The 72,089-nt window shown below is 39.9% G+C and overlaps 1 protein-coding gene across 5 annotated transcripts; it reads right to left on the reverse strand.

Annotated features, from left to right (window-relative positions):
• Positions 1 to 276: 276 nt before the first annotated feature.
• Positions 277 to 28,885, reverse strand: RGMB (repulsive guidance molecule BMP co-receptor b). Of its 5 annotated transcripts, XM_037985324.2 has the most exons (6): positions 27,647 to 28,883; positions 26,604 to 26,679; positions 24,267 to 24,340; positions 23,054 to 23,307; positions 16,799 to 17,307; positions 277 to 3,684 (listed from the first exon to the last, which is right to left on the reverse strand). In XM_037985324.2, the coding sequence occupies exons 4-6, from the start codon at positions 23,187 to 23,189 to the stop codon at positions 3,016 to 3,018; spliced, it is 1,314 nt and encodes a 437-aa protein (XP_037841252.2). In that variant the 5' UTR covers positions 23,190 to 23,307; positions 24,267 to 24,340; positions 26,604 to 26,679; positions 27,647 to 28,883; the 3' UTR covers positions 277 to 3,015. The 5 variants fall into 5 exon arrangements, with proteins under 5 accessions (XP_037841252.2, XP_008012231.3, XP_072866895.1 ...); XM_008014040.3 differs by lacking the exon at positions 24,267 to 24,340 and having other exon boundaries at positions 27,647 to 28,885; XM_073010794.1 differs by having other exon boundaries at positions 23,054 to 24,340.
• Positions 28,886 to 72,089: the final 43,204 nt, after the last annotated feature.

Genomic DNA, 72,089 nt, shown 5'->3' on the forward strand with positions numbered 1-72,089 from the left:
AGGCTGCATGTCTTCCAGGGACCAAAACTGTTACTAAAGACAGAACTTTGGGACAATACTAGTGGACAAGTCTTACAGATACTGATTTGTAACTGCTTAAAATTTAAAAAGAAAAAAAATGACAGTAGTGCTATGGTTTTGAAAATCAGTGAATTTGTGGGCAGGTGGTATGACTTATCAGCAACCTTTAGGGATCCGCCCTCCCCCGACTCCCTTTCTTCTGCAGTTCTCAGTTCTTCCAGCAGGTGTCCCTATAATCACAGAACAGACATTCCACAGCATGGTATGTAACTTTATTTTTCTAGCGTAATAATTTAAAAGTATTTACACACTGCACACTCACTGTTTTACACAGATACGTATTCATATATCTATGAACCACATCTAAAGGTTTCTTTGCAAAGACTCGACACACTGTGTGTGTGGGGGGGGGTTCCAAGCATAACAAAGAGGACAAGTTTTGAGTCTTTTAAAGACAGCCATGTGGAGCATCTGTGAAAACCAGTGTTTCCCCCGGTTTAAGCTCCCCTGGGAGACCTCTGAACAGCTACAGCCTATCCACATGTTGGCATGACCTGAAACTCTTCTAGCTAAGGTTTCAAGAACCAACATGTGCAAGCAGCATTTTTTTTCTAGAAATCTCAGGAGAAAATAAACCTGGCCCTTATGTAGAGAAGTACATCTATTTCTGAAAGTAATCTGTGGGGACTGTTTTACAGGGACACCGATTATAAGGGGAGAATAGCAAAATACACTATTACTAGTGATGCAGGGCGCTTTGAAGCGTCACTTCCAGCTACATATGGCAAAATAACCCAATCTTCATTTCCCAACTATCAGTAAGGGTGGTTTTGTAATTTTCCCTGTAAAGAGCAAAGGTATATTTATTAATCATATACACTCTAAACCCAGATCCTATAGAAATTTCTTCTATTGCTTTTACTTCACTTTCGTATTATTTGCACAAAAATAGTGGTTAAAGTATCCTCTGTATTTTTCCTCACTTGTACTACTCAATTATAAAACAAATTATCAACAATAGCTTCTGAATTTGGTACATGGCTCCACAGGTGAATAAAAAAAGCCACAGTTCAGAGCTGATGGTCAGTCAGTCCCTAGTCCAGCTTCTGTAAAAGGAAGGTGGGTTTAGGTTTCAACTCTCTACAGTTGAATCTCTATAAGTAAGAAGCAGATGCCTTCCTTATTTTCCCAAACTGCCCAAGATTATTCCTACAAACACAAGGTAGAGGTTTGCCACCTCTACATGAATTCACAACTCCACTCTGACTGGATGGCACATCAGTTCACTAAGAAATAAAACTTTACAAAATGACATCCTCTTTCTCCTGCCAGTCTGGGCCTCTGGCAGTGTCACTGATCAATAGGACATGGCAAAAGTAACTACCTGGAGACCTAAAACTAAGCATAATCTTGGCATAAACTACTACTGTATTTAAAGTTCGTACCTTTTATTTATGTAAACTTATCAATAAATTATTAAAGCACAAACTGTATCACTTCTTGTTGGAACCAAAGATTTACATCTAGATATAACAATAGAAATCTACCTATCCTGGAGTTAACTTTCTCAGATTACTGTTCCTGCCTTTTGCTGTTCTTTTCCTTTTCCAAGGGGGTGCCAACAATGGAATGGAAAAGGCAAGGAGAGATCATACTTTATAGAAATTTCTCCAAGTTACAGTGAGCAACTGACTAAATCATATTCAATTACAGGTGTGAAGAGGGAGAGTACCTGACTTCAGAGACCACCTGGGAAGCAGCACAATGCTTAGTTAACAAGAATATCTGGATTAAGCAGTGCCGAAGTGGCCACACACTGAGTCAGGCCAAGGAAGCTTTTCTGTCATTGCTGCCCCACTCTGTTCCACTTTGCATGCAGACACATCAAAGACTGTGATGAAGATCATGGTGGACAAGGAAGAATGAAAAACTTTGTGATGGGATCTGGGCCTCTACATTAGAGAAAGAACCCAGTTCTTTGGATTCGTAAGGTGAGGTTGAGGAGGGCTTACTGGAGGTGGAGACAGGGAGAGCTGTTTCTGGGTCTGACAGCCAAGAAAAGGTTAAGATCAGGGGCTTGCACCAGTCATACAGATTAAAAAAAGAGCAAGGCATGATAATTACTAAATGTATAGTTTCATGTTTTAACACAGAAGAGTCAGAGGAAAAACTGACAATTTAAAAAGGGGCATGGGATGAGAAAAAGTCTGGGAGTTTCTGAGGTCTAGCAAGATGCCTCATACTTATCTACGAAAACTGCCATCACTACACCCTTTTGACCTACAAGAACAACAGTTTCTATGGTTCAACCTAATACACTGTATGGGCTCAAATATATAACAATTAGAATTGAGAGTAATCAGAATACCAGTAATACCCTCCCTCCTGAAAAAGTAACAGCTGTTAGAGAGGAAGAGCGCTTCTGAAGATCAGTGTTTAAGAGTCAAAGCACCTGTAAGGAAGAGTTAACGATCCTTTCAAATCAAGTGAGGGCAGAAGGGTGAGGGCATAGTTCAAAGGAACAAGGCAGCTCCACCGGAAGGTGGCGAGTAAAAGCTGCACACCATGGCAAATCAGTAGCAATGGGAAAGGGCAGGAGGGTACAGCCAAGAATAGCTACAAACAACTGGTCACTTCAAAGGAAACGCTGCGTATGGGTGTCTGTGTATATGTACTACACATATTAACCAAGCACACACATAAATATTTAATATATAAAAAATAAAGTGCTTTCTAACAGGTCCCTGGGCAGGGACATTATAAAACATTTCACAAAACTGCAAAACAAAATTGATACAATCAAAGAACACTACATCCAACATATGTGAAAACAGCCAAACACAATATGTACAATCTGGTGGGTGTCCCAGGACAAACGTCCTGTCATATACATGGTATATACATATATACTCTTTTACTCAATATATTATGACAATACATATTTTAAAATTTTGTTATAGACAAAAAATAAAAAACCAAAACAAAAGACAACCCCTACAAAAACACGATAAGGATCAAGCATGTGAGTCCTAGACTGACAGACAATTCACTGCCTCCACGGGGAGTCCCATTGCCACTGCTGGGGAAAATGTGCCAGCGTTCCTTCCTCGGGTGCAGGGCCTCCACGTCCTCCAAGGCACTGTGGGCTGCGGCGGTAAAGTTGGCATCACCAGTGGTGAGCAGGTCGAAGACACAGGACTGGAAATAGATGTCCTTCACTGGCATCTTCTCATGGCATTGAGTGTTGGCAGTCTCCAGTGTGTAGCCAGGCCAGGCCTGCACTAAGGAGGTGCGAGGCAGGCTGTGTCCCAGGATGGCAGACACCTGGCCCTGCCCATCATCGATGCGTTCACTCACGGGGCAGCCATTCATGCACAGCTGCAGGTCCTGGCTCTCCTCGTAAGACATGGCCAGGTCTTCAGGCATACGGATGGCAAGGGTCAGGTAGCGACCCACTTGCCGTACAAACACTGTGGTCCCTATATAGAGGGCATGCATCTCCACATAGTGGCCACTCTCCCTCTCCACGATACGCAGGCTCTTGGCATCGCCGTCCCCACCACTGGTGGTGCCATCCACAAAGGCGGCTGGCAGGTCATCTGTCACAGCTTGGTAGACTTTCTGATCTGTACACTCATGGTGGGCTTTGAAGATAATAGTGATCTGTGGGAAGGAGCATGTACAAGGTTTAACAGAATGGGAGGGAGGCAGAATGGGGTAACTCTCTGTAGCAAGAGCTCCCATCCGTTTTGAAGTTGAATGGCTTAAGGCAGTATCTCCAAAATGGACCCAACTGCTTGTACCTCAAAAATGGGTATCACTTTCAGAAAACATTTTTTAAAGTCCCATATATTTAGAATTAAAATTTAACATAAATCCAGGCAAGGTACATCAAGACAAAACTTTTTTACTTTCCTAAGAGAAAGAGCGTGAGCGAGCAGTGTTGCTATCAGAATATAGGCTTTCTTTCTTTCTTTCTTTTTGTTTTTGTTTTAAGTGATGGGGTCCACTCTCTTGCCCAGGCTACAGTGTGGTGGCATATTCATAGCTCACTGCAACATTCAACTCCTGGGCTCAAAGGGCATTCCCACCTCAGCCTCCTGAGTCCACAGGACTAAGGGCATATGCCACCATGCCTGGCTGATTTAAAAAACTTCGAAGTGATGGGGTTGGTGGGGGGCTGGATGGGAGGGGGAGGTGGCAGAGGTCGGGGGTTCCTCGCTATGTAGCCCAGGTTGGTCTTGAACTCCTGGCCTCAAGCGATCCTCCCACCATCATCTCCCAAAGTGCTGGGATTACAGGCATGAGCCACTGTGCCATAATCTGTGCCAGGCCAGATTATGGGCAATTTTTATTGATAATTTATATCTTGTCTCCTTCCACAGTGGATGAGTCATGGCATAGTTCTGAGAAAAGAACAAGGTTCGTTTCTAAGTTATGATGCAGAAACTTTAAGGGGCTTAATTAACAATATACCTAACAGAAATTTGCTTCCTACAAAGATTCTTCATAGAACTAAAAAACCATATCCCATGACTCACCACTACAAACTTACTCATTAGAAATACAAAGAGAAAGAGTTGAGGAGGGGGCACCCCAGTAACAGCCACTACTCATGTACCCCAGGAAAGATTTCCATTAGTCCCTTCATCAAATGTTTCACATCACAGGCTAATCCCTGTGACAGGGAAATCACCTGGCAAATATAGCTCCTAAGCACTGGCAGAGACTGAATACCCTAAACCTAGTTACAGCAAATGTTTTCCCAAACAGCACCAGAGTCCCTTAACTCCTCAGAAATCTTTTCCCAGCCAACTCTCGATTCTCCAAACTAAGCACATAAATTCATCAAATAAAAAAAATTACTAATAATACAAAAGCCTCTCTTTTGTAAACCCATGTTCTTTCCTGCAGAATCCTTTAATTAGAACAGTTATTTAAAAACCTTGCACACCTTCACCTCCAACATATCCAACATCTCTGGTACAGGTGGTGGAGGGAAGGTAACTATGAAGAGACAGGGGCTGCTGTGTCACACAACAAGGAGAACCTATTTCAAAGAAAAAAGACCACATTTTGAGATTTGTATCATTCCTAGTAACTGAGGCAACAGGGTTCTCTCTTCCTTCTTGAAAAAACAAAAACTATCAGGTGATTTCAGTCAGGAGGAAGGTAGACAGGCCAAACACCCTATGAATTACCCTGGATGGAGGAAACCTACCTCCTGCAAGGAAACTAATCAAAACAATAGACCCTTGTGAAAAAGACCAGAAAATGGCCCCCCTGAAGTCCTCACCACCACCCTCAAGTTTATGTCTGAAGTTTTTCTCTAACTCGGCCAGCATTTGCTCACACTATTTAATTCCACATGTTCCCACTCGTGTTACTTGACTGGAATTTTCCAGCCATTTCATTTTACTTCAGCCAGTTATAAAGCCAGATCTGAACCAGCTGCACTGTAGCAACTGGTTAAATTCATATCCGTTGTTTGCAGCTGCAACTAAAAGCCAGACAATGTACTATGAAAATGCTGGGTTTTCTCCCTTCCTAATTACCCTGAGCCACAACTTGATTTCACTACCAGCCTTCTCACATTTCAACACCTTCTTAACAACCCAAAGGAGGTGCATCAGAGATGATTTCAGGAAATTTGTTGTGCATCCAACCATAGGTCTTTTCAGAGTGAGTGGGGTTTGCAGCTAGATATCTAACGGGGCCATAAAATAGCTTTATTTGGTGGCTCTAAAATCAGTTGGCAAGTGTTTTTTTTTTTTAAGGTATGCTGGGATCCCTTGGAGATGAAAAGATTGATTCAAGAAAATCTTACACCTGAAAAAACTGAACGTTAACAATACAGATGGCTAAAATAAGAGTTAGCAATAGACTTTTTATATAATCACTCTGATCATTTTCACCTGTAACATCCACTCAACGATTACCCTCTTCAACAACGGCTAATTGGTCTCTCTAGTCTAACCTAAAATTTAAACCAACTTGATATTATGTGCAAGAACTACTTTTTTGTTCACCTTAGGAAAAAAACAAAGAGGATTTCCTTGTGTTGGGCCAACAAAGCAAAGGTAACTGATTCCAAACAAGTTTCCAAAAAGCAAGCAAGGGTCCATATTGAGATGAATGGAATGGTTCCATTCGTCTCACCATGACTGTTTTTTTCATTAAGCACAACAATTCCAACTCAGGAACTCAAGATTCATTTCAAACACCTCCCACATTATTGTCCTCTGCTATGCCAGTGACATTAACCATAACTCCTACCTATCTAGCAGCTCAAAACTTGTCTTCTGCTCTAGTATCTACACCTACAAAATATTCTAGTTAACCTAACAGATTTGTCTTTCCAATTTACTAGTAGTGATTTGCTTGGAGACAAGTGGATATTTCTCGTTTCCCTACCGAGCAAGGTAATTTGTACACAGCGCATATGTGTAGAATTATTCCTTGAATCAAAATGCTGAGGGTGATGAATTGATTGTAAAGCATGAGTGGGTTTCCTGAGTAGTCCCTTATAGTTTAAATATGCACTGAACAGGTACCTAGAGATACAATCAATGTAAATTTAGAAAACACTGGGTAATAGTTTCACATGACTTAAGTTTTATAATGCAATTTCATTCCTTATAACAATTACAACATGAGCTTTTAAAAGGCAAGCACTCAGCCAATGAAGGACAAAAAATTCCTTTTCAGACTGTCTTCCTCTTCAGAAAAGCAAAATTTATTCATTCTTAACTCTTACTTTAGAAACATGCACAAAAAATTTAATTGGAATTTTAAAAAACACCAAACTTTTAATATTTCCAGCTAGCAGCCACTAGAAAATAAAAATTGAATATTCAAAATTGTATTTCAAAAGCTCACACAAAGATAATTTAAAAACGCTAGCTATGCTACTTACTTTTCCCCTCTATGAACTAATCTATATGCCGTCATAACTCAATTTGGCACATCTGTTCTATGCCACACCATTTATTATTGATAGATGGCATTTCTGTGCATTTAAAACATCAATGCCTTTTGTTAAACCTCCTCCACCCAGCCCCTCTCAACCCCCACCTTAGACCAACTACTCCAGTTCTCTTCATTCATTTTTAATGTTTCACTCTCCTAGATCTTTACCGCCCACAAGGTTTATTAGGAAGAGAAAGACAGCAGCTACAAATCAACCTTTCTACGTGAAACAGGCAACAAGAACTTACGAAGGTTTGCTGTGAAATAATTCTAAGAGGCACCTGCCTCTCCTTTCCACCAGGAGAAAAAAAAAAAAAAATATATATATATATATATATAAAATGAAAATGAGGTAGCCAACAAGGAGGGAAATACACAGGTACTGCCTCGCCAAAAGATAGATATCTATCTATCCAAGGCACAGCAGCCTTGCAAAATGCCACAAACAGGTTTTAAAATAGCAGACTTCTCAAATGGCTGTGCACCTTGACTATTTGTGCATAACGTATTTTGGAAGAAACATTTATCTGTGTTTAATCAGGCCATTTGGCACTGTGAGTGTAGGACTTTTCTGGAATCCTCAAATATGAGAACCAGACTTTAGGAGCTCTCATCTCTGGGCTCTAGCTTGGTCAATAAACTAAACTGAAGTAGTCACAGAAACTAGCTTGAAACACATGGAAACATAATTTTGATATGCACCTGGTTAAAATTCTGCTGTGTCAAAAAAGTCAATGAATTGTATTTCATATAATTAGCTGATGTGTCTACTTTGCCATATCCTCTGGGTGCAATGATAGGTTGAAAAATAGAAGACTCTAAGGGAGACTAAGAACATGGTGCTCACAGCCCCTTTTACTCTTAACACATGGTAACAGCATGCAGCCTCTACAATCAGTCTTCCCCAGTGAACAAAAAAGAAACCATTCCAACAAGAGCACATACTTCAAAGGAAAAAAAAAATACACATGCTCTCTCTCCATTCCTAAGAAACCCAAATTTTACTTCCAAGGGTCGATTTTTCTAAATGTTAAGAAGTCAGAGACTAGGATGCTCTGAAGCACCTAAAGGAAGTAGAGGCCTTTGAAAGCAACTTCGAATGTCTTCCCTGGTCCCATTCCTCCCTACCCGCCAGGGTAATTTTGAAGTGTGGATCTTGGCCAGAGCAGAGGAACTCTGTCCAGGAAGGGTGGCAATTGTCCCCTGGTTACATAAAAACTGGGGAGAACTCTGTCTCTCCCTCGAGGGAGGAAAAGAGGTGTATTGATTTAGAATAACTCTGAACAATTTCTTGCAAAATTCAGGAGAGTTTTTATATATGCCATGTTTAATTAAAAAATACTGGACTAGAAAATATTTTGTGTCATTGATAATTTCCTTTAAAAATTATGAAAAAAACTGTTAGGAAGCTATGAACTCAATGAACTGGGATGTAATTTTACTATCACCACTCAGCCAATGTATCAAATATCTTATAAAACAAGTATCTACCGGAAGCTGAACTTAAGATCCACAAAAATACATTTTGTTAAACAATTTTATTGGACTAGGACAAGATACTAACAGTAAGACAGTACCTGTGTTTACGAGGTGAGTAGCAGATTAAAACTCATACTGTGGACTCCTTTTAGGGCTTGAATGAGACTAAGAAATGGGCTACTTTCAAAAGAGGTATCAGTTTCTCTATCCTCACGTCTCTTTCCACAGAGCTTGGAGCACTTACAGGATCCAGAGAAATGGAATGGACCAAACTTATTCTTCAGTGTTGCCCTAGGTAATAAATACATGCAGAAACAGGGGCCGCCTTGGCTTCAGAAGGGGGTACTTGGCAGCAGATAGAGAACGAAGAAACCAAACCAGAGGGGAAGGACACCCAGAACTGAAGGCAGCCAGGGTGGTCTAGAGAAGCAGCATCAAGCTCAGTGGCTAAAAAGAGAATGAAAGGGAAGCTGGCCCCGAAAAACACATAAAAGGAACAGGCACAAAAATGCTGGCTTCCCAAGAGTAACTTCGGTACAATTAAGACAATGAAGGCTGGAAGCATAAATAGGTGCAGAGATAGGCAAATTGGCCAACTTCCTTGTAGAGACCTGAGCAATGCTAGGGTGAGCATGAGGGAAAGGCCTTTGTCCTGGAAATCTTGGTCATTCCAAAAACTCCAAATGGAACCTCTCCCTTAGCTTGTCTGTTGTGTTCGGACTGCATGGTGAGGAGGCCAGCAAGTGTAGGAACTCACTATGCACCCAGATATGAAGTCAGGCCTTTGTGGAGAATATTACAGGCCTAGTATGCCACCTTGCTTAAGACTAGAGGCTAAAAATATTTTGAACGGAGAGAGCCAGGGTTGGTGGCAGTAACTCTCAGCCGAATCTGTCCTAGCAGGTCTTGCCTTCAGGCATTCCCCCTCCTGGTGGAGAGAAGCTGCAGAACTACAGACCCGAGGCCCTACTCTGGGCCTAGGTTCAAGCACAGCTGTTCTCCAAACCGATGGGATTAGAAAACCACAGCCTCTTTGATCATTTTTCAGCTTTGGGAGGTGAGCAAAAAAAGCAAAAGGGCTTGAAGGTCTTCACAATACACTCACTTTCTGTCACTCGTAGGTTCAATTTTAAGTCACGAGGGCTTAAAAAAAAAAAAGGCCCATGAGAACTCAAGAATGAGGTGGTTAGAAGTGGTCACCATGCATTTCAAGAAGTCAGTTAACTGAAATCCTACAAAACAATATCTTTATGTCTGCATTTTCCTTGGGTAGGGAGAGTGGAAGACCTCAATACCACGTAAAAGCACATGCACGTACATCTCTGCATGCACACACACGTCTTAAATGGAAACTGACCCTCATTTCAGGAGCACACGCAGAGCAGATGAGAAGTGAGTTTTAGAAGGTGTCATATCATCCTATCCACAGTATACATGCTATGTCCCAAAAGGAAAGAACCCATGTTCTTCTGGCTCCAACTCTTAAAATAACCAGTTAACTGGGACATAAAAAACTCCTCTTTCCATAGAACCAGTTTCACCTAAACTTCTTTCTAGACCCACTAGCACTGTGATTTCACTGCAAGGCTGTCCAGTTCAAGTCTGTAACTTAGATGTATGTTAGCTATTCCTTTAAGTTATCACTTACTGACAAGTTGGCCAGCTTCCTTGTCAGTATGAAAAGTCCTTAAGTTACCCCACCCACAAGAACACAAAATTCAAAACAGTGGAAGAGCAAGTTCTACTGCAGTCAAAACAAAAACAAAATGGGTAAGGTAGCAGTTTTCATTGTTCAACACTGTAGGTAACTTTTCACATGCCACATTCCACACGAGCAGAAACTGGTTAGCATTAATTGAAGCCAACAAAAAAAGGACCAATCGCCCAATGTTTCCTTCTCACCCTCTCCGCTCAAAATGTTGACTCAAAGAAAATTTAACCAGGCAAAGAGACATTTGGAAATGTGACAGAAAAACAAGTTCTAACTCTCAGCTGTGTATCAGACTTGGCCTCATGCCTCTGGTTGAAACTATGGAAGAGTGTGGATTTGTTTTAAAGCAGTAGAGCCCCATAGCACCCTCATGGAATCTTGACTGGCTCACACAGGGGTAGGCGCTGGGTTAATTTCACTTACAAAAGGGGGGGTTCTGAAAGGTTCTTTTTCCTTCCAAACCACATCTGGGACAGAGGGAGTGGCACAGTCAGGGAGATTAGAAAGATGGTAAAAGACTCATTACCCAGAATTTTTAATGTGTATGAACGAAATAAAGGCATAGCTTGTTTGAAAAGTATAGCATAAACAATAAACAGGCAGCTCATTTATCTTACAAAATGATTTTTCAGACTTATAGGTTCATTATACAACTAGTAATTTCCCCATTTTTCTCTGCTTCCTTTCCCCATATCCACTTGGAAACCTTTTCACCTCCAGGCAACTTCCTGAAATGATATAAAGCAAAGCTGAGTACTACCTGGGCCTAAGACCTTACAATCCAGTATGCACAAGAGCTGCGTGGTAAACAGAAAAGGACAAATAAGAAGACTGCCACGTGGAACTACAGCTGATTTCTGCTCTTCTGAAAACCTGCCTTTTCATGTTTCAGTATTGTTTCTACAATAAAAAAAAAATTCACGGAGAGTAAAAATAGCAAATATATGCTTTTATGAGAATTTTAAAGATGAGATGAGGCTCTGGAAAATGAATTTAATTAAGAACTGGCGACTGTGATGGTCAAATTCTAGAAAGCTTTTGGTATAACATCAAAGATCAGCAGCCTTTCAAAAGTGGGAGCCGGGGTTCTAGGCTGTGCTAGCTTGCATGCAGATGAGGAAATACAGAGCAGGTGGGCATTCTTACCGTGGGAGGTGGAAAGAGACTGTGCCAAATCCCAGGAGTAAAGACAATGATTTGGCAAGGAGAGGTGTTAGCGTGGGACGGGCCTTTGTAGCAGCCCACTCTTCTGGCCCTTCTTGACACCCCTGCCAACTTGCTAAATGAATAACATCAATTGGAACCAGCTTGTCAATGTGGTTCACCAGTGTTCCACAAAGAAACCCTGAAAATGCTGGGTTTACACACAAACCCCACGCTTTCCCACCGACTGCTGCAAATTTTAGTTATGTGCTTAGATTGAGGCAAAGGCTACATTCACCTCTACATCGCCCACAGTGGACCCTTTAGTACCTTCTCTTTCAAATGCAGCACCAAATTAACCATATATTTATCAGAGAATGATTATCAGGGAAAGAATTACATTAAGCAGGGAGCTGTAACTGCAACATCCTTTCCCATCTGTTCCCAATATGCCTCAACCAGTCAGAACTTCTTAGCATCTTCATAAAGCAAGGCGGTCACAATAAGGAGCAAATCTCCAAAAGATGGCAAGAATGACCAATGCAGCAATATAATCACAACCAAAATAAAGAGCAATCTCAGACTATAAGGATTAGTTACAACGTATCACCAAGAGAGTTGTAGTTTCCTTGTGGAGGGAAAATGGTCTATTTTTCCCCCAAAAATACTATGTGTCCCCCTCTTTATAACACTGCGTGCAAGAACAGTGTCTTGCATTCAAACACAGGCCTATCAATGGAAGAACCAGATCCCTTAGTCTAGAAAAATAATGATAAACACTATGTAGCTCACATGGTTTCCATAAAGATGCTAAAAACATAACGGGCTGCAAAAACTTAGCTACAATAAATGTACTAGGTCTGGGGTCAACAGAGGACAGATTTCCAAACCTTATGCAGAGATATACTTAAAATGACAGCTGAAAGCTGTTGCAATGCAGGCATGTCTGGTTCTGATTTTGTAACCAACAAAGAATGACCCAGAACACTGGTTTACATGCCCACATGCTGTCGCCAAACAATAACTACATGCTGAGGGGCACCAGAAAGCAGTAGACCTACCTCATGCTCTAGCAGCCTACAAGGCAATGGTGTTTCTTACAATGGAAAACTGCAGGTTATAGTTTGAAGAAGACATTAACCAACAGCAAACCAAACTAAGTCTTTCTACATCTCTAGTATCTTCAACCAGTGGAAATTTTCAAGAACTCCCAAGAAAGTAGCTGCAGAATTTGAAATTCAGGGTAAGTATGGAATTTAGACTATATCCATAATACATGATGGGCAGGGTATGCTACTATGCTTTGGACAGGTGGTGAGTGCTGCCCATAGGATTGCCAGGAGCTGGTGGCCCTTGGCAGCTCCAAAAACATACAAGACCAGCACCTCAGAGCATCTGCCCATCTGGCCAATGGTCATCTGGCTTGGTCAAGTACAATGAGCACAGTCCTTTCCCAAATTCAAATGCCTTAAGGTAAACCACCTTTTCTACTCGAGAGTGAGGCACAGTAAAATGTGTAGTAGAAGCTCTGCAATAGGACCTGTTGTCATCCCCAGTCTCACTCCTGCTTTTCATTTTGTGTTACTGAGGTAGGATAGAGTAAGAAAGCAAGAGTGGTGAAAAAGGATACAATCACATTAAAACAAAAGGAAAAATAAAGGGAAGGAATTCAAACTACTTGCACAAAAATAATTACTAAAAACATTTCCATTATTTGTTTAGGTATGCAACTTAATAATAAATGATTTCTGAATTGTTTTTGAAAAAGGAGTAATTTTGAATTCCCTGGACACTGCCAATTTTAATATATGCTATTGGGAATACATTTGCAAAAGCAGAATCTTTCATAAAAAAATGTATTCCCCAATCACCTTCTGTGATCATGGCATATACAGATTCTTATTGAACCCACTTAAACAGAGATACAAAGATCCATAGAATGAATGAAACAAGAGTTGAGACTGAGAGGCTGGCAAAAATAACATGGAAAAAGTCAAGCATCCTCACAAACAGATGATCTGGTTTCTCTTGAGTGTATGAGGTACAGGACAACTGCTGACATGTGCCCTCTCTGGAGCCTGTGAAGGGTGGACTACTTCCTCCTACAAAACAAAACCTGCCTTTCTTCTCAGTGTAGCTAATTCTGCCAGTTCAGAGCCTGTCCCTCTCACCTCTTTCTGAGTGCCTGCATGCCTGCAGCTGCCTCTCACAGCCAAAGGTGGGGAAGATGGCCCAGAGCTGATGTGGATGTCAGCCGAGGTATGTGTGTGTGCCAGACACCCCTGCAGCCCCCGGGGTGGAGAGATGAAAAACCAGCCCTGGCTTCCCCTTCAGAAACACATCTACCTGGCAAGGTAGCCAACTGGCATAGGCTCCTCCAAAGACAGGGAGGCAGGCAGAGGGCAAAACTAAAAACACAGAGGCCTTGAGAAGGCATACCTGTGCACACCACGACCGACGGGAAAACAAGCCTACCTTTCCCAAGGCAGGGGAGGAGAGGGCCATGGTGGGGAAGAAAACAGTACACCAGGGGAGATGAGGCAACATCATTAAGCACCGCAAGCCTGTTTGCCTTGAACTCATTGCTTGCCATGTAGAAAAAAAGAAAAGGTTTAGCTAATATATGACCCCGGATGACTTCATTTTAATTTATGGTGTTTAGATTTTCCCCCCACTTTGTCTTTTTTGTGATAAGGAAAAGGGGGGTACTTAGGAGCAGGCAGAGCTCACAAAGTTGGGCTTGAAGATGGCTTCCTTAAGAGGCCAGGTATCCAGGACTGAGGAGCTGTCTCAGTAGCCTCACTGAGCAAAATATCCTAGGGTCTAGTGCTTCAGTGCAGTGCTAAAGGGAGCGAAATGAATGGATGTTTACAAAAATTTCAGTATCATAGCTGGCTAGCTAGTCAACGACATCATCAGTCTTTCAATCTAGTGGCACTGCGCGTGTGGCTTATTAAAAACGCTTGACCACGCAAGGATGATCTGGTATCTATAAGGCACAGTACTAAGTTACCCAACAACTGGTCTATGCACTTGCTTAAATTCTCAGTAAAGCTGAGATTCCCATGAAAAAATTTTTCAAAAGATTTTTAAAAGAAAGTATTGCGGTACACATTAAGACAAAATTTCAGATCTTGTTTAGAATTTATTTAAATAAGCACTTTGTGCCTCCTATTGTTTTTATTTTTATTACCACCACTTTTTTGTGCTTAAGGTTTTATTTTGGTCCTATGTGGGTAAAAGGAAATCATATTGCAAGATTCTAGGACTTTCTTTGGTTTCACCAGCACACGTCATACTAGTATTGAGACAGGTCTTCAAGAGCAACCTTCCAGATGCTTATGGTGCTTTGGAGAGAGTTACAAAGAGAAGGGGGGTGGGGAACCAAACCCAACAACTCCTAGAGGTCGTGAAATGAAGCTACAGAATAGCTTGCTGCTAAACAGCATGGTCACCAGATGTGGGAAAATACTTTCCAATAGTGCAATTAAAGACCAAGCATTCTCATCATCTACTTGAATTTATGTCAGAGGACCACTTTCTCCAACTTTTTTTGAATGGGTAAAACCTTTGATCCTTATTCCAAACTGAGGGAGAAAACAAGATTGTCCTTTTTATTTATTTGCTGAAAATTACAACTAATTCAACTGAAATAAAATGATCTTAAATACTTCAGTGTAAACTGTTCCATTTATATAATAGCAATTTTCATAAGTTATCCCCCACATATTTTCACCATAATCAGTAACAACAGAATTCTGAAAGACTGAATAACAAACAGAAGTGACATGAGTGGATGGAAGACATGGAGAATAAAATTTGAATACTGGTTCTTGTGACGAGAACCAGTATTTCCCCATGTACAAGCTCTGATTAATCTCTATAGTTTTGTTTGAAGGTTACTCTGCCAAGTCCTCAATTATTTGCACAATTGATGACTTTTTCCATTCTCAATGGACTGCCTTCTTTCAGTTACCCAAAGACAATTCCTAGCTTTCATGTGCCATATGACTCTGCAGTAATGATGGATTTGGGGCCACGGTTTCTCTTATAATTTTGTAATTCTATAACTCTATATAAAACATAGCAAATACATATTCTGAGATATTTATAGAAAAAATGATTTGCATACATACAAAACCAGAGGGAGAAAACTTTATTTTGAGATATGGAATTTGGTAAGGCAAAATAGAAGCTTGAGCTTTTACTGAGAGTTGAAGTATAAACATTTTGGAGCTCCCCTAAGATGTCTAGACCAGTGTAACAGTCGTCTTTGTTTAGGGAAATGACTTCTAGTCTTAAATTTGTGACACCCCAGGGTGTCTCCAGATATCTCCCGAGGTGTTGTAAAATTCCCTCCACAAAATGCCAAGTAAAATAACTCTAATTCATTTAAAAAGTATGCCACACATGTTTAGACGCAGGGGAGGGTGTCCTGGAATCAAGAGAACAGTCTTAAGTATTTCAAAAGCCTGCGTCTTGTCAATTACATTAAAAAAATCTAAATCAATGTTTTTGAATAGATACAATAAATGCAGGAAATAAAGCAAGATGAGATGATCTATGCGTGTGCTTTTGTGGTTGGAAAAGACAGGGAAGGAGGTGGTTAGTTGGGACACTATTTTAGCGGAAAACTCTTTTGACTTTACTTACTAATGGTTAGATTAACACTGACTGTCAATTAGAAACCCAGTTCATAGGTCCTCTCTACCTGGTTGCACTAAACACTGGTGCCTTGAAGTCAGTTTCAAAGATCTCTGTACAGTAGTAGTTTCTTTAAAACAAATGAACACAGAGTACAGAAACTGGCAGCTAGTCATGGTAAGCTAAATTTTGTCAGTGTTTCTCTTAGCTTCTGACTGAAACTGTTAACCTGAGGCCCTGAGATTACACAGAGGTTAACACATTGCTGCTCTGCAATATCCACTTATTAACCTTCTTGGTCATCAAGAAGTTAGTAACTAAAACACCACCTTGGGTTTACCACTGAGAAGTTGGCTTATTGCCATTATGTTTTACTATAGCTTCCAAATCTCCAATAAAATATGTTTTCTGATAGGTCACTGCCTCAGGCCTCACAGCTTTCTTTATTCAGAACACCCACGTCAATCATCTGATAAATCTGAACTTCGATTTCTTCAAGAGTCATACATATATGCACTCAAAAAAAGACATCACTGAAAAAAGCATCCTTTTTTTTAATTAAACAGGCCTGTCTTTTCCCTGGAGAACTCGATTTCACTGTTTACTTTTTATTCTTCATATCACTGTCTATTTAAAATTAGAACCACGTTTACATTCCAATGAGAAATTCCTTACTAAGTAATTTTTATTTAACCCTTTATCAACTGTTAATTGCTTTCCAAAAAGAAGTTCCTTTCAAACTAGGCCCTTTTTGGCACATTTCAAAAGTTATCTGAAGAATCAAACATCTGAAAGTTGAGTAGGGAGAGGGAAAAAAGAAAGTATACTTGCCTTATTTGTAGCAGTAGCACTGGATCCAGGGACCACAGGCACGTTTGTCACTTGAACTGAAAGATAATTATTATCTATGAGTGGCCAGGCCCCTTCCACTTTGCATGTTTGGAAGTGATCCTTGAAAGTTCTGAGGTGAGGATCTCCAAACAAGCCACAAAAAAGGTAATTGGGAGGGTTCTGGTCCCCTCTCCTGTGTTCCCTGGCTCCAGGGTGGCTGTGATAGTTGCAAGGATCATGGGTCACTTCGGGGTTGGTAGAGGATGTGGGTCCATCCTTGGAACAATTCCTCTGGCTCATGAGGTCACTGATACCCAACACAGCAGAATGGTATACCAGGTTGCCACGGCAGGCTTTTGAAGTTCGCTGGGTGCAGCCAGCATAGGCACGCAAGGCCTTGCAAAACTCAGAGTCAAAGCCGTCAATGGCAGAGTTCAGGTGAGAAGTCAGGGACACAAAGTCCGTGGTACATTTCTGGATTCGACATTGGGCTGGCTGTTGGCAGTCACCTATGGGAAAGAAGATAAGACCAAACATTTGTAAACTTTTCTTAACTTCCTGGGCTACTTGAGAAAATGGCATTGTTATTTGGGAACTGTTTGTTCTATTTTATATACTGTACTCCTGTTTTAAGAAACCTTCAGAAATAGGGTTTCATTGTGTTCCTGTGTCTTCCTCAAATTAAGCCACTGGAAGAAAAACTGCATGCAATTAGTTAACTTAAAACTTTAATGCATGAGCCACTGTGAACGAACATGAGTCTAGTCCAGTGATCACAGGTTGAGATTACAACGGAATAGTAAATAAAATATTTTATCAATGTTGCTATTTGTTTATAGGTTTTGAAAAAGATTCCTCTACTCTAAGGTTACGCCAAAAACATGAACATTGTTTTGGTTTTCCAAAATTGCATAATATCCTTCAGAAAGCATTGGAAAAGCAGCACTAGGCACAAAAATGGTTAAAACCTTCCCACCTCAGGAAGGTGTAAAATCCTAAATGATAGTATAATTAGTTAAAACACCTTTACTTCATTTACCTGTATGGCTACAGAATAAGAAAACAAAACAAAACAAACAAAAATCCAGGTACTGTCATTTTACTTCTCCTGAGGCACATTTACCAAGAAACTTAAATAAACTGACACAATTTTCTAATTTCTACAAAATGTACATGCTCTAAGAAAAAAAAAAAAAACCACAAGATTAACTTGACCAAGCTATGTATTTGCTTTTTCCTTACCATCTATCTCCACTATCCTAGTATTCTAGCTCCCAAGCAGATCACAAGTAAAAGCACACTAAATAAAAACAATTCATATAAACATTATGAAAAAACCAAAGTATTACTGCCCTATTAGTTTTAAAAAAATCAATTTCCAAATGATGCTTTTTACCACTAGTTTCTCAAACAAAAATTTATAAAATCTCCTAAAGCACAAAAAGCACAAGAACTACCAATACTAGGTCAGTTTTGTGCCCCCAAATAATTTAATATTCTGTTCCATAAAATGGAAACAACAGACTTAATGAAAAGAGACACTATTCTTTCTCATCAACTGCAAATTTTATATAAATGAACTGTAACACACATTTGTGTTACATAAAATCTTTATAGGTCTTTAAACTATGGAGACGTCTGTTAATCTCTTTAAGTGTGAGGGTCCTCCATCTGAGAAATGAGGAAGCTATTCTAAGACGAAATTTGTCATCTTTTCCAGACAGTAAATATCTTCTAATTTATACTCTGGATGTGGGAAATAATTCAGGGCCAGTAGATTATTATTAAATATATAATTATTTATTTCAAGATGTGGATGCAATAAACTTTAGGATGATATCAAGATTTAGGGAACTCCATCTGATAAAGACTTAAAATTAAGTCTAATATTGTCTTAAAAAGCTATTTTAACATTTTCACTAGTAAACTGCTCTTAAATTTGAATTTAGTAGCTTGTAATCTGTTTCTGGCTTTAGCTGGGAGAAATAGGTGGGAGGAGACAACTTCTGAAGACAACTCTGTCACCATTTTTAAATTTGAAAAATTCTAAATTTTAAATTTTAAATTTCAAATCTTCTTGGGTTCTTTAGCTTTGGCTAAGGCTTCCAACAGCCTTTTGCTACAGAGATGATGGGAGGGAAAAGGGCTAGAGAGAAAGTGCATTTGAGTCAAAAGGGGAAAATACTATGTAGTTAAGGCTTGGTATTCACTTTAACCTGAGTCAAAGATTAAAACATTTTAATATGTTGGAACTATGGATTTACAGCAATCATCAAATCATACTTCAAAAAAAAATTTACAAAAACATCTTTGTGTGGAATCTATGTTTGCTCATTCCAAAGCTGACAAAAGTAGCTCCCGGTATTTACAGAATTTCTCTTTCCAAAGCAGATCAAATAATTTTTGGCTATTTTTCACTAGAACCCAAATCAAACTGAAACAGAAATTAACTAATTAACCCCAAAAGGGTTAAAGTCATTTTGCATATGGAAAAACCAAGGCAAAGCGATATTAAAAGGCTTGTTCTAGCAGATTCATAAAACAGCTAGCACTGTTAAGCCAAGAGGTGGTGCTTTCCCTCAAAACTTGTTCTTCCATCACAGGTCATGTCTCCTTTTATTTCCTAACTCTAATGACAGTACTTGATGGCTAAAAAAAAAGACTTAAGTAGCCACTGTATTTTTTTTTTCTTTTAAAATCAGATACACAGAAAGCAAGAAAATAAACACGGGGCCAACATCTCAGTGATGAGGAGCTCTTAAGACTACAGATAAATGACAGCACAAGAACTTACCGCTAAACTTGCAGTGCCTATTTGTTCTTTTTATGGTCTATAAAATCTATCCGAGCATGCGTTTCTTTATAATTATTTCAAACAGTCATAAAATATCAAAAGAAAGAACAGTATGGAAATGCAGATGGAATCATTCAGAAGGAAAGAAAAGTACAATTTAGTTTCCCAGCTCCCTTTTTTTTTTTTTTTTTTTTTGAGACAGAGTCTGGCTCTGTCGCCCAGGCTGGAGTGCAGTGGCGCGATCTCGGCTCACTGCAAGCTCCGCCTCCCGAGTTTACAACATTCTCCTGCCTCAGCCTCCCGAGTAGCTGGGACCACAGACGCCCGCCACCTCGCCCGGCTAGTTTTTTGTATTTTTTAGTAGAGACGGGGTTTCACCGTGTTAGCCAGGATGGTCTCTACCTCCTGACCTCGTGATCCGCCCGTCTCGGCCTCCCAAAGTGCTGGGATTACAGGCTCGAGCCACCGCACCTGGCCTCCCAGCTCCCTTTTCATACCTTCCTTGCAACCCGCCGAACCTTTCCCTTTTTCTTTTCTTTTTTTTTTCTTTTTTTCTTTTTTTTTTTTTTTTTTGAGACTGAGTCTTGCTCTTTTGCCCAGGCTGGAGAGCAGTGGCGCGATCTCGGCTCACTGCAACTTCCACCTCCCAGTTTCAAGTGATTCTCCTGCCTCAGCCTCCCAAGTAGTTGGGATTACAGGCATGCACCCCCACGCCCACCTAATTTTGTATTTTTAGTAAAGACAGGATTTCTCCACGTTGGTCAGACTGGTCTTGAACTTCCGACCACAGGTGATCCGCTCGCCTCAGCCTCCCAAAGTGCTGGGATTACAGGCGTGAGCCACCGCGCCGGCCTACACCTTTTCCTTTTTCATAGCAGGTAGGTGTTGACTGCTTAAATAAATCTCAAATCAAACAGATCTCCTGGGGTTCTTTTGCTTTGGCTAAGGCTTCCAACAGCCTTTTGCTACAGAGATGATGGGAGGGAAGAGGGCTAGAGAGAAAGTGTATTTGGGTCAGCATTTTCAGCTTCGCTGTGGGCTCCTATATAATGACTAATTTGCAGCATACACCCAGAAATATCCAGGCTTCATGAATTTATAATGACAATGCACACTTTGCCTGTTACAGGAGGTAAAGTAAGCCTCCTGCCAAAAAGCCAAGACAATGCGGAACAGAAACAATCTCAAGGATGTAGCCAAGAAGGCCATGAAGTGTATGAGTAAGCAAGTAACTCTCATATTGGATCTCCATTCACGAATAGCAGAGGTTTCCTTAAAAAAAAAAAAATGAAACTAAAGGTACTCCTTTCATACTCTTTTCATTCCCCATAGGGCAGAATTAAAACTCTGCAGTTACAGATTTCTCTACTTTTGGGTCAGATCATCTGTGATCAGTGTGACAGTATTTTCATACCAGTTACTGAATATGCTAAAGCCTTTGTGGGTCTAGAGCTTTCATTTAATCATTTTTTTAATGAGTCAGACATAAAGACCTCACCATTCAAGACAGTTTCCTTAACACCAGGACTACACGTGTCAATCTGCAGCACAATCACCAGTTTATACTAAAAGAAATGAGATATTGTGAAGCTGAACTAAGTGAAATGTGGAGCCATATGGGGTGCTGAGGCAGATGATAAGGATTCAGGCATAAAATATATAGTATAGTCCATCTGCAAAGAGCACTGGCACTCTTGCTAGGCTCCCTTCTCTGAGAAACAACCCGGGCATTTAAATAGCACCACTCTTCAAAGAAATCTCTCAAAAGCAGCGTTCTTTTCTTTAACAGGATTAATCGCTTCACTCCAATAAGTTGTCCATAGAAATCACTCACCACATTATGTTGGGTTGAATCTAATGGTGACTTAAATGAGGACACATGAAGCTACTGAGAGCTTCACATTCCAAATTCTTGAACTAAGACACCCTACTTTTCTAAACCTTTAAGTCAACTTACTATGCCTTTCAAAGGCCAGCAAAGAAATCTTCAGGGACCACATCCCAATTCTGTCACAGGATCCTATGGCAACTATGGGAAACAATATCCAAGCAGCCAAGGGGGACAGAGTCCCACCTAGCACAATTTCCATTTCATGAAACGTACCTTTTTGTATTATGGACACATATTTTTCGCACAAAACACTCCTGAATATATCTTTTAACATATCAAGAAAAATGTTCCACGTAACTACATGCAGATTGACACTATTTCCTAAGGTTCTTAAGTTACTAATTGAAAGCCGTAATCATTCTAAAACTTTCTATTACACTTTTTTTATTAAGTAGTCAGTCTTTTCCCTAATTGTCGGTGTTAAAAGGCAGCTATTACATCACAATGCAAAGCTACGCAAAGTAAATTAAGTCGTCTCAGATGCCACACTTTTCCCCCCAATACTTAAAAGACCTCCCTGATTTTTAGCATGGCGGGTATGGGTTTAATAAATAAGTAAAAATTACTCTGCACAGTTGCGTAGCATCGAAGTTCAGGATTCTCCAGACCAGAACGTTGTGAAGTGTCTCATATATACAGGACAAAAAGGTCTCGAAGGAAAAGAAACTTATCCAATGCTCTGTTTGTTCTCAAGACTAAAAGATAATGCCTCTTTCAACCTTAGCATTAAAAAAAGTTCTTTGTCTAGGCAAATTCCTAAAACAAAATAGTGTGAAGAGCGTCCTGGATTTTCATGAAACGATTTTTTTTAAAAGAAAAATAGGTATCACATGGTAAAAGGCTCATCTGCAGGCTTACTTCCCTAGGAACATATTCCTCGACGCGGGGGAAGCGCTGACCTCCAGAAGGCAGCATGGTTATCTGTCAACCCCTCACGGAGCCCGAAGACACCCGGCTAGCCACAAAGCACGAGCTTTTCCCGGGAGACTGATAGCTGAATTAAAAGCAGCTTTTGCCAAAACGAAAGAAATCCCTAGTCAAAAAAGTTGACGTTACTTCGAGATTAACTCCCAGGTTTGCAAAATCTGGTGAAAATCTTTCCATCTGGTGCGCTTCCTTCGCCTCGCCGCCACCCCCAATTCAAGAAAAACAGCACAAGGCTCCTGGTCTCCCTCCGAGGAGGCTGCGGCGGCGGAAACCTGATCCGAGCCTGACTTTCAGTAAACACCAGCGCAGAGCAATAAAGCATCCGGAACATTTGTCTCCGGCGCGCGGCCCCCGCCCGCTAAATGTTTGATAAGCGGCTGTCGGAGGGGAGATTTGTCAGCGGTCCGAGCCGAGGGCGGGGAGGGTGGGGAAAGGGCTCGTCTCTGCGCCCGGCGGCCGCCCGGTGGGTGGCTGCGTTCCTGTCGCCGGGAGCCCGGCAGAGGTGCGTGTCAGGGGCTCGGGAGGCCTTTCTCGTTGCGCCACGCCACCCTTCCGCCCGGGCGAGCGCCTTCGAGACCCGGGGCGGTTTGGGAACAAAGCCCTCGGCCCCGGGGCTGGCTCCCCTCACGCGCTCCCGTCCTACCTGCGTGGAGCAGCTCGAGGCTGAGCAGCAGCAGCAGTAGCAGCTCCAGCGGCGGCGGGCAGAGCCTGGGGCGGCGGCGCTGCTCAACCTCAGCGGCAGCAGCGGCGGCGCTGGAAGGTGCTTCTCTCAAGCCCATGCCCGTCCATGCAGGTCTCGTGGGCTCCGGCGAGGGCGGCGGGGCGGGCGCCGTGGCGGGTCTGGGCCCGTGTCTGCGGCATGGGCCGGGGGGCGCGCCTCGCTTCCTCTTCTTCCTCCTTCAGGCCCGTGTAGCAGATGGGGCGCCACCACCGCCGCAGCAAGCAGCACGCCGCGGGTGCAGCCAGTCGGCGGCGGCAGCAACGGGGCGCAAGGGCATCGTGGAGGCCGGAGGCGGCGGGCAGGGAAAGAGGGGCGGAAGAGAAGACACAAAGACCGTGAGCGACTGCTGAGACGAGTCCCGAGCGCGCCAGCACCCCGGCCCCAGCCAGCGTGGGCTCGGCGGGCGTGGACCTCCAAGCGGCTCGCCCAGTCGTAGTTAGCGGCAGCCGCCGGCGGCCCGGATATCTCTGCGCGGCAGCCCCCGCGGTCAATCAATCTCAGTCCCGCACTGCCGTCCCGCCCCGCCCTGTGCCCGCCAATCCGCGACGCCATCATCCCCCGCCGCGTCCCTCCCTTCCTCCCCATTGGTTGTGACCGCACGTCCGCCCGACTCAGCCTGCCAATCGCAGGACGCAGAGGGCCCTCTCCCCCGCCTGCTCAGTGTAATTCGAGTTCCGTGTCCATCGAGACTGCAAGTCCTCTCCTGCGCTGCAACCTTCCTCGCACTCTCTTTCCTCACCCCTCTACCACCTTCCACGATTTACTGTTTCCTTGCGCCCAATAGAAATGGGCGACCGCAACTCTCACTCCCGCCGGCGTTACAAAGGTACCGGCCTTTGACCTCTGCTTAAATTAATGTGATCCGATTCATCTTCCCTCCAAGTTTTTTTTTTTTTTTTTTTTTTAAATTTAATTACCCTTCCCCGCCCTGGCCCGGCCAACTTCAGCTCCACCTCCTTGGAGGAAGCTGGCGCTTTTACAGAGCGCCGCGCGGCAGGTCCCCTTTTAGCCAATCACATCTGCAGAACAGCGTTCCGAACCGTTTGCGGGTGTCTGGTAAAGCAAGCTCGGGGCAGTGTTGGAAATCTGAATGTCACCCGCGGTCCGGAGCAGATAGGATGGGCTGGGAAGGTACCCGTGAACTCCCGGCGGAATTCGCTGGCAGCTGTGCGAGGCTCAGGTGTTCTAGTTTCTTTGACATTTCCCTTCCTGAAAGCGGCAAGGAGAGGTCTAAGAGTGGGCAAACTTCAACGTTCGGTTACAGTGTAATTAATGAGAGTGGTGGGTTTTTATGCAGTGTAATTATGCCACGATTTGTTGTTGCTCAGTGACTTTTTCACAGATTTCTACAGATTATTTCAATTTTCCGCAAATTTCTGCAGATTAATTCAATGGCAGCTCACTTCCTCCTTTTATGATTGGATAGGTCCGAAAGTGAGGAAAAAGACAATTGTCTGCAAAGAAAGAGGCTGCCAAGTGGAGACAGAAAAGCAGTTATGAGACTGGTGATAGATTCCAATTTGTTATCAGTAGGTGTGAAGTGGTATCTAATCTCGAGAATGACCTCAAGGCTGAGAGACACTTGATACTGCCCTTGCCTTTGCCTTTCCCCAAACAGCACAGGACTGCCATTTAAAATCCACTAACATCCAAATCGTAGTTGGCAACTCTACACGCTACATTACTCAGAATCTCTAATTAGGAATTTCGTATCAACCATGGACATGCTGATATTCCACACATGTTTAAATGTGCTAATCAATGGACTAAGATAATTGAGGGGCAAACCTTCGGTCTCACCAGCTCACTCATTATAGACACATTGTGAATTGCCCAAACCACTATGTCCCTAATGAAGGATGCCTATCTGTTTTTACTGTAACTTTTCGTTACTTATTATATACTATGATGACTTACGGGGTAAACACACCTTTCACTACCCACGATATAATCCAAGCCTGTGTATATTCATAATATGCTTAATAATAGCTTCACAGTTGCCTGGAGAAATGACTTTTGGGGAGGAAGGTATATGACATTTTTAGATAATGCTGTGGATTAAATATTATTAGAGCAAAAATTAACTATCTTGCAATTACTTCATATAACTAATGAGGTACAGTTCATGACATACTAAGAAGCATCTTAAAAAAGTAATCAAATACTGATTTTCAAAGTATTTGGCTAACAAGGACTAAATATTTTTTTCTCTTAATCCAAGATTTAATTCGACCCCTATACAAGAAACACCTCACTTTATTGATCATACTTCAAAACATATACTCAATAGTTAAGGATCAATAATTTCTGTTTGGTTTGGGTCTTTCCACTCGTGACTTTCTATGATTTTTTACTCCCCTCCCCCCATATCCTGTTCCTTAAGTACAAGGGTGCTCTAGATTTTCCTATCAATAGAGGGCGTCCTCGAGTCATTGTATACCCTGGTGTCGTTAAACGGAACTGTTCTTCAGAGGAAAAACTTCATCTCTAAGGCGCTTTATTGCTCCTCTGTTGTAAAATTTGACAAGCTCGAGATTTATAAGCCTAACAATTCACTTTCTATTGCTGCATAAGTGTTCAGCCACTAAAGGAAAATGCTAATTTTCACAATTAAACCGCAAGGTGGTTCCTATTTTCAAGACATAGGTCAGTTGACACACTCGCGGATAAATTCGTACTGTTCGCAAGAGCAGGAATCAGCTTGGAAAGCAAGAGTGTAGTGAATAGTCGCTTATAGCGCAGCCACTTCTCAATCCCGTGAGCTGCAAGTTACAAAGGATTTTAGATTCTACAAAGAAAAATCGGGGAGGCAGGTAGAACACAAACATAAAATCAGTGACTTATAAAAGTTTTATGTTTTAATCAGAAAAAAATCATGAAGTGACTGATGAGTGGTGCAACTCACACATCCACCCTGTTTCTTGCCACTGGTACTCTTTCTCCCTTCCTCTTTGTTTTCAGGAAGGAAGGAGGAGACCTGAACAGTACATCCAGAGAATCCAGCAAAGCATACCACGGTATGAACGTGCAAGTGCACAGAATTAAAACACATGTCAGAAACACTAATGGATTCTAAACAAGTTGCGGTTTCATTTCCTGAACCTATACGTGATGTTTTTAACTGTTCTCCAGTTAATATGTCTCCATTTCCAGAAATCTAACAGGAGAATCTCTGACTGCTTAACAGATCACCTAGGTTTGCGATTTGTGCAATCCATTCTAGAGTAAGGGCTCCCCGGCTGCTCCCCGGCCACTGTGTACCCAAAGCAGCGGCTGAAATAGCTCAGAGTCCGACAGCTCCGCGTCAAGCAGCCTGTGGTTTGTACTTACATCATTTTTTTTTTCATAGCAGGAGTAAAAGTTTATTAAAAAGCGTTAGAACAGTAAGGAAAGGAAAGGAGAGAAAATAAGGAAAGTACAACTTGGAAGAGGGCCAAGCGGGCGACTTGAGAAACCAAGTGCCTGTACTTACATCATTCTTAACCCTTCCGCTCCTGGAGGGGGCTCAGCCGGATCAGGGGGCCCCCGAACTTCGGAACACGCAGGACCTGAGTGTGAGAGAAGAGTCCCAGAGCTTGGTGTGAGCAATGCACTCCCGGAGGGAGACAGCCCGGGGGTTGCGAAGGGCTCATCACCCGCTCGTAGACAACGGGCCCCCGCAATCCCTGCGGGCTCCACCGCTGCTCTCACCGCTCAAAACGGCAGGTGCAAAAAGCATTTGGGAGCCGCTTGCCAGCGCACGGAGGTAATGCGCTTCCTGTCCATTTATCTCAGGAAACCAGTGCAGCCTTCCCTTCGAAACAAAATTAACCTCTCATTAGCCAGCCACTCGTTCCCAAGAAGGCCTTAAAAGCTTTACCGGCTCGCTAATGTATTTAGGCTTTTCTTCCAGGCAAACGCAGCCGCCGGTCTTGACTGCCATCAGCTCAAGGGGTTCCTCTGGGCTCTCCCGCGAGCCAACAGCCGACCTCTCTCCAGCCTAGTCTGGGAGACTCCAGCCAACCCAGGATCCCATTTTGTAGTCCCAGGCAGATCCGACACCCCTGAAAGAACTCTACTCCAGAAGACGCCAGAACAAGTACCCACGAATTTCATGGGCGCCCTTCACATCAAAACCTCAGCTCCCCTGTCCTCAAGGAACGGGGAAGAGAGCCGGGGAGGGATTTCGGTGGCCAGCTGTCCCTGGGTCGTGGGCGCTGTTTGCTCTGCGGAGCGCCAGCCCTGCACACAGCGGGTGCGGGAAGCGTTGATGGGAGGCTGGAGGGCGGGGTGAGCGTAAACTAGGATCTAGCCGGTTCCAGGCGTGGAGAATCAAATGTGGTCCTATATCTGTAAGTGGCGAAAAGGGGCTTTTGGGAGCGCTTTCTCACTCCGGTCCCCCGCCGCCTTGAGGCTGGCAGATTTATACCACACAGGTGGATGGAGACCTAAACAAAACAGTCCCGGCCGCTGCCTGCCGCTCGCCCCCCACGTCCCCTGGGCCAACCGCAAACTTCAGCAAAATAAACAACTCACCACAGGCATTCCCTTGTCTGCAGCGCGACGCTTGCCAGCTGGGAAAATAAGCCGCAAGCCACGCGGCCGAGGCGCGGAGGGAAGGCAGCGCGGCGCCCGCCCCTCTCCCCCAGGTTGGGGGCAGCGGGACTCCAGGCGGGAGGGAGGCTCCGCCTCGGGGGCCGCTCTCCCAGCAATCCGATTCCGGAATGAGCTCTCGGAGAGGAGCTGCGCCCTTCCAGCTAGCCCGATTTCTCCACCACCTAGGGGAGAGGGCGGGGAGCCAAATCGCTCAGTCCCCCGCACCCCAGCAGCTTCCTCCAGGCAGCTTTTCCCCCAGTCCAGCCTGAAATAGAGGTGAACAGAGAACCCCCTCCTCCCGGCAACTCCTCTGTCTCCACACTGCCCCCTGCCGGCGCTACCCGGCTCATTCCGGCACAGCGGACGGCTAGGGGCATAGGGGCGCCCTAGACCCCCGCGTCCAGGTCCGGGCTCAGTTCTCTCTTCGCCTTCCCCCCACCACACTCAGTCTTGCACAAAGACGCCTTTCACGCCGCCAGCGCCACCCTCCGCGCTGCCCTCCGGGCCGGCGGCCGTGCCTTCGCCCACCCGCGGCACCAGCCGATTCCTGGTGGGCGATTTTGCCACTCGTCTCCAGGCAGGGCGGCAGCGGACGCGTGCGGGCTGTTCCCACTCTGCGCCTCGGCCAAGGCGCCAGATGCGCTGCCCCCCGCCACGTTCTCTAGCTGCCCGCCGGCAGCAGCAGAATGCTCCCCTTTCTCTCCGTAAATGATCCTTAAGGGTCTTCCAAGTGTTTCTAAAATGGGGACAGTGGCGGGAATGGTCCTCTGGACTTTCGCCGAAATAAGGAATCCAGCGATCTTCCCTGACCACCTAAGGTGCCAGTGTGTCTTTACAGCTTAAGAAAGTCAAAGATAAAGATTTGGAAATAAAGAGGGGAGAGAGGGTTTAAAGAGACACCTAAGGCCCAGAGCAAGTGTTACAAAGAATGAGCCCACGAAACGTTCGAGGCAGGACGGTTGCTTCGGTCAGCGTGGAAGGCGTGGAGGGCGAGAAGAAAGCGATTAACTTTCTACCTTACATTGATCTTCCAAAGTAGAAAAACAAACAAGCAAACAAAAAAATTATAGATACTCAGCGGCAGCTAATCGGCGCGTTCAACTCCTGGAACTAGCGAGCTGCTTCTCTTAGTCAAGTCAAATGCTCAAGTATCTTGACTCAGGGAGGTCACTTCTTGCCTCCTTAGGCAAGAATCTACGACCCTCTCCAGCTTTTCTTTGCCTTCTCCTCCCCCAACCCCTCCTTATAGTTTCTCCGGCTAACGCTAGAGGCAGCATAGGGCAGTGTAAAGAGGGCGAGTGGGAATCCACAGAGGAAGGTCTAGTTCTGACTTTCTGGGTCTGAGTCTTAGGCAACAGATTTAACGTCTTTGGACCTTGGGGTCACTATCAAGAAAGAATGTGTAAGAGGCAATAATTAGTAAGATTTACATATTTTTCTCTTTCTTAAATGCGATGACAATGAACACCCTTCCTCCAAACCTCTGCAGGTTCCTTCTTAGTATTTTTTCACCTTGCTTTATCTTTTCTAAGTGCCAGTCAAATTGAAAAAAAAAAAATACTGAGATCGTTTAAAGGTAAATGTAAGACACATTGAAACATACTCTTTTGCATCTGAGAATTTAAAAAGAAGAAGAAAAAACACCCAACTCAGCTCCCGGTTCACAAAAGCAAGGAATTTTAATGTCCCCACTTGTTTTGCTTTTGAAAAGCCACTCCAGCAGTCAGCAAAGCACAGCTTTGATTTAGAAACTAAAGGCTAGTCTCTTGTGTTTTTCTTTTCCCTTCCACCAACACAAAGACAAGCTGCAGCATAAAATAATGATGAACAAGAGTTCAAAGCAAGCCCAGTGAGCCAGCCCAGAGGATGTTTTTTAATGCAGCCCCAGTCCTTCCTCCTTCTCCTGCTAAGCTGGACGGTACATAAATAGCAGGCAAAAGCTGCCAGAATTCCCTGTCTCCTCCAGTCTTTTCCCATAAATATTGGTCAGTAGAACCTGGATGCTAACTTGTCAGTCATCACATAAATACATTCATCAAATCATACATTTAATTTTTCTTTAGTTTCATAGCAGTTTTCATGATTTTCAATTCACTACCCACTTTGGAAGCTTGAACATTAGTTCTCCCTCTGGGCAAGCTTGTCTTATTTCTGGGAACTTTCTATGCAACCAAGGCAAAAAAGGGTAAAATCTCATAAAGAAGCATTAACTTTTAAATTACAAATATCATGCTTCAATTTCAACAACAGAATTTTAGAATGGCTTAGCTTTCATACAATGCACACTTTTAAAAGTTATCTATTAAAGAGGATTCTTAAGTATCTTTTTGGGATACTTTTTTTTTTGGAAAAAAAGTTTCCTTAAACAACATTGGTAGGAAAATATTGTGAGCTTGTCTAATTCTGTTGCTTTCATTTTTTAAAAAAAATTATATTTTAGGCTCATCTGTAATCCCAGTGCTTTGGGAGGCCAAGGCTAGAGGATCACTTGAGTCCAAGAGTTAGAGATGAACCTGGGGAACATAGCAAGACCTCATTACTACAAAATTTTAAAAACTTAGGAGACATGGTGGCACATGCCTGTAGTCCTAGCTACTTGGGAGGCTGAAGTAGGAGGATGACTTGGGCCCAGAAATTTCAGGTTACAGAGAGCTGTGGTCTGGTCACTGCACTCCAGCCTGGGCAACAAAGTGAGACCCTGTCTCTAAAAACAGAAGTTGTATTTTAATTGACAAATAAAACTATATATATAGTTATGGTATACAGCATAGTGTTTTGAAATATGTGTACATTGTAGAATGGCTGGATCAAGCTAATTAACATACGCATTACTTCACATATCTTTTTTTATGGTGAGTGCAGTTAACATCTACTCTCAGTGAATTTCAAGAATAGAATACTTTGTTAGTAACTATAGTCAAAATGTTATACAGTAGTCTGTTGCTTTCAGTTGTATCAATCTCAACACTCCCACTGCCTCATTCAAATATGCTAAAACATTTACATTTCTAAATAGATCTTGGATGTTTCATTGGTAAAAGGACATGACTTGTTTCTTCTCCGCATTTTTAAAAAATCTTGCTCAATCCTTCACAACATTCTCACCTGATTTCATTTTGATTTTTCTTTTCTTTTATCTTTTTGAGACAGAGTTTCTCTCTTGTTGCCTAGGCTAGAGTGCAATGGCGCAATCTCGGCTCACTCCAACCCCTGCCTCCCGGGTTCAAGCGCTTCTCCTGCCTTAGCCTCCCAAGTAGCTGGGACTACAGGCATGCACCACCACACCCGGCTAACTTTTTGTATTTAGTAGAGACAGGGCTTCACCATGTTGGTCAGGCTGGTCTCGAACTCCTGACCTCAGGTGATCCACCGGCCTAGGTCTCCCAACGAGCTGGGATTCAGGCGTGAGCCACCACGCCTGGCCTTGATCTTTCTTTTTTTTGTCACATCAAGCAAAATAGAACAAAGATGGGAATAGAGAAGGGACAAAAAGTCCCCTTTCAGTAAAGTTGACTTAACATTTTTCTACTGACTATAAAGAAACTTTTCGGTGATACAACGTGTATATGCAACATCTTCTGAATATTCACTAAAAGGTGATAGCACTTGAGCTTTTAGAACATTCAACTAATGTGTACATCTAACCCTTCAGTTGTCAAGATCATAGCTTGCTTACTCCTGATGTTCCTAAGTTTTTTTCATTTGCAATTGTGGAAGTCATCTTAATTATCAGGAAGCATATGAATCCATTTTCTTGTTTCTTGTTTTACTTTTCTTGCATGTTTTTTTAAAAAATTATTCTCTAAATTAGTTTCAGATTGATGCCTAACTTAATTCCTTTGTTTACTCATAATGTTTGAGAATTATTATTGTTAATAAATTACACTATTTTAAATATTAGTAACACTAATAGTGTTATTGGCAAGGAACAGAATATCAAATGAGCTACATTTGGCTACCTGAGCCTGCAGTTCCAGCTACTTGGGAGGCTGAAGCAAGAGGATCCCTTGAGGCCAGGAGTTTGAGGCCAGCCTGGTCAATACAGTGAGACTCTATCTCAAAAAACAAAAAAAGGATATTTATAAAATAATGTTAGGAGAAAATGTTGCTTTCTAGATGTGATTTAATAAATGTTTGTTTAATTAAACATTGAAGTTCATAAAATTCTGTTTTGTTTTATAGGATCAGTGTTTAAATAGAGTGAAAACACAAGATCTAAGACCTAGTTGTACTTTTAAAAGGGTGAGGATTTGCTTTGCTACCTCCCTACCCTCAAACAAAGATACAGGACAGTTGTCTTGAACCATCAGCTCATGTGATAGTTAAAGAAAAGAATTCTGGTAAATCGCAAATTAAAAAAATAAAACCTCTAACCACATGCCCAATGAACAAAGAAAAGTTAAAGAAAAGAAGGGATATTCTGTAGAAGATGAACACTATTATATTCTATCAGTAATTCAAGCCTGATTTTCAAGAGAAATCCTGCAGTTCTGAAGTATTCCCACATATGCGTACAAGAAAAAGGCACATGAATACACATTAAATTAGTAAAGTCGATATTTATAAAGAAGTACTAGAAAAAACGTTTTTTTTTTTTTTGGTCCACTTAGTATTAGAAAAGCTCTTCTCACGAAGAACTTTCTCTCTTCATCCTTCCATCATTGGGTGGCATATAGAAGCTCTCCCTCCCTCTTCTCCTCTCCCTGTCTTCATTCCTTCATTCTTCAACAAATGTTTCCCGGCTGTTAATCACCATAATTAGGTACTGATTATACAACAGTGAATAAAACAGACCTGACCCCTATCCTCAATGTACCTTCAGTTTAGTGGTTCCTTTTCTGCCAGGCTGGCCAGGAAGAAATGGCTTCAGCGTCTTTCCTTCTTTGTATTCATGGAATAAGGGCTGGAAGGGGCTCCTTCACCATGCTTTGCTTTTATACACACACACACACCCGTCTTTCCTTGGCCTTTCTCCCTTTCCAGTGCTTAATTTTTTTTTCTAATAAGTCTCATTTTTTAGGGAAAAAAAAACCCAAAGTGAAAACATTTTAGCCATTCAGCACAGTTTAAAATAGTAGAACATAAAACAGCAAGGACTGGACCTTTTTTCATTGTATCTGCCAATTATTCCAGTTGCAATCATGATAGACACACCCAGATATACGAACACACACATATACAGTCTTTTCTAACTCTTCAGTCTAAGTAGGCAATTTATACATCCCAAAGATATCCATACTTCTCCATTACATTTGCTTTATAAAAATGAACTCCATGAAGTTGGAAAAGAACCATTTCAGTGAAGCAAATAACTGAAGGTGCCCATATGAGAAACAATTTGGACCTATTGCTATAATTCAAAGTTTCTTCCATAGGCAAAATCTCTATACGCACATTCACCTGTATATACGATGGCAAGAATATTATAAAAACATGACAGAATGGAATATGCAGCAATCCTTAAAGTACCATGAAATCTAAGACATATGGGAAATTGAATACTCTTGATTCTTACAGCCAATACTCCTAATTAAGAGTTTACATTAAAAACACCCCTGCATATTTTAATATACAGATAATAAGTATTTATACCTTACCAATAGTAGCAAAATTTCCAAGGAGATATGTTTTAATACGACTTAACAAAATTGAAAAAATAATAGGACCAAAAAATCAGTGTTCAAATAATTACAAGTACAAACATATTAATATTCTTTTTTTTTCTTATCTTCCTGTATTTCATTGTCCTATCATTTCAAATTGTCTGAGCCACATGAGGAGGCTCAGGTAGGGTTTGCTCCAGAAGCAAGATTAAACTCAAGGATGAGCATGAACTCAGGAATAAAAATAGCGCATGTTTGCCAGAAATTTCTGTGAAAGAAATCTAGCTGAATTCAGGAGTGGGGCTGGTTTCAAAAGAAGAGGATAACGTGGGAGGAGGAAGGGATTCTCTGAGGTTTGGACTCTTGCTATTGAGTTGTTAATGGGCTCTTCAGCTGTCCCAGCTGGGACTGTCCATCCATGAAGAATGTGAGGAATGCATGACTGGTGCAGACTTCTATGGGAAATAGATGAAGTTTCCTTTTCCCCTGGCCCCTGGGGTGTGGGGGCTAGAAGAGAGGATGGGGATTCTTGCCCCTACATCCCCCGGTAAGCAGTCAGCATCCAGCATACTTTCTCCCTGTCAAAAAAGAATCTGATGCTCGCTCATCCTCAAATAGAACTTTTTAAATTTCTTTCATTAAGTAAGGTTTTTTGAGCACCTACTAATGGTCCTGTCAATCTAAGTCCTGGGGATACTGCTGTATACAATTCAACAAGGCTCCCATGAATGTACATTCCGGTGGTGGAAATAAAAGCAGGCAGCCCAGCACGGTGGCTCACACCTGTAATCTCAGCACTTTGGGAGGCCGAGGTGGGTGGATCACTTGAGGTCAGGAGTTCAAAACCACTCTGTCCAACATGGTGAAACCCCATCTCTATTAAAAATACAAAAATTAGCTGGACGTTGTGGTGCATGCTTGTAATCCCAGCTACTCGGGAGGCTGAGGCAGGAGAATCCCTTGAACCCCGGAGGTGGAGGTTGCAGTGAGCCGAGATGGTGCTATCGCACTCCAGCCTGGGCAACAGTGAGACTCTGTCAAAAAAAAAAAAAAAAAAAAAAAAGGAAATATAAGCAGGCAAACAAGTCAATATTCAATAATGCTATAGGGCTTATGGAACAGGGTGTTATGATAGAGAGTAAAAGGAGGAGAAAGAGCCACCATTAATGGAAATAAATTTCTGAGATCCCATGCTCAGGTCTGAGTACAAGATAGTTATGTAGTAAAATGGGGAAAAGCATTCAAGGCAGAGGTCAATGTCTCAAGGTGAAAACAATTTTGGAGTGTTCAAGGAACAGGGAAAAACTATGGCAGAAAGTGCCATACCCAGAAGACTTTTTAGCAATCTAATGCAGAGTCCTTTAATTCCAATTGGCATTTGAATGAGGGAGTTTTTTTTTTTTATTGTTTCCAAATCGCAGGGAAATAAGGAACAGAAGAGGCATTTATTGAATTTAAATCTATTTAATTTAATTCCACTTGATGTCTGGTTCCTGGAGATCTAAGTGTATCCTCATAACCTCTCTCTGAAGCACAGATTATTGTTCTTATAGATGAAAAAATTTAGGTTGAAAGATTTAAAAACCTGCTCAATATATTACAGTAGATAAATATTAGTATATATAATATATCATATAATACATAAATATAAAATATATTACAAAGAAACAATAATTAAAACAATATGGTACTGACATGAAAATAGACATATATACTAATGGAGTAGAATGGAGAGCCTAGGAATAAATCAACAAATATTCAGTCAACTTATCTTTGACAAGGGTGCCAATAATACACAATGGAAAAAGAATAGTATCTTCAACAAATGGAATTGGGAAAAATGGATACCTACATGGGAAGAAAGAAATTGAACTATTATCTCACAACATACACAAAAATCATCTCAAAGTGAATTAAAGATGTAAACATAAGAAATGAAACCGTAAAACTACTAGAAGAAAAATGGGGAGAAGCTCTATACTATGGATTGGTCTTGGCAATGATTTCACAGATCTGACGCCAAAAACATAGACAATGAAAGCAAAAACAGACAAGTGGAACTACATTGAACTAAAAAGCTTCTGCACAGCAAAGAAAACAGTCAACAAAGTGAAAAGGCAAACTGTGCTATTGAAGAAAATATTTGCAAGCTATATATCTGATAAGGAGTTAATCTTCAAAATATATAAGGAACTACGCTTGGATAGCAAAATTAGTCCTAATAACCTTATTTTAAAAATGGGCTGAAGACTTGAATAGATATTTTTGTAAAGAAGACATATAAATGTCCAATAAGTATACGAAAAATACTCAACATTACTAATCATCAGAGAACTGAGATATCACCTCACACTTGTTAAAATCTCTGTTATAAAAAAAGGCAACAGATACTGGCTAGGATTTGCAGCAATTGAAACCCTTGCACACTGTTGGTGGGAATGCAAAATGATGCAGCTGCTATCAAAAATGGTATGAAGATTGCTCAAAACATAAAAATAGTACTGCATATGATTCAGCAATCTCACTACTGGGTTTCCACCTAAAAGAACTGAAATCAGGATCTTGAAGAGATATTATCACCTCCATGTTCATTGCTGAGCTATTCACAATAGCCAAGATGTGAAAACAGCTAAGTGTTTATTGATGGATTAATGGATAAAGAAAATGTACTGTATAAGCAAAGTGAAATGTTACTGAGAATTAAAAAATTAGGAAATTCTACAATATGTGAGAGCATGGATGAACCTCTAGAAAATTATACTAAGTGAAATAAACTTGTCACGGAAGGACATGCACTGCATGATTCCACTTACATGAAATATCTAAAATAGTCAAATACATAGAATCAAAGTGGAAAGTTGGATGCCAGGGGTAAGGGGAGGGAGAAATGGAGAGTTGCTAGTCAAACGGCCACAATGTTTCAGTTGAGCAAGACAAATAAGTTCTAGAAATCTGCTGTACAACATTGTACCTATAATTAACAAACTGTATACTTACACATTTGTCAAGAGAGTAGATCTTATGTTAAATATTCCTACCACAATTAAAAATAACCTGCTAAAGATACACAATAAATGGTTAGTACTGGGTTTGAACTTTGTCTTTTTGATTCTAAAGTACGGTTGTTTTCATTAGACTTCTTTGCTCTATATTATTTACCAGAGAGTTCTGATGTTAAAATGCACAGAGATTCGTCATAAAAGTTTTGAGGCAATGATAAATCAAGTCAGTGTAATTAATAGGGAAGTTGAAAATGAACTAGTTAAAAGAAAGGCCTTAGGAATTATTGTTAGAAATTTTAAATTAATCCTGTGGTCCCCTCCTAGACCAATCAAGAATCTCTTTTCAATAAAAGAGAGGGCTAAAGAGTCTCTTATTTCCTGTTTTATGTAGTACTTGTCAAGTTTATGTAGTACTTGTCAAGAATGAATATTCTTGGCTTGATTAAATGCCTAGTAGCCTATGGCTTGATCTTGAGAATATAATTTTGATATACACTCCAACTGATTTGATCGGAGTCCTCTAGTTTTTAATGAATTCACAATCAGAATTATCTGATGGACATACTCTTGTCTGCCTCACAACTTAGCTTATGCCATTTCCTCACTGTTTTCCTGTGTAGGGCTGTCTGATTATGGTAAGGCATGTGTGGTGTCCATGGTACTAGAAACACAGCAATACTAATGGTTTCTTAACATATTCAAAGCCTGGAAAGAGAACTGGGGTATTGATAAAAAGTTGAATAGAATTAGAATGGAAAATAATTCAGATTATCAGTGCATAGCTGCAGCACTTATTATTACTTTAAACAGATAATATTATTATATTCATTTATCCATTCATTCAACCAATTAATTGGTTATTTGACTAATCAATCTTTCAACAGATATTTATTGAACTACCTACTATGTGTCAGACAGTCTTTTAGGCACTAGGAATATAGCAATGAAAGAGAAAAGAGGAACTAAGATATGCATTAATGGTTAAAACATAAAAATCCTTCTCCCTCTTAGAGGAGAAGACAGGCATAAGTCATAGACATGAGGATATTCTATAATATATTAAAAGGTTAAAGTGTTTTGGGAAAAATAGGACATGATAACAGGGTGCAGAATGCCAATTTGGATGTGCAAGTTTTAAAAGGGTGGTTAGAATGGACTTCACTGAGAATGTGACCTCTGAGCAAACACTTGAAAGAGGTGATAGAGTGATCCATATAACTATCTGAAAAAAGGGAATTTAAGTCAGAGGAAACAGCCAGTGCAAAGATTTTGTGGTGGAAGCATGCCTGACATATTCAAGACAGAGAAAAGAGGCTCGTTTTGTCAGATTCAAGTGAGACTGATAGGTGACGAGTTCAGAGAGGTCATGGAGAAACCATACCATAGAGAACTTCTAAACCACTGTAAGAACTCTGACTGAAGTTGGTAACCTTTGGAGAATTTTGAGCAGATAAATGACATGATCTGAATTTTAGTTCATTCATGTAATTTTGTTGAGAGTATACTATAGCCAGGCAATAGTGGGAGCTGAGAGGCCTGTGGGGTGGTTTTTAAAATAATCTATGCAACAGATGGTAATGGCTCAAACCATAGGGGTACCAATGGAATTGGTTAGAAGTGATAGGATTCGGGATGTATTTTGAGGTGAAAACCAAAAGGATTCCTTGGTAGGTTGGATGGGGATGCTTGAGAAAAAGAGGAGTCAAGAATGACTTCCAGGGTTTTGGCTTGAGCTGCCACCAAGATGGAATTGCCACTGGGCTCATATCTGTAATCCTAGCACTTTGGGAAGCCAAGGTGGAGCCAGAAGTTCAAAGCCAGCCTGTGCAACATGGCAAAACCCCATCTCTACCAAAAAAAAAAAACAAAAAAAACAAAAAAAAAAACCACACACACACACAAAACCAAAACAAAACCCACAAAAAACAAAAATTAGGTGGGCATGGTGGTATGCACCTGTGGTCCTCACTACTTGGGCGGCTGAGGTGGGAGGATCACCTGAGCCCAGGGAGGTTAAGCCTGAAGTGAGCTGTGATTGTGCCACTGCACTCCAGTCTGGGAGACAGAAAAAGACCCTGTCTCAAAAAAAAAAAAAAAAAAAAAGGAATTGTCATCAACTAAGGTAACAGTTGAAATAGTTTTTACTAGACAAAATGCACCAGACAATTAAGGGGATGATTTCATAAAGTCTGTTGCAATACGGAGATAGTTCATTAACTAGGATAATCTCAAAGATAAGAAAAGAGGCCTTGCATGAAGGGCAGATAGGCAAGAATGTCATCAGGTTATCTTCTGAGAGTGGTGAGAAGGAGTTGAGAGGCCTCTTAACCTAGTCATTGAGGAAGGTAGCGATGGGTTATCTTGGAATATTAAAGGGCAGGATGGTTCTGTGTGGTTCCCCATTTATTTGAACACAAAAGAGTGAGAGCAGAGTGCTCAGATAAAGTTGAACATTGTCAGGGGAAAAGCATGAGTAAAATTTTGGACTTACTAAATTTAAGATTTGTTCGAATTCCTAGTGAGAATTTCTTCAATATTTCTTTGTGTTTGCTGCATCTATCCCTGAATTCTCACATTACATGTAATAATATATCATTTGAATAACCAATTTTTATTTCATTTCAGCAGACAGATGTAGGCAATGAATTATTTTCTTTTTATTATATAAATAGTTTCATTTTTAACAGCCTTCACATTACTAAATGATCTATTTCAACAAAATTGGAGACTTCACCTGCCACCAGATATCCTGCATCTCAGTGATAGGCTTCATGAATCACGAAAGACTGCAAGGTGCTTACCATGATTGACTTCATATTCACATCTATCTATATATATGTGTTCTTTCCCTTTTAGGCATTTAGATGTACAGTAAATTAGGAAAATTATACCTTTCTTTAGTAAATTCTCTTAAAGTTACATGAAAATAGTTTTGATAACTACATACAATAAAATACATGGATTGGTGTGTTTAGTTATAACATTATGGGTTCTTGGTCTGGATTTCTCCCAAAGTCCTCGCAACAACTCTCGTAGAATATCTCATATTTCATATGACATCCAGGACAGCCAAAGTTTGATCAAAGTGGTCAGAGAAGTGATAAGAAATGTGGACCTTAAGGGAAGTAGACTGCAGATTATATGTATCTTGGAAAGAGAAAAGATGATAATACATAGGGTTTAGGTAGGAAAGAACATGTTGAGAAGTTTAATTTAAGAAGACAGAAAGAGTAAGAATAATCCAGATTCCAAGGACAAAAGGCACTCCTGAAAGGTAAAATATCATAAACAAGCTTTGTTTGCAAATTTGGGAATCTGAGTTAGACCATTCCCTTTATTTTGGGGGAAAGGATAACTTGGTCTTAAAATAATCTATATTTGTTGATCTCCTTCCTTTGTTTTTTTCTGGAAAGAAAATTAAAAACAAAAATAAACAACAAACAAAACATTCATATTTGGGATCTACTCTAGCATTGTCTCTCTTTGACTTTAGAAAAGCATCATTTTAACTAAATTTGATTAATTAATGAGGGAAATGAGACCCAGAAACCAATGCAAACTCTGCACTAAATGTATTATCACACTTAATTCTCACAACGATTGTCCAATCCTAGATACCTTTATTTTCTATATTCTACAGATAAGGAAATTTAGAGAAAATTGAGGAAACTTACTAAACCATGACTTTATTTTTCTCTGCACAGTAAGAAGTTGAAGAGGTAGGATTTATATTAGTCAATTTTCACACTGCTGATTAAAAACATACCCAAGACTGGGCAATTTACAAAAGAAAGAGGTTTATTGGACTTACAGTTCCACATGGTTGGGGAGGCCTCACAATCGTGGCAGAAGGCATGGAGGAGCAAGTCACATTTTACGTGGATAGTAGCAGGCAAAGAGAGGGAGCTTGTGCAGAGAAACTCCTGTTTTTAAAACCATCAGATCTTGCGAGACCCATTCACTATCACGAGAATAGCACAGGAAAGACCCACCCCCATGATTGATTCAATCATCTCCCACCAGGTCCCTCCCACAACATGTGAGAATTACGGGAGCTACAAAATGAGATTTGGGTGGGGTCACAGAGCCAAACCATATTAGATTCAAACCCATATGTATAGCTCTAAAAAGTCTTTTAACCTTTACACTTACTACTTCTTTCTATTTGTATATTACTCAAGAGTTCTATCATTTCCCCTTTGCAGCCTTTTCTTTTTCTGGACTATTAACTTTCTATAACTTTTGCCATGAAGGTATTTCTTTCTTAACCTTTTATTAATTCTTCTATTCTCTTCTGAATGATATAATTTGACTGTCTCTTATTACATAATTCTGCCAGAGTGAACTTCAAATTTCACTTGTACTAAACCAAAGCAATGCAAATGAAATTCACTCAATGTATTAAATACTATTTTAAATGAAGAATAAAATATAGCATTTTTGTGTTAGTGACACATTATTGACATTTTTCGTTTTTCTCATACTTTTTGGTGTTTTGTTCTTGTTAGTGTTTTATAGTACTCACCATTTTCTGTGTAAACCACTTCACATTTTTCCCTTATTGAACATAGCATTTTATTGTTTTTCACCCATTTCTCAAACTTTTCATGCTCATATTAGACTTTAATCTTAATTTTCTAAGACACCGTAATTCTAACCATTTATATGTTTGATTAGTGTTAACATCTCCACTCAAAGCTTTTAATAAAAATGTTGAATGATACTGGGCTCTAAAGGACTTCTGTGGAACTCTAAGTAGCATTTTCTCCCAATCAGGATACCTTACATTTATAATTACTTTTGGGGTTTGATTTTTTGGGGGGGCCAAATGTCATGTTCTTTTATAGCAATATCATTCTAACCAATAATTTAATTTTAGTTTCTCTCATCTCTAGGATCTTAGTCATAGATGAAATTGTGTATACTTAGTATTGGCTTTAATAAGAATTTCTATGTAAAGCTATTTTGGCTGCAGGGCCTGTTAGTCATTTTGCCTTCTCAGCTGCCAAAATTCTAATTGTCCCCAAGGGCTGCCTGCAAATACAAACTCACTTAAAAACAAACAGATCACATGCACTTGCAATACTCATAACCTAGTGACTTTGGGAATGCATTTTCAGCTATGGCTCCTGCTGCTGGTCAATACTAGGTAATCCCAGTGAGTCAATAAAGAAATAATGAAGCCACGTATCATTGAACTCATTGCCCAAAATTTACCTTTCTAACATTTATCACATGGAATCTGAGTCTTGGAATGTTCCTTGGTTTTTCTGTACTTTTTTGCAAGGCCCTCTCTGTTAACTCAATGATTTTCTTAAACTATTACGACAGATATCAAGCAAGATGTCAATCAAATCCCATTTTCTAGTATCTGTTTGAGTTTCTGCCAGAATAGATTTACTCTAGGTGTAAGTCTTCAAGCCAAAACTTTGTTTTCTATTTTCTTAAAAATAACAATAAAATACAGCTCAAAGGGACTTTTTTTGGTTATCCCTCAGAGTACATTTCTAATTGAGAGGGTTTTAAAAAGTAATTTGACATTTTAAATTAAATCAGAGAAAAAAATCCTGTTATGTTGTCTCAGTGTACTTTCTATTATTGTCCCTTCTTTTCTGGGAATAATAAGTGATTGATAGAACACTTAGTTTTCTAATTATGCACTCTCTTATCTGATTTGACAAGTTTGCTGCTATCATTGTCATGCCACAATTTAGAGCTGTAAGATTCTATGCTATTTTGAGGTGAATTGTGTCATAATTGTTTTAGGGTTTTTAAAAAAGGTTTCGATTATATCATAACCACATGAATTCTTAACTGATTCACAGAAGATTGCCAAGTGTGGTAGTTTTTAAAATATCTACTTTATAGACAGTTAATTACATATTATTTTCAACTCCTAGACATGAACAAAAACTTATTTATTGAATAAACAAACATTTATATAGGGAAAATAGAGATGCCCTGGTTCATTAAAACACATTTTATTAATAGAACAATTTAAATAATTGTCCTACAATAATACTAAGACAAAAATAAGTGATGTCACCTTGGAAATATGTATAACAGATGAAGTATAACATATATGTCACTTTCCTGGTATGCAAATCAGCCCGAGGGAAAAATATTCTTCAGAAAAAAAAAAAATGCTTCCTGAGAAACACTTGGTGTTGGAAGAACAATTCACTTTATTTTCTATTTATGACACTCAACTCTCCACACTTTGGAGGCATATATTCTTATTGGTTTGCATTATGCAGGATGTTCATAAGAAAGAGACACAAAGATGCATTGGAACAAAGCAAACAAGAAATCAGAGAGGCAGACGCGCAATGAAAACAATGCAGAACATTAAAGTTTTTGTTAAATGGGAGAACTGGTTGCACACTATAGCTAAAATCTATGAGAAAGAGACAATTCAAAATTTAGTCTAAGCTGCTTTTAGTGATAAGACATATCTGGGGAAGCTTCAGTGTTTCAGATACATTTCCCTTTCCTCATCCAAAGCTCGTTTGCTGGCCTATTATTGTCATATTTCTCCTTCCCCAAATAAAATTCCTTTTAGCTAGCATTTTCCTGAGGAGAATGTACAATAACAATGTGCCCAAATGGAATTCAGGGAAGAATGAAAATAGGTGAAAAGCATTCTGGGTAATGAAAGTTAAAATTATAAAGTCTGTGCTCCAAACTTGAGAGCCTACAGTTCACGTGGTTTTTGCTAATCGACTAATCCAGTGGATTTCAGTGTGGTCCCTACTCCAATAGCATCAGCATGACCTGAGAATTTGTTAGAGGTGCAAATTCTCAGGCCTCTTCCCAGATCTACGGGATCAGAATCTCTGAGGATGGGGCCCAGCCACCTGTGTTTTAACAACTGCCCCTCCCCCCTCCCCGCCACCAGGTGATTCTGGTACGTGTTGTGAGAACCTTTGGGCTAAGCCCTTTGCTACTCAAAGTTTAGTTCTTAAACCAGTAGCAAAGGTATCACCTGGAAGCTATTTAAAAATTCAGATTCTTAGGTCCTACCCCAGACCGATATGTTTTTAATAAGATCCTCGGATGATTTGTCTATACATTAAAGTTGGGGAGCACAGTGCTAGCCATTCTTTCATGGTGTTTATCCTCTGAGTGCATAATAACATCATCTTGGGATCTGAAAAAGAATACCCTCAGAGGTTCTGATTTAATTGGTCTGGGATGTTGTCTGCACACTAGGGGTTTTTAAAAGGTCCCCAGATATTTCCAATGGGCAGGCGAGACTGAGAATTGCTGCTTTTAAGCCCTCAAACAGAGTTTACTTACTTTGGTTTCTGATAAGCTTCTTTATTTGGTTTCTATCCCTGGAATACCCCAAAGGAAATCTCAATCTTGAGTTGCATTAAGTAAACGAGGAGAACATTAAAGGAATTGAGGTGATTATTTTCACCTAACTTTGAATGAGCAGATCACATGGAAAGATCACGTGCCTTCATTTATGGACTCCCTTCTGGAGGAGAATGTGGAAAACCTAGAGCAGGATTAGAGAAGCAATCATTCCTGCGAGAAATGGTTACAGGAATTCGTAAGGTTCAGGAAGCCAGAGTGATTTTCAGAAATGTACCTCAGATTTATTGCTCTCATGTTTGTCACTTGCCACTGCATTTGGAAAGGAATGGAAGGCTTCTACCAAGTCCCTACATGATCAGGTACTGCTCCCCCTCCCCCTTATCTCAGGCCCTTTACCTCTCCCACTCTTACCTCTCCAGCCACAGCTGCCTCCTTCATATTCCTTGATGATTTCGAGAGTTTTCTTCTCTTACAGTGAATTAATTTACTGTTCTTTCTGTCTAAAGGAATTTTCTCTTGACTTTTCTTCTGGGTGGAGCTTTAACTTTCAGGTCTCTGCTCGGATAGGGAGTCTTCCCTATGCACTCAGTGTCTCCCAGTACCTTTCCAAAACAGAAGCCTATTCAGTGTCTTCTTGATATTTACTGTGATCTGTAATGATCTTGTTTGCTTATTTATTTTCTTGTCTATTGTCTTCTCCACCAGTAAGTTTGATGAGGGCAGAAACTTATTGGTCTTATTTAATACTATATATATTCCCAACATCTAGACTGGGTCCAGCACAAAGTAGACACTTGATAATGATTCATGAAGCGAATGAAAAATGAAGAAAAAGAGAAGACTTTGTGTACCATGATAATTATTTTCAGATATTTAAAGAACTGTAATTGGAAAAGGGTTTAACTTTGCATGGCCCTGAACGTTAGCACTAAAATCAAAAGGTAAACTGATTTTGATTTAATATACATAAGAAATTCACAAAACTGAAAAAATCAATAGGCAGTCAAAGAAAGAAGTGAGCTGTCATAAGCGAATGGGTACAAGGTTCAGGGAGATGGCATCTTGGCAGGTTGTCAATCAGGTGACTTAAGCATTTAGAAGGTGATTGGTTTCAGTGGTCACTGACATACTATTAAATCTCATGATTATGAAAATTAAGGCTTTAATAATCGTTATAATGATAAACTTGAGTTATTAATATTCTTCATTGAGTCAGGCAAGTAAGTGATTTATTTTGGAAATGATTCCAATAAAATTAAAAGAGTTTGGCTATGTACAAGTATGAAGTTAATTTTCAAGAAATGTTAGCCATCCATAAATACCCATTCGTCAAGAGTTCCATAGCCAAGACGTTTCACTCTGTCTAAATCTGTGTATATGTATTTATGTTGATTGAATAGAGATATGGTTAATACGATAGCTAATCTATAAATGATCTCATTGGCCTTTATTGGCACTGCTCACATCCTCAGTGGAAATGCATTGTCATAGTTAAATTTAACTTTTTTCTAGTAATAAAAAAGAAATTAATGGGCTAAGATAGTTCACACATTGATCCAATGTCTATGCGTTGAACAGATGTTTCACCCTACACTTCACTTTGATATTTAGACTTATTTTTGATGTTTCCAGTCAGCAAACCTCATCATAAGGGTTCATTGGAAATTTCATAGGAAGACCTGAGACCTCAAGTAGTTAATGAGAGAATGGTATCAACTAAGTAGTACTAAGGTAATTTCTACTGGGTAGCTCGATCTTAGTGATATGGTTTCACTTGGTGTCCCCACCTGAATCTCATTTGTAATTCCCACATGTCAAGGGAGCGAGGTGACTGGATGAATGGGGGTGGTTCCCCCCATGCTGTTGCTGGAATAATGAGTGAGTTCTCACTAGATCTGATGGTTTTATAAGCATTTGGCACTTCTCTGCTTGTACTTCTCTCTCCTGCCATAATGTGGAGAAGATCCTTGCTTCCCCTTCACTTTCCACCACGATTTTAAGTTTCCTGAGACCAACCTGGCCATGTGGAACTGTGAGTCAGTTAAACCTCTTTATTTATTTATTTATTTTGGGGCACTGAGTCTTGCTGTGTCGCCCAGGCTGGAGTGCAGTGGTGTGATCTCAGCTCGCTGCAACCTCTGCCTCCCGAATTTGAATGAATCTCCTTCCTCAGTCTCCTGGGGACTACAGGTGTGCACCACCATGCCCAGCTAATTTTTCAATTTTTAGTAGAGGTGAGGTTTCACCATGTCGGCCAGGCTTCTCTTGAAATCCTGACCTCAAGTGATCCGCCTGCCTTGGCCTCCCAAAGTTCTGGGATTACACATGTGAGCTACCACGCCTGGCCAAACCTCTTTCCTTTATAAATTATCCAGTCTCAGTTATCTATTTATAGCAGTGTGAAAATGGACTAATACACTTAGTTTGGATATTTAGCAGTTTCTTTTTTATTGTTGTTGCCCTATGCTCTGTGTTAACATGAAAGTTTTTATCAATGAACTCAATGATTACAACTAATTTGGACAATTAATTACTGGAATGGCTGATGGAGGCCCTAACAGAGAATTAGACTCTGACTAATTAACAAGTTCATAGCAGTTAAATTATACTTTACCATTACTACTGCTAGTTACATCGTTACAACCTTAGAGAAGAATTTCTTAACAAGCTGATAATATGGTCTGTGCTTATTTTCCACATCATGATGAAATTGTCACTGGCACCTCTGAGTCCTCAAATCTTTTCTAGGTTACATTTAATTATCCGCATTTTTCATTCTATTTAGTCCTTTGCCCAAAATTGTTTTTCCATTCACATTATCTCCTAAATTTGGTCTTTTTGCTTATAACAGTCTTTTGTCATATTCTCATTATCTCTTCCTTGAATTATCAACTTATACAATGATTTTGGGAATGGGGTTGAAAAAACTAATAATTATTGGGGACTTTCTGTGAGCTAGGCATCATATAGACATATTTCAAATATTATTTAATTTTCAGAGAAATGATGAAAGATACATTATTATGCCCATTTTTTATATGAGGATTCTGCAGTGCTAAGATGTTTTGTAATTTAGACAAGTAGCTAGTTTGAACCTAGGTGTGCTTGCTTCAAATTTCTCTCTACAACACCCCACACTATCCCCAAAATTAGTGTGAGCACTTACTATGTTCTGTAAATTAAACTCTGTAGGCTGGTGGTTATGAAATTAATGAGGCATAACCCCTTTCCTGGGGGAACTTGTATTTCAGAAGGGAGACAGGCCTGTAACCAAGACAATTCTGCATCATAAGTGCATTTGAAAAGGGGTAGAATGAATAGACTCACAGAAAATAAAGATGATTGTGATTCACAGATGAGTAAAGAAAAGGGGAAGAGATACAGTAATAGGTTCTGGTGACAGTAGAGAAAATACAAGATTATATAATATAGAGAAAAATTCCTGTGGTTCTATTTTATTTTCTGTAAGCTGTGTTTCAAAATAACACTGACCAACGGATACATAGGCCAGCTGCATCCGGAGGCTCAATCCATGACAACTGGAACTGGGGACTTTCTATCTCTCATGTCTACATTGTCTTGGTTGACTTTGACCCCAGGAGGGCTCTCTCCTCATGACCAGCAGGAATGCTACCTTTTTTTTTTTTTTTTAAATTTATAATCTTAGAAATCTTTCCAAGATTTTTCTAGTTTCTGTGGTCTGGTTTTCAAATCCCATGCAAAAAGGCAAGAACCTTTGTCTCAGTTTCCTAGAAGTGTTTCTTTGTCTCTAATTGAGTCATGTGCCCATCACTGAACCAATCAATATATCCCAGTTTAATGTGACATGCTGATTCTCACCCATAAGCTGAATGTGGAGGCTCACATGGAGCCCATGTGCTGAGATGGGGGGAGAGGTAGCATCAGGGCACTGTTACCCAGAGGAACACGAATAGTTGCTGGATGGTGAAATAACCAACTATGGGTATTCACTATTCTTCACAACATGTGGCCGGTCTGTCTTCCTTCCTTCCTTCCTTCCTTCCTTCCTTCCTTCCTTCCTTCCTTCCTTCCTTCCTTCCTTCCTTCCTTCCTTCCTTCCTTTCTTTTCTTTCTTTCTTTCTTTCTTTTTTCTTTCCTTTCTTAGTTCTGGGATACATGTGCAGGATGTGCAAGTTTGTTACATAGGTAAACCTGTGCCATGGTGGTTTGCTGCACCCATCAACCCATCACCTAAGTATTAAGCCCTGGATGCATTAGTTATTTATCCTGAAGCTCTCCCTCCCCCTGACCCCCATGCCTGATAGGCCCTAGTATATGTTGTTCCCCTTCTTGTGTCCATGCCATGTGTTCTCATTGTTGAGTTCCCACTTACAAGTTGATGTTTGGTTTTCTGTTCCTGTGTTAGTTTGCTGAGGATAATGTCTTCCAGCTCCATCCATGTCCCTGCAAAGGACATGATCTTGTTCTTTTTCATGGTTGCATAGTATTCCATGCTGTATTCACACATTTCTTTATCCAGTCTATCATTGATAGGCATTTGAGTTGATTCATTTTTTTTTCTATTGCAAATAGTGTTGCAATGAACATACATTTGCATGTATCTTTATAATCAAATGATTTATATTCCTTTGGGTATATACCCAGTAATGGGATTTCTGGGTCAAATGGCATTTCTGGTTCTAAGTCTTTGAAGAATCGCCACACTGTTTTCCACAATGGTTGAACTAATTTACATTCCCACCAACAGTGTAAAAGTGTTCCTATTTCTCCACAGCCTCACCAGCATTTATTGTTTCTTGACTTTTTAATAATTGCCATTCTGATTGGCATGAGATGGTATCTCATTGTGGTTTTGATTTGCATTTCTGTGGTTATCAGTGATATTGGGCTTTTTTTCATGTTTGTTGGCTGCATAAATGTCTTATTTTGAGAAGTGTCTGTGCATGTCCTCTGCCCACTTTTTAATAGGGTTGTTTGCTGTTTTCTTGTAAATTTGTTGAAGTTTCTTGTAGATTCTGGATGTTAGACCTTTGTCAGATGGATAGATTGCAAAACTTTTCTCCCTCTCTGTAGGTTGTCTTTTCACTCTGATGATAGTTTCTTTTGCTGTCCAGAAGCTCTTTAGTTTAATTAGATCACATTAGTCAATTTTTGCTTTTGTTGCAGTTGCTTTTGACATGTTTTTTCTTTTTTTCTTTTTTTGAGATGGAGTCTCACTTTGTTGCCTAGGCTGGAGTGCAACGGTGTGATCTCGGCTCACTGCAACCTTTGCCTTCTGGGTTCGAATGATTCTCCTGCCTCAGTCTTCTGAGTAGCTGGGATTACAGGCACCTGCCACCACGTCCAGCTAATTTTTGTATTTTTAGTAGAGAAGGGGTTTCACCAGGTTGGCCGGCTGGTCTTGAACTCAAAGTGCTGGGATTACAGGCATAAGCCACCATGCCTGGCCACTTTTGACATTTTTGTCATGAAATCATTGCCCATGCCTATGTCCTAAATGGTATTGCCTAGATTTTCTTCTAAAGTTTTGATAGTTTTGGGTTTTACATTTAATTCTTTAATCCATCTTGAGTTAATTTTTGTATAAGGTGTAAGGAAGGGGTCTAGTTTCAATTTTCCATATATGGCTAACCAGTTCTTCCAGCACCATTTATTAAATAGGGAATCCTTTTCCCATTGCTTGTTTTCATCAGGTTTGTCAAAGAAGAAAATGATTGTAGATGTGTGCTCTTATTTATAAGTTCTCTATTCTGTTTCTTTGGTCTATGTATCTGTTTTTGTACCAGTACCATGCTGTTTTGATTATTGTAGCCTTGTAGTATAGTTTGAAGTTGGGTAGAGTGATGCTTCCAGCTTTTGTTCTTTTTGCTTGGGATTATCTTTGCTATACAGGCTCTCTTTTGGTTCCATATAAATTTTAAGCTAGTTTTTTTTTTTCTTTCTAATTTTGTGAAGAATGTCATTGATAGTTTAATAGAAATAGCATTACATTTATAAATTACTTTGTGCAGTATGGCCATTTTTATGATATTGATTCTTTCTGTCCATGAGCATGGAATGTTTTTCCATTTGTTTGTGTCTTCTCTTATTTCCCTGAGCAGTGGCTTGTCGTTCTCCTTGAAGAGGTCCTTCACATCCCTTGTTAGCTGTATCCTAGTATTTTATTCTCTTTGCAGCAAATATGAATGGAAGTGCACTCATGATTTTGTTCTCTTCTTGTCTGATGCTCATGTATAGGAGTGCTTGTGATTTTTGCACATTGGTTTAATATCCTAAGACTTTGCTGAAGTTGCTTATTAGCTTAAGGAGGTTTTGGGCTGAGACAGCATTTTGTAGATATGGAATCATGTAGTCTGCAAACAGAGAGAGCTTGACTTCTTTATTCCTATTTTACTGCTCTTTATTTATTTGTCTTGTCCGATTGCTCTGGCCAGAACTTCCAACACTATGTTGAATATGAGTGGGGAGAGAGGGCATCCTTGCCTTGTGCCAGTTTTCCAGGAGAATGCTTCCAGCTTTTGCCCATTCAGTATGATATGGGCTGTGGGTTTGTTATAAATAGCTATTATTTTGAGATATGTTCCATCAAAACCTAGTTCATTGAGAGATTTTAACATGAAGGGATGTTGATTTTTATTGAATGCCTTTTCTTCATCTATTGAGATAATCATGTGGTTTTTGTCTTTAGTTCTGTTTATGTGATGAATTATGTTTTTTGATTTGGATGTGTGGAATCAGCCTTGTATTCCAGGGATAAAGCTGACTTGATAATGTTGGATAAGATTTTTGATGTGCTGCCACATTTTTATTGAGGATTTTATTGAGGAGTTTTGCATTGATATTCATCAGGGATATTGGCCTGAATTATTATTATTATTATTTTCTCTGCCAGATTTAGGTATCAGGATGATGCTGGCCTCATAAAATGAGTTACAGAGACGTTCCTCCTTTTCAATTGTTTGGAATAGTTTTAGAAGAAATGGCACCAGTTCCTCTTTGTACTTCTGGTAGAATTCAGCTTTAAATCTGTCTTGTTCTGGCCTTTTTTGGTTGATAGTCTATTTCTTACTGCCTCAATTTCAGAACTTGTTATTTGTCTGTTCGGGGATTCAACTTCTTACTCTTTTAGTCCTGGGAGGGTGTATGTGTCCAGGAATTTATCCATTTCTTCTAGATTTTCTAGTTTATTTGCCTGGAGTTGTTTATAGTATTCTCTGATGGTTGTGCATATTTCTGTGGCGTCAGTAGTGATATTCCCTTTTTGGTTTTTTATTGTGTCTAATTGATTCTTCTCTCTTTTCTTTTCTATTAGTTTAGTTAGTGGTCTATGTATTTTATTACATTTTTCAAATAACCAGCTGCTGAATTCATTGATTTCTTTCAAGGGCTTTTTGTGTCTCTGTCTCCTTCAGTTCTGCTCTGATCTTGGTTATTTCTTGTCTTCTGCTAGCTTTTGGGTTTGTTTGCTCTTGGTTTTCTCATTCTTTTAGTTGTGATGTTAGGGTGTCAATTTGAAATCTTTCTAGCTTTTTGACATTAGCATTTAGTGCTATAAACTTCCCTCTTAACACTGCTTTAGCTATATCCCAGAGATTCTGGTACATTGTCTCTTTGTTCTCATTTGTTTCAAAGGACTTCTTAATTCTACCTTAATTTCATTATTTACCCAGGAGTCATTCAGCAGCATGTTGTCAATTTCCATGTAGTTATGTGGTTTTGAGTGAGTTTCTTAATCTTGAGTTCTAATTTGATTTTGCTGTAGTCTGAGAGACTGTTATGATTTCAGTTGTTTTGCATTTGCTGAGGAGTGTTTTACTTCCATTTATGTGGTCAATTTTAGAATAAGTGTCATGTGGCACCAAGAAGAATATATATTCTGTTGTTATTGGGTGGAGAGTTGGTCCACTTGATTCAGAGCTGAGTGCAAGTCTTGAATAGTCTTGTCAATTTTCTGTCTCAGTTATCTAATATTGACAATGGGGTGTTAAATTCTCCCACTATTATTGTGTGGGAGTCTAAGTCTCTTTGTATGTCTCTAAGAACTTATTTTATGAATCTGGGTGCTCCTGTATTGGGTGCATATATGTTTAGGATAGTTAGCTCTTCTTGTTGAATTGATCCCTTTACCATTATGTAATGGCCTTCTTTGTCTCTTTTGATCTTTGTTAGTTTAAAGTCTGTTTATCAGAGACTAGGATTGCAACCCCTGCTTTTTTTGTTTTGTTTTGTTTTCCATTTGCTTGGTAGATCATCCTGCATCCCTTTATTTTGAACCTATGTGTGTCTCTGCATATGAGATGGGTCTCCTGAATACAGCACAGTGATGAGTCTTGACTCTTTATCCAATTTGTCAGTCTGTGTCTTTTAATTGGAGCATTTAGCCCATTTACATTTAAGTTTAATATTGTTATGTGTGAATTTGATTCTGTCATTATGATGTTAGCTGGTTATTTTGCTCGTTAGTTGGTGAAGTTTCTTCCTAGCATCGATGGTCTTTACAATTTGGCATGTTTTTGTGGTGGCTGATACCAGTTGTTCCTTTCCACGTTTAGTGCTTCCTTCAGGAGGTCTTGTAAGGCAGGCCTGGTGGTGATGAAATCTCTCAACATTTGCTTGTCTGTAAAGGATTTTATTTCTCCTTCTACTTCGCTTATGAAGCTTAGTTTGGTTGGATATGCAATTCCGGGTTGAAAATTCTTTTCTTTAAGAATGTTGAGTATTGGGCCCCACTCTTTTCTGGCTTGTAGAGTTTCTGCCAAGAGATCAGCTGTTAGTCTGATGGGCTTCCCTTTGTGGGTAATCCAACCTTTCGCTCTGGCTGCCCATAACATTTTTTCCTTCATTTGATCTGTGGTGAATCTGACAATTATGTATCTTGGAGTTGCTCTTCTCGAGGAGTATCTTTGTAGCATTCTCTGTATTTCCTGAATTTGAATGTTGGCCTGCCTTGCTAGGTTGGGGAAGTTCTCCTGGACGATATCCTGAAGAGCATTTTCCAACTTGGTTCCATTCTTTCTGTCACCTTCAGGTACACCAATCACACAAAGATTTGGTCTTTTCACATAATCCCTTATTTCTTGGAGACTTTGTTCATTTCTTTTTACTATTTTTTCTCTAAACTTCTCCTCTTGCTTCATTTCATTCATTTGATTTTCAATCACTGATACCCTTTCTTCCACTTGATTGAATCAGGTACTGAAGCTTGTGCATATGTCACATAGTTCTTGTGCCATGGTTTTTAGCTCCATCAGGTCATATAAGGTCTTCTCTATGCTGTTTATTCTCGTTAGCCATTCGTCTAATCTTTTATCAAGGTTTTTAGCTTCTTTGCAATGGGCTCAAACATCTTCCTTTAGCTCGGAGAAGTTTGTTATTACTGATCTTCTGAGGCCTATTTCTGTAAACTTGTCAAAGTCATTCTCTGTCCAGCTTTGTTCCATTGCTAGTGAGGAGCTGCATTCCTTTGGAGGAGAAGAGGCACTCTATTTTTTGGAATTTTCAGCTTTTCTGGTCTGGTTTCTCTCCATCTTTGTGGTTTTATCTACCTTTGGTCTTTGCCGATAGTGACCTAGAGATGGGTTTTGGTGTGGATGTCCTTTCTGTTTGTTATTTTTCCTTCTAACAGTCAGGACCCTCAGCTGCAGGTCTGTTGGAGTTTGCTGGAGGTCCACTCCAGACTCTGTTTGCCTGGATATCACCAGTGGAGGCTGCAGAACAGTAAATATTGCAGAACAGCAGCTGTTGCTGCCTGATCCTTCCTCTGGAAGCTTCATTCCAGAGGGGCACCTGGCTGTATGAGATGTCGGTTGGTCCCTACTGGGAGGTGTCTCCCAGTTATGCTACTTGGGGGTCAGTGACCCACTTGACAGGCAGTCTGTCTGTTCTCAGATCTCCAACTCCATGCTGGGAGAACCACTACTCTCTTCAAAGCTGTCAGACAGGGACATTTAAGTGTGCAGAAATTTCTGCTGCCTTTTGTTTAGCTATGCCATGCCCCCAGAGGTGGAGTCTACAGAGGCAGGCAGGCCTTCTTGAGCTGTGGTGGGCTCCACCCAGTTTGAGCTTCCCGGTCATTTTGTTTACCTACTCAAACCTCAGCAATGGTGGACATCCGTTGCCCAGCCTTGCTGCCACCTTGCAGTTCGATCTCAGACTGCTGTGCTAGTAGTGAGTGAGGCTCTGTGGGCATGGGACGCTATGAGCCAGGTGCAGGATATAACTCCTGGTGTGCCATTTGCTAAGACCATTGGAAAAGCATAGTATTAGGGTGGGAGTGTGCTGATTTTCCAGGTACGGTCTGTCACAGTTTCCCTTGGCTAGGAAAGGGACCCCCTTGCACTTTCTGGGTGAAGTGATGCCCCAGCCTGCTTCGACTCACACTCTGTGGGCTGCATCCACTGCCCAACAAGCCCCAGTGAGATGAACCCAGTACCACAGTTGGAAATACAGAAATCACCCATCTTCTGTGTCACTCATGCTGGGAGCTGTAAACTGGAGCTGTTCCTATTCAGACATCTTGGAACCCTAATAATTCTATGTGTTTTAAAGAAATAAAAAAAAAACAATACTGTTATATTTACTCAGATATTTACCATTTCTTATGTTCTTCATTCTTACTGAATATTTCTTTCAATCTGATATTTACCTTCTGCCTAAAGAACTTCTTTTAGTATTTCTTGTACTGCAATCCTGCTGGCAATATTTTTTTTTCATTTTCTTTTGTCTAAAAATGTCCTTATTCTGCCTTTAGACTTGAAGAATATTTTCACTGGGTATAGAATGCTGAGTTGACAGTTACATTGTTTCAGCACTTTGAAGATGTCGTTTCATTGTCTTCAGCCTTTGGAATTTTCCATGAGAAGTTAATGGGTCTCTGAGATTACTGAATCTATAAGTTTTAACTTTTAATAAACTTGAAAACTTTTCACCACTTTTTCTTCAAAAATTTTTTTTTCATTATTTCCTCTGCTGGTATAACTCTGCTTATGTACATGTTAGACATTTTTCATATTGTTCAACAGGTCTCTGAAGCTCTATTCATTTTTTCAGTGCTCTCTTTCTCTTCCGTTCTTCAGACTGAACTATTTCTGTTGACCTCACTACAAGTTCACTAACTTTCTGCCATCACCTCCATTCTGCTCCATTCTCCATCCAAATATTTTTTAAACTTCAGATTTGTGTTTTTCAGTTCTAGAATTTCCATTTTAAGTATATTCCACTTCTCTGCTGAAATTTATTTATTGTGCACATATTTTCCTTTGTGTACTTGAGCTAGTTATGATAGGTTCTTTAAAATCCTTGTCTAGCACTTGTAACAAATAGATCTCTCAGATTGATCTCTGTTTATTGTATTTTCCTCTTGAAAATGAATCATAGTTTACTGGCTGAGTAATTTTGGATTTTGTCCTAGATGTTGTGAAATGCTATAACTGTGTTATATTCCTTCAAAGAGTATTAATTTTTGTATTTTAGAAGTCAGTTAACTTGGTTGGACTTGAATTGTAAACTCTGTCTCTACAAGCAGCTCTAATCTTAATTCACTTCTTTTATTTTTGGCTGGAGTCTGTCCACTGCATGCATGGTTCAGGGACTAATCAGAGATTTGAGGTGAGTCTATATACAGAATTTGGGACTCTCTTTATTCTGAATGTTTTTCTCTCAGAATTCCCCTCCCTCTCACTTTCCAAGTGTTTGTGGTTGCTTTGAACTCTCTTTTCTGGTTCTTCAGGCCAGAAAGACTGTGGTTTTTCTCCTGGAGTTTAAGACACCTTGTGTAGCAGCAACTTTTATCTGCCCTAAGGCTACCAACTATAAAATGTGGGAACATCAACCCTTGTTTTGGTTTACTCTCTGGTGCCTTTAGGTTGCTGCTTTTTATATTTTGTTTAGAGTTTATAGTTGTTATCTGCAGGAGAGGCAGATCTGGTAGGATCTGACCATAAGTGAAATCCTGATTGGTTCTTTTTAATATCCACTTGGTTCTTTTTAATATCCACTTGGTTCTTTTTAATATCAACATCCTTTCTGCCTGTCTTGGTTTCATGATATCTTATTATATGGATATTGCACCTTCATTACTCTTTGAAATCTTCCATATACTATTTCAAACTCATTTTCATAAAATAAATTCTACCTCAGATATAATCTATTCTTATTTTTATTTGGTTTGTTTTTTTTTCTTCATATTTATTTTAGAATTTTGCAGACCTATTTTGAATGCTTTTGTTTTTGTTTTCTCTCTTCCTCCATGCTCATGGCTTTCTATTGAACTGTTTTATGTTGTCTCTACTTAGTTCTCTGTGCCCCAGTAAAAAGCTAGGATTTATAACATGTTCCACAAATGCATGGGAATATGGAAGACCTAATTATGTAACCAATAAGTATCTTAGATTAGCTTATAGTACCAAGATTGTGTTTTTGTGTTTACTTCCTTAGGTTCACAGATGCTGAAAAAGCCAAAGCCTTCATCAGCAGGTCTGCTATTTTTTTTTTTTTTTGTCAGCCTCCTTTTACATATGAGGGAACTCATATCAGGCCCTGATTTCAATCAGTGAGACTCACTTCTGCCCCCTTTTTGCAAGAAACACTTTCAGCTCCCCTTCCTCCACAGAAGTCACATCATTCCTCTCTGATCTGAATGGAAGCAAGTTTGACACTCCACCCTTCATCTACCCTTTGGATATTTTACTTTGTTTCTGATGCATGGTGGTGTTTATTTTTACATGAATTTGACTATGTCTTTTTTGGTTTATGTTAGTATGTAACTCATCATTACTATGTATTTGGAGTATACAGTATTTTCAAAGCATAAACTCATTGTAGTAATTTGGCCCTGAAATCTAGGCAAGTTCTTCTCCCTTCCCTATTACACACAGTATTATTTTGCTTATACATTTTATGTCTAGAAGTCTAATACACCTTTTTTTCTGTTTTACTTAACAGTAGATATGGTCTTACTTGTGTGAAGCTAGGTCTCTTAGAATAAAGCTGAGGAAGATCGTTAGTGAGTATTTATGTTTTAGGAGGGGTTTCAAGGGAGAAGAAAGGATGGTATTTGTGTATAGAAAACATTGTAATTTTAGGGTTGGAATCTGGTGTACAAATGTGTGTGTTACAATCTTGGCTCTACCATGTAGTAGCTCTGTAATACTAAAAAGATACTAGATCTCTCTAACTCTCATATTTCTTACCAACAGCTGGCAATGGAATTTATATTAGAGAGGAAACTTAATTTTTCTTCAGAAAAAGACCTTAATAGGCCTCTTGGTATAGATGATGGAACACTTGGAGTGTGGGTAAATCATATTGCAAAATAATAGGTTAGCTAAACTGCTCTGTAGGCAAAAATAAGATACATTTTTTTTTTTTTTTTCCTGAAAGGGAACGGTATGGAGGATAGGCTATCAGGCCAAGGCATAATGGGAGATGAATAAGCACTGGAAATTCTTCAGTGATATTGTGGCTGAAGGATATCTTTAGAATAAAAATATTATATTCAATTTAAAGTTGCTTATTTTTCTGAACTATGACTCTGTCCTCTGTTTCCATAGCCCCAAAATCTCAGTAGATTTTCCCAAACTTGTCAATGCCTTATATGAAATGTTTGTATGTGTTTTTATAATTTTAATGGAAATGGAATCATTAGGTGGTTCATAAACTAAATGAAATCAGAAGAAGCAGTAGAATAAGCCAGAGAAGTATAGGAAAACATGTAATCATTGGGAATTTGCAGAAATCTCAAGGACTTTAGTTTTCTATACAGTTTTGAGACTATCATATCAACGGAGAGACTGCAGTAACAAGTGGTTACAAAAATGAGGTGGGAGTGGAAGGTAAATTGAGCTAAGTTCTTGGTTGGATGTGGGGGGTGTTAAAAAATCAGCTTAAGGCAATTGTGAGATCATAGTGAAATGCAACCTGAAGGTAGGTGTCCGGAGCTGGGCGCCCCGGCCATAGCGAGTAATTATTGACGATTAGATGCCTGAGCTCTATTCATTTCCACCTCTCACCTCCTTCCCAGATTTGTCTTTTCCCTGTATTAAATACCTCACACAAGATGGCGCTCTTCCTGCTTCTTCTTCACCCATCTTTCCCGCGCGCGCGAAAATTGTTACTTCGTAGCAAAATTGTTACTTCCTAGCGCAGGCGCAACATGACGACCCACCGTTGAAACCGAAACCTGCCTGGCCGCGCCCTCTGAAATGAGATCATTTCCGCCTTGGCCCAACCCCTTCCTCTCCAAGTGTATATAAGGCACTGCATTACCGCCATTAAACGAGACTTGATCAGAGCACTGTCTTGTCTCCATTTCTAGTGTCTCTTGTTCCCCAAATTCCCACTCCCTCCTCCAGGGCCTGCTTCGACGATCCCGCGGGCCGGGATAGGTAGGTATGCCCATTGTCTGATCATCTGTAGACTAATTCTGACCACAAGTATTTGCAGTTGATAACAATTATTCATGGTAGATATGTTCTATAAAGTTGTCAAAAGCACTGAATTAGTCAATATTGAATTAAGGGAAATACAGTGTTTGGTCCTTATGAACCTCCGGTCTCAACATTTTTATCAACTTATCAATACATTACCTTGTCATATGTGTGTTTCTGGTAAAAGACACCTTATTTAATGTATACTATTGGTTTGATAGCACTGAACTCCTGGCTTCCAGCAGTATAATTCAGTTCTGAACACAGCTTATCTAACACATGTATTTTCTCCCTAAAGCACATCATGACCTTCTTGTGCTTAGGAACACCAGATACCACTTCGTACTTCACTTGGGGACCATTTAATACAGTGAAATCACTGACAAAAAGCACAAAAATGTGAAAAGTGACATTAAATAGACCATGAAAAGGACATTTGTTACATGTATGAGAACTGAAACAAAAAATCCCAAAATGTTACCTGTCACCTTCTTCAACCTCAGCTGGGATTGTACACACTGGGGGGCTCAATTTTTTTCCTGCTCTGTGCCATGAAAACATAGTGAATATTGATTTTTGAATTACAAATAAATTTTAGCAAGTAGGCAATCTCACAAATACGGAATCCACAAATAATGAGGATCCACTGTATTTTAATCTTGACAAGCATCATTATGTGCTTAGAACTTGGTAACTGCAGCAGAATCTTCAACTCTGTTTCCAATATTACAAACAAAAAGAAAAAGTAAAATTGATCTTTAGATATTCCTATTTAAAACATGGTTAGAATAAGACTAGCTTAATACCTTTGTTTAGAGGTTTTGTTTTCATAGCTGTAAGTATGCATCTACATCAGAAAATTGAAGAAGAAAGTTTCTAAAAATTTAAAGCACAGAAATTTAGCCTTAGTACTTTCTAACTGAAGAAAAATTATAGAAACATTTTTAGTAGTTTGATACAGTAAAATCAATTTTACTCTACATTCCCAGAAGTCCAATTGGTTTTAAAGTGTGAACGCTTAAAAACATTTATAAAAACACAGTAATTACTAATAAAGTATATACAAATTAGGAATAATCAAAGATTTCCCCTTCCTACCCTCAATTTCAAAATAAGTCAAACAGTTATCTAACCCAACAAATCAGGCCAAAATGACTAGATAAAAACTATAGCATTCAAACAAAAAATTTTAAAGGCATCAATGACAAAAATGTAGTCTCAGGTATCTCACTTCAGAGAAAGAATCATATTTTTAAAATCTGGGCAACCAGAGTCTATCAACTATTTAGATATCTCTGTCTCTTCTTCTCATTTATTATCCTTGGGCAGCTAAGTTTCATCCAATATAAAAATTACTTATAGCAACAGGAGACACTTTTATTTTTTAAAAAGTAATTGTATGTGATTTTTGTTAGGGAAAACTCCAAGGAAGGATGCAAGATTTATGAAGTATCAGCATAAGAATAAGTAAGATGGCTCAGCACAAGACAATAGAATAGCAACTGCTTTTTAAATGTTAGAAATGAAGTGCCTAGTTTCTGCCACATGGGCCACTGTCAGAACGTAATAATCAGAAGCATTTTTTCATCTCCTAAGCTTTAAAAAGCTCAGCATTATAGGCAGCTAATTAGCAATCTGAATTTCTCTATCAGGTGTGATAAGGGAGATAACTTAATGGCATTATTTGATGGAGCCATAATCCCTTGCTTGGCCTTCCTTTTCTCTAAGGAATGACTGCCTTTAATTTTCAGTTCCAGGATTAGATAAGCACTCTGTGATCAGATAATAGACATATATTAGCTCTACCATTAGAGAGCTTGATTTTACAAACTTGGTCTTACTAGCACAATGGTTGATTTGAATAAACGAAATGTAGCACCTAATACTATTGTCTGGTACATGATGAGAAAGCAATACATATTTATTGATATTAATGGAATTGAAAAGAACAGAGTCTTATAGATTAAAAAAAAACTTACCTACTTTTCTTTATTTACCACCATTTGGATTATTAGATACTACAGTGGGTGGACAATGAAAGGCATTAGCTACATGAGCAGGTTAGATACTAATTGATTTAGAACTTCTACTGTAGATTTTGAGGATATTTGCAGTAATATAACTGTATGATTCCATTTTATAGATATCTCTGTAAGTAAACTTAGAGATAAAGATTGGTATAAAATATACAAAGAAATAAGTGATTAACTCCTTTGCCTTATTTCTTACCTAACTCTTTTTTTACCATATAGTAACATAAAACTACAGACTCCCAAATACGTTGTTTCTAGGTCAGGCCATGGGATTTTGCTTAGTTTTAAGGATTTTGGCTGGAATGTGTCAAAACTAACTGGACCAAGGGCCTAGGGGGTGTTAACAAATAGTAAAATACATGCTTTGACTTGGTTAGACATTGCTTAGAACATTAATCATGCTCAGATCAGCTGACTAAATTGTCTACCTCCCTGTTTTGTTTCAATTTCCATTCAGTTATCAACACAGAGAAAGCATCTTGCAGTATGGTTTATTTTCTACTTGTCTGGCATTTCTTAATATATTCTGCTTTGTCTTTGAAAGATAAATGCAAAAATTTTCAATAATTTAAAAGAATAGAAAAACTTTTTTTTCTATTCTTGCAGAAATCTCAAGGACTTGAGTTTTCTATACCGTTTTGAGACTATCATATCAACTGAAAGACTGCATTCTGATGGCCTGATTCTATACTTCCCTATGTGTCCTAGAAAGAGGGCAAGCCCATTAATGTAGGATTTGATTTCCCGACAAAAGTTCTGTACTTACCAAAGCAGATACCTGCAAGCAGTCCATTTTCTCATATGGTAGGCATGTCTCCTGTTTTATGATCCTCACAAACAAATGGCAAAAATAGTTTAAAGTTTAATTTTCTTACTTATAGTAAGATATGCTCTATCTTTTTTTGATCATTGCCAGCCGTGTCTTAGTTTTTTTTTTTTTTTTTGAGACAGGGCCCTTGTTCCCCAGGCTAGAATGCAGTGGTGCAATCTTGGCTCACTGCAGCTTCGATGCCCTGGTCATCAATCCTCCTACCTCAGCCTCCCAAGTAGCTAGGACTTACAGGTATGCACCACCACCCACAGCTAATTTTTGTATTTTTAGTAAAGGCAGGGTTTTCACTATGTTACCCAGGCTGGTCTTGAACTCCTGAGCTCAAGCAATCCACCTGTCTTGGCCTCCAAAAGTGCTGAGATTACAGGCATGCACCACTGTGCTCCACTGACTCATAGTTTTAATTATCTAGAAGCAGATGAAAGGGGAGAGAGCCAACATGCTGCATTATTGAGTACTTATCATGTGACAGATTATATGTTAGAATATTCTAAACACATGGTCATTTTTTATCCTCCCAGCAACCCAGGGAAGTAGACACTCCTCACATTTTACAAGGAATGGTTGAGACAAAATGACATGGTTAATAAGTGGAAAAGGTTGCTAAATCTGGATTCAAAGCCAAATCAGAAGCATGACATCAAGAGGGGCTACCAAGGAACCAGAGGACACAACATGCTCTAAGTTCTTTTGGAAACATCAGTCACCCATTTTGCAGAATCAGATGTGTAGCTTGATTATTTGTGTCCTTATTCTTTTTACTATGCTAATTTCCCTCTCACAACAGAGAATTTTTCTTCTTTTAAAACTAGTGTTTTCAAAACTGTTGACTTAGAATTATCATCACATTTTTCTGACTTCAGATATTCTGAGTAGTAACAGAAATATATTCTCCGTCATTTTACTGCTAACCAGTTTGATTGTTGAAACAAAGGGAAGGAACCAACTCATGAAAAGTAACATACTGGCTGGGCATGGTGGCTCATGCCTGTAATCCCAACACCTTAGGAGGTTGAGGCAGGAGAATCTTTTGATAACAGGAGTTCGAGACCAGCCTGGACAAAATAGTGAGTCCACATCTCTACAAATAATAGTAATATAATAAAATATAAGTGAGAAATGCTTTATCTATTTTTATTTACCTATTTATTTTGAGACAGAGTCTTGTTCTGTCACCCAGGCTGGAGTGCAGTGGCACTATCTTGGCTCTTTGCAACCTCTGGCTCCCAGGCTCAAGTGATTCCCATTCCTCAGCCTCCCAAGTAGCTGGGACTACAGGCATGCACCACCACACCTGGCTAATTTTTGTATTTTTAGGAGAGGTGGGGTTTTGCCATGTTGGCCAGACTGGTCTCAAACTCCTGCCCTCAAGTGATCCATCTGCCTCGGCCTCCCAAAGGGCTGGAGTTACAGGTTTGAGCCACTGTGCCTGGCTGAGACTTTAAAAAAGTACTATATGTTGTGTTATATTTGCCTCCAGGTTGAAAACTCTCTCTCCAAAACACAGATGGGTTGGAGATCTCCACTCTGGAATAGAAGTAGCCCATGTGAGGATGCAGGAGTCTAAAAACACAAAAATAAATAAAAAACCTGAGAGAGTAAAACACATCAAACATAGTGGATGAGTAGAAAAAGCATAAGGCCCTTGGATTCAAGAGAGGGAAAGGGATGCAAAGAAGTAGAAAATCCCCCACTAAAAATTTTCCTCAAGACATGCTAGAAGAAAGAGAGGCCAGTATAGAGAGCTTTTCTAAGTGTGGAGCCATTTCTTTAGCCAAGGTTAGAGTGGTCATGAAGAGAACAGTTTTGACCTGGAAATAGGGATTACATTGGAAGAATCCAAATATATAGGACTTCCCCCTCAAGAGTAAAAAATTCACTTTTTATTTGTTCTAGTCTTCTAGTGCAGGATTAGGGGACAAAGTAAATGAATCAGGAAGTGAAGTTTTATATAATTATGAAGGTCGGATTGTTGTGTTAACTATGATAAATGGAAGTAACTTGAGAGCGGGTACTTATGAATTACATAACTTTACTCTGATATTACCATAATGTAATCAAATGGGATGTGTCCTACAAATGACTGTATAGGTTCTTTTTGAAAAGGGCACTGTTGGGGAGAGGATGTAAAAGAGAAAACCATGAAACAAAGGCAAGAGAGCTACCATGTTTTAAATAGTGGTGTATAAATTTTATAAAATCATAAACAGATTTTAACTGGAAGAAACCTTAGAATAATGATGATAATAATAGTTTTTAGCTAGTGGTCACTTACTGTGTACCAGGAAGAGTTTTTCATGCATTACCTAATTTAATCTTTGTAACAACACTTTTTATTTATTTATTTTTAAAATTTATTTATTTATTATTATTATACTTTAAATTCTAGGGTACATGTGCATAACGTGCAGGTTTGTTACATATGTATACTTGTGCCATGTTGGTGTGCTGCACCCATCAACTCGTCAGCACCCATCAACTCGTCATTTACATCAGGTATAACTCCCAATGCAATCCCTCCCCCCTCCCCCCTCCCCACGATAGGCCCCGGTGTGTTTTGAGACACCCAACCCCCTCCCCATGATAGGTCCTGAGTCCAAGTGATCTCGTGTAACAACACTTTTTAATAGAGATGATGATTAGTCTTCATTTCATAGGTGAGGAAATTGTGCCACACATGGTAAGTAATTTTCCCAAGGTCACACTACAGAAGTAAAAAGCTGAGATGTGAACTCCAGCAGTGTGGCTCCACAGTCCATTTCTTAACCACTCAAGGAAATATGGGGTCAAATTCACACTTAGATATGGTATCATTTAGGGGAACAGCAATTGCTGTGGCTATGAAACTTCAAAAATATAGAATAGCTTAAACACAATATGTTTGTATTTGTTCATATAGCAACCCTGTGTGAACAACTGGGATCATCGGACTGTCTGGCAAGGGTTCTGACATCTTCAACAGATGAGGCAAGGAGATTAAAAAGTGATGTGATCATGCAATGCATTACTATACTGGGAACAGCTTTAGCATAGACACAGCTGTGTATACTGCACACATGACACATCTCTGGAAGGTTTCCAGTGAGAAATCATACCTTTGAACTATTCCTGGAAGGGAGAAAAGAGGAAAGAGTTACTTGCTATGGTTTCTTCTTATTTCCTATTTCATAGAGGTCAGATTTTATCCTGAAAGGCTCTAACTCCTCAGAGCTTTCAGGTTGTGTGATCTGCCCTGCAGTGACCACTCAGGAAACCAAACACTGCAGATACAGTGTGGCATTTCATGCAAATGTGGAAGTATAATCACAGAGATGGGCAAGAATGTACCATGAGGGCCAGGTAAGCATGGCAATGTACCTGGAGTTCCAGGTAGCTTATGATCCAGCAAAGGCAACAGCAGAGTAACCTAGGCAGTGATTGGTATCTTTGGAAAGAAAGACGAAATTGAAATATTCTGAGAAGGCACATGGTTTATGTTCAATTAGCAAGGTTGTCAAAATCTCCCTGAGGGTCGTCTTCTATCTAGTCAGCCAGAAAGAGAGAAAACATAAAGGAGCATGCATGTGTGGAAGGTTTTTATGAGATAGACCTCCAAGGCACATATTACTTTTGCTTCCATTCCATTGACTAGAACTCAAGCCATATTGCCCCATTAAATTGCAATTGTTTAATTCCCACCTATGAGTGAGAACATGCGGTGTTTGGTTTTCTGTTCTTGCGATAGTTTGCTGAGAATGATGGTTTCCAGCTGCATCCATGTCCCTACAAAGGACATCAACTCATCCTTTTTAATGGCTGCATAGTATTCCATGGTGTATATATGCCACATTTTCTTAATCCAGTCTGTCACTGATGGACATTTTGGTTGGTTCCAAGTCTTTGCTGTTGTGAGTAGTGCCACAATAAACATACGTGTGCATGTGTCTTTATAGCAGCATGATTTATAATCCTTTGGGCATATACCCAGTAATGGGGTGGCTGGGTCAAATGGTATTTCTAGTTCTAGATCCTTGAGGAATCGCCACACTGTTTTCCCCAATGGTTGAACTAGTTTACAGTCCCACCAACAGTGTAAAAGTGTTCCTATTTCTCCACATCCTCTCCAGCACCTGTTGTTTCCTGACTTTTTAATGATCGCCATTCTAACTGGTGTGAGATGGTATCTCATTGTGGTTTTGATTTGCATTTCTCTGATGGCCAGCGATGAGGAGCATTTCTTCATGTGTCTGTTGGCTGCATAAATGTCTTCTTTTGAGAAGTGTCTGTTCATGTCCTTTGCCCACTTTTTGATGGGGTTGTTTGTTTATTTCTTGTAAATTTGTTTGAGTTCTCTGTAGATTCTGGATATTAGCCCTTTGTCAGATGAGTAGATTGCAACAATTTTCTCCCATTCTGTAGGTTGCCTGTTCACTCTGATGATAGTTTCTTTTGCTGTGCAGAAGTTCTTCAGTTTAATTAGATCCCATTTGTCAATTTTGGCTTTTGTTGCCATTGCTTTTGCTGTTTTAGACATGAAGTCTTTGCCCATGTCAATGTCCTGAATGGTATTGCCTAGGTCTTCTTCTAGGGTTTTTATGGTTTTAGGTCTAACATTGAAGTCTCTAATCCATCTTGAATTAATTTTCGTATAAGGTGTAAGTAAGGAAGAGATCTAGTTTCAGCTTTCTACATATGGCTAGCCAGATTTCCCAGCACCATTTATTAACTAGGGAATCCTTTCCCCTTTTCTTTTTTTTGTCAGATTTGTCAAAAATCAGATGGTTGTAGATGTGTGGTATTATTTCTGAGGGCTCTGTTCTGTTCCATTGGTCTATATCTCTGTTTTGGTACCAGTACCATGCTGTTTGAGTTACTGCAGCCTTGTAGTATAGTTTGAAGTCAGGTAGTGTGATGCCTCCAGATTTGTTGTTTTGGCTTAGGATTGTCTTGGCAATGTGGGCTCTTTTTTGGCTCCGTATGAAATTTAAAGTAGTTTTTTCCAATTCTGTGAAGAAAGTCATTGGTAGCTTAATGGGGATGGCATTGAATCTATAAATTACCTTGGACAGTATGGCCATTTTCATGATATTGATTCTTCCTATCCATGAGCATGGTATGTTCTTCCATTTGTTTGTGTCCTCTTTTATTTCACTGAGCAGTGGTTTGTAGTTCTCCTTGAAGAGGTCCTTTGTATCCCTTGTAAATTGGATTCCTAGGTATTTTATTCTCTTTGAAGCAATGTGAATGGGAGTTCATTCATGATTTGGCTCCCTGTTTGTCTGTTACTGGTGTTTAAGAATGCTTGTGATTTTTGCACATTGATTTTGTATCCTGAGACTTTGCTGAAGTTGCTTATCAGCTTAAGGAGGTTTTGGGCTGAGATGATGGGGTTTTCTAAATATACAATCATGTCATCTGCAAACAGGGACAATTTGACTTCTTCTTCTCCTAACTGTATACCCTTTATTTCTTTATCTTGCCTGATTGCACTGGCCAGAACTTCCAACATTATGTTGAATAAGAGTGGTAAGAGAGGGCATCCCTGTCTTGTGCCAGTTTTCAAAGGGAATGCTTCCAGTTTTTGCCCATTCAGTATGCTATTGTCTGTGGGTTTGTCATAAATTGCTCTTATTGTTTTGAGATGCATTCCATCAATACCAAATTTATTGAGCGTTTTTAGCATGAAGGGCTGTTGAATTTTGTCAAAGGTCTTTTCTGCATCTATTGAGATAATCATGTGGTTTTTATCTTTGGTCATGTTTATACGCCGGATTACGTTTATTGATTTGTGTATGTTGAACCAGCCTTGCATCCCAGGGATGAAGCCCACTTGATCACAGTGGATAAGCTTTTTGATGTGCTGCTGGATTCAGTTTCCTGGTATTTTATGGAGGATTTTGGCATCAATGTTCATCAGGGATATTGGTCTAAAATTCTCTTTTTTTGTTGTGTCTCTGCCAGGCTTTGGTATCAGGATGATGTTGGCCTCATAAAATGAGTTAGGGAGGATTCCTTCTTTTTCTATTGATTGGAATAGTTTCAGAAAGAATGGTACCAGCTCCTCCTTGTACCTCTGGTAGAATTCAGCTGTGAATCCATCAGGTCCTGGACTTCTTTTGGTTGCTAGGCTATTAATTATTGCCTCAATTTCAGAGCCTGCTATTGGTCCATTCAGGGAATCAACTTCTTCCTGGTTTAGTCTTGGGAGAGTGTGTGTGTCCAGGAATTTCTCCATTTCTTCTAGGTTTTCTAGTTTATTTGCATAGAGGTGTTTATAGTATTCTTTGATGGTAGTTTGTATTTTGGTGGGATGGGTGGTGATATCCCCTTTATCATTTTTTATTGCATCAATTTGATTCTTCTCTCTTTTCTTCTTTATTAGGCCTGCTAGCGGTCTATCAGTTTTGTTGATCTTTTCAAAAAACCAGCTCCTAGATTCATTGATTTTTTGGAGGGTTTTTTGTGTCTCTATCTCCTTCAGTTCTGCTCTGATCTTAGTTATTTCTTGCCTTCTGCTAGCTTTTGAATGTGTTTGCTCTTGCTTCTCTAGTTCTTTTAATTGTGATGTTAGGGTGTCAATTTTAGATCTCTCCTGCTTTCTCTTGTGGGCATTTAGTGCTATAAATGTCCCTCTACACACTGCTTTAAATGTGTCCCAGAGATTCTGGAATGTTGTATCTTGGTTCTTATTGATTTCAAAGAACTTCTTTATTTTTGCCTTCATTTCGTTATATATCCAGTAGTCATTCAGGAGCAGGTTGTTCAGTTTCCATGTAGTTGAGCGATTTTGATTGGGTTTCTTAGTCCTGAGTTCTACTTTGATTGCACTGTGGTCTGACAGACAGTTTGTTATAATTTCTTTTCTTTTACATTTGCTGAAGAGTGCTTTCCTTCCAACTATGTGGTCAATTTTGGAATAAGTGCAATGTGCTGCTGAGAAGAATATATATTCTGTTGATTTGGGTTGGAGAGTTCTGTAGATATCTATTAGGTCCGCTTGGTGCAGAGTTGAGTTCAATTCCTGGATATCCTTGTTAACTTTCTGTCTCGATCTGTCTAATGTTGACAGTGGGGTGTTGAAGTTTCCCACTATTATTGTATGGGAGTCTAAGTCTCCTTGTAAGTCTCTAAGGACTTGCTTTATGAATCTGGGTGCTCCTGTATTGGGTGCATATATATTTAGGAAAATTAGCTCTTCATGATGAATTGATCCCTTTACCATTATGTAATTGCCTTCTTTGTCTCTTTTGATCTTTGAAGGTTTAAAGTCTGTTTTATCAGAAACTAGGATTGCAACCCCTGCTTTTTTCTGTTTTCCATTTTCTTGGTTGATCTTCCTCCATCCCTTTATTTTGAGCTTATGTGTGTCTCTGCATGTGAGATGGGTCTCCTGAATACAGTAAACTGATGGGTCTTGACTCTTTATCCAATTTGCCAGTCTGTGTCTTTTAATTGGACCATTTAGTCCATTTACATTTAAGGTTACTATTGTTATGTATGAACTTGATCCTGTCATTATTGTATTAGCTGGTTATTTTGCTTGTTAGTTGATGCAGTTTCTTCCTAGCCTCGATGGACTTTACATTTTGACATGTTTTTGCAATGGCTGGTACTGGTTGTTCCTTTCCATGTTTAGTGCTTCCTTCAGGAGCTCTTGTAGGGCAGGCCCTGTGGTGACAAAATCTCTAAGCATTTGCTTGTCTGTAAAGGTTTTTATTTCTCCTTCACTTATGAAACTTAATTTGGCTGGATATGAAATTCTGGGTTGAAAATTCTTTTCTTTAAGAACGTTGAGTATTAGCACCCACTCTATTCTGGCCTGTAGAGTTTCTGCCGAGAGATCTGCTGTTAGTCTGATGGGCTTCCCTTTGTCAGTAACCTGACCTTTCTCTCTGACTGCCCTTAATATTTTTTCCTTCATTTCAACTTTGGTGAATCTAGCAATTATTTGTCTTGGAGTTGCTCTTCTCCAGCATTATCTTTGTGACATTCTCTGTATTTCCTGAATTTGAATGTTGGCCTGCCTTACTAGGTTTGGGAAGTTCTCCTGGATGATATCCTGCAGTGTTTTCCAACTTGGTTCCATTTTCCCCATTACTTTCAGGCACACCAATCACATGTAGATTTGGTCTTTTCACATAATCCCATATTTCTTGGAGGCTTTGTTCATTTCTTTTTACTCTTTTTTCTCTAAACTTCTCTTCTCACTTCATTTCATTCATTAGATCTTCAATCACTGATACTCTTTGTTACAGCTGATTGAGTCAGTTACTGAAGCTTGTGCATGTGTCAACTAGTTCTCGTGTCATGGTTTTCATCTCTATCAATTATTTTATGGTCTTCCCTGCATTGATTATTCTAGTTATCCATTCATCCATTCTTTTTCAAGGTTTTTAGTTTCTTTGCGCTGGGTACATAGTTCCTCCTTTAGCTCTGAGATGTTTGATGGACTGAAGCCCTCTTCTCTCAGCTTGTCAAAGTCATTCTCCATCCAGCTTTGTTCCGTTGCTGGCGATGAGCTGCATTCGTTTGGAGGGGGAGATGTGCTCTGATTTTTTGAATTTCCAGCTTTTCTGCACTGCTTTTCCCCCATCTTTATGGTTTTATCTGCCTTTGGTCTTTGATGATGGTGAGGTACTGATGGGGTTTTGGTATGGGTGTCCTTTCTGTTTGTTAGTTTTCCTTCTAACAGTCAGGACCCTCAGCTGCAGGTCTGTTGGAGTTTCCTTGAGGTCCACACAAGACCCTGTTTGCCTGGGTATCAGTAGTGGAGGCTGCAGAAGATAGAATATTGCTGAACAGCGAGTGTTGCTGTCTGATTCTTGCTCTGGAAGCTTCATGTCACAGGTGTACCCAGCTGTGTAAGGTGTGAAGTGTCTGTCTGCACCTAGTGGGGGATGTCTCCCAGTTAGGCTACTCAGGGGTAAGGGATCCACTTGAGCAGGCAGTCTGTCCGTTCTCAGATCTCAACCTCCGTGCTGGGAGAACCAGTGCTCTCTTCAAAGCTGTCAGACAGGGACATTTACATCTGCAGAGGTTTCTGCCGCTTTTTGTTTAGCTATGCCCTGTCCCCAGAGGTGGAGTCTACACAGGCAGGCAGGCCTCCTTGAGCTGTGGTAGGCTCCACCCAATTCAAGCTTCCCAGTGTTTTTGTTTACCTACTTAAGCCTCAGCAATGGCAGGCGCCCCTCCCCAAGCCTCACTGCCTTGCAGTTAGATCTCAGACTGCTGTGCTAGCAATAAGGGAGGCTCCGTGGCCGTAGGACCCTCGGGCCTGGTGTGGGATATAATCTCCTGGTGTGTAGTTTGCTAAGACCCTTGGTAAAGTGCAGTATTAGGGTGGGAGTTACCCAATTTTCCAGGTGTTGTGTGTCTCAGTTTCCCTTGGCTGGGAAAAGGAATTCCCTTCCCCCTTGCACTTCCCAGGTGAGGCGATGCCTCGCCCTGCTTCAGTTCTCGCTGGTCGGGCTGCACCCACTGACCAGCATTGACTGTCTGACACACCCCAGTGAGATGAAACCAGTACTTCAGTTGAAAATGCAGAAATCACCTTTTTTGATAATTTAAAAGAAAATCTGGAATTATAGAAAGAGATACTGTTTACATGACATTAAAAATCTGTGAAGTTAATAACAATTTATTGCTTTAGCTAATTAAAAATAACTTGTTTGGCATTTAAGTGAATCATTAAACCAAAAGACTAAAATCCATGATCCCTCCTTGAAAACATAGTGTAGGTAGATGCTCTGATTTTTCTCAATGTTTGAAGAAAATCAAGGCATTCTAGTTTAGCAAACATAATTTAAACCAACCTAAAACATGTAGCCATAAACAAATGTTATAAACAAAGTCTTGGAAATATTATGTAACATAAAGTGAATATAATTTTTCATCATTCTGCAGACTGTTGGCTAAGCCTGAAGGTTGAGACAAGTGGAAAATAAATACTTCATGATCTAAAGAAATGTACTAGATATAGCTCTATAGCATGTATTTAAAAAGTGGCTATATAGATGTGTGACTGTTACTCAATTCTGATCTATATGAAGGCAGCTAAAGATTTATCAACTGGATTCTTATTTTTTTTTTTTTTTTGAGACAGAGTCTTGCTTTGTCACCCAGACTGGAGTGCAGTGGCACGATCTTAGTTCACTGCAATCTCTACCTCCTGGGTTCAAGGGATTCTCCTGTTTCAGTCTCCTGAGTAGCTGGCATTACAGGCACCCACCACCATGCTGAGCTAATTTTTTTGGTATTTTTAGTAGAGATGGGGTTTCACCATGTTGGCCAGGCTGGTCTTGAACTCCTGACCTCAGGTGATCCACCTGCCTCAGCCTCCCAAAGTGCTGGGATTACAGGCATGAGCCATCACACCCAGCCTCAAGTGGATTCTTTGAAAGAAAGTGTTAGGAGTAGGTAATATGACATTTCCTCTCCTCTTACTCATGGGGGAAGAAAGAGAATGGAGAGGGTGGTTCATTCCTTTTTCCTCAATCCAACTGAAGGGGCATTCAAAGAAACATTCAGAAAATTGAAGCTGTTTGCAAAATGAGGAGATGTATGCTCATCTCTTATTTGGAAACTCTAACAGTAGGAGTCAGGCTGATATTTTCCCTCTGCTGGTGAGGTAAGGATTGAAGAATCAGCAGTTGGTCAAGCTGTACTCCGTAATTTGGTGGGAGTCAAACATTCAACAGTCTTCCTGTGGGTCAAGTGGGCCCATAGAGAGGATAGCTAAGCTTGAGTTTTCTCAGGACCTGCTCCAACAGGGTTGAGAGTTGGAGAAAGAGAAACCCAACAGAAGGTCCTGGATCAGGGCAATGTACAGGGCCATGGGATATATCTGAAGAACCCTCTAATGTGCTCCATGGAGAGAGTTGGCATCAGATGCCTATCCCTACTCCTTGGTAGATGCTCTTGGGTTCCAGATTGTTACCCTATATCAGAGCAAGCCCACAAAGTTGGTTTTGCCATGCCTTCCTTTGGGCAGCCCTCACCTCACTCAATTCTCTATTTGTCTCTCTGCCTTCCTTTCTTTATATGAGGGGGTGAAAGTGAGGTAAAAAAGTTTAGAAATTCTTCCAGGTGATTCTGGTGTTACTTAATTGCAACAAACCAAGACCTACACATAAGGTTTTACAATTTTCTTACACCAGATTGATTAGCCTTTTACTATGTGTTTGCTATTCTCCTTTTATTTTAT

This window comes from Chlorocebus sabaeus, chromosome 23 (assembly GCF_047675955.1).
Source record: "Chlorocebus sabaeus isolate Y175 chromosome 23, mChlSab1.0.hap1, whole genome shotgun sequence".
Taxonomy (NCBI): domain Eukaryota; kingdom Metazoa; phylum Chordata; class Mammalia; order Primates; family Cercopithecidae; genus Chlorocebus; species Chlorocebus sabaeus.

Bases quoted from the DNA above. Each gene is read 5' to 3' on its own strand.
- RGMB (XM_008014040.3), bottom strand. The intron at 17,308-23,053 runs GTAGGACGGGAG...TCTTTCCCATAG, and splicing joins CCTCGAGCTGCTCCACGCAG to GTGACTGCCAACAGCCAGCC. The intron at 3,685-16,798 runs GCAAGTATACTT...TCCTTCCCACAG, and splicing joins GTGCTACTGCTACAAATAAG to ATCACTATTATCTTCAAAGC.